Consider the following 60,948-nt stretch of genomic DNA (forward strand, 5'->3'; position numbering starts at 1 on the left):
TCAAAACTTGCTCTGTTGAAGCTTGCCAATCTCCCTCGTAAACCTTCTGTGCCAAATGTCCCCGAAAATTTTTAATGGGTCGTGCTTGAGGCACATTTGGGGGATTGGATTCTTTATCAACGTAATAGGCATATTGGTCCATCCAATTTAGAGAATCTTTAGAATAATGAGAACTTGCTAAATCTGGCCAAAATAAATAGTTAAAGTCTCCGTGATACTTGTGAATAAATGGAAGAAGTCGTTTTTCTAAACATTCATTAATATAGATTGATGAATTGATCGCTACAGCCTTGGAAGTGCGAAACAATGGCTCGGATATACCACGGTCAGATAGGCTATCCACATTAACAATTTTTTTGGAAATTTCTCTTTTCCTATAAAACGAACACTTTCTGGGCATGTCTTTTTGTTGTTTGTGTAGTATCCAGAATTTCCAGGCATGTTGTCCCCTGCAAAACAAAAGTATTTTTCGTCATCGATGACTAGAAGCGATATTGTGTTATAGAGTTGGTTAACTAGTTTCCTGCTTCTTTTCTTTGCCTTTATTTGTTGTTCTATAGTGTATTTTGGAGCCTTTTCACGTTTTCTATATTTAATATTCATTTTTTTTTAACTGACGACCAATTGTCGATTAATTTACACTGAATTTAATACCTATTTTTTTTCTGACTGACCCCTTTTCGATTGTTGACAAGTCTCGTTAATTCGGCTTTCTTTTCTCTAGTCCAGGATGTCGTACGACCAGGGTGCATTCTATCAGAAAACGATTGAACAGTTTCAAGTCTTTTTAGGTTATTATATATTGTACTTCGAGCAAATCCTTCCTTTTCAAAATGATTTACGATTTTTTTTTTTTTTATATTAGGTTTATTTACAAAAAACATTTTTAGTCGCTTTCGAAAAGATTCTCGTTCGGCTGCATTTAACCTCATTTTACCACAAAAACAGATTATTATGCTCAAGTAATAATCAGTTTTTGTGATAAAATCAAAGATAAGCCACAAAAACTAATTATTATGCTCAAATAATGAAATTAGGATTTGTCCGATAAATTCCGCATCACCCGTTATTTCTTTCACAGTAAACTTTTGTGATCTGGAGCTGCTAATGATAAGCTCGGTGAGTTGATGCATGTGATAAAGACGGTCATGTGTTTTTAAAACACTTGAAATTATAACAAAGTCCCTATTGCAAGGGAGGAAACTATGCTCTCTCTTATTGCCAACTGTTCGACATTATCAAACTTACCACTGTCAGTTAAGTATAAACAAAAACGTGGTAGGGTTTGATTTTTATTTTGTCCACAACAGTTGTCATAAAACAAACCTTAATGTATTATACTTTGGTGGTACTGAGATTAAACAATCATTTAAAAAAGTTGCACCTTCATTAGGTCCTTTTCTTCCTGTATATATATATATATATATATAACAATATGTATATATATATATATATAACAATAATAATAATTAGAGTTTTAAGTGCCATTATTTACAACAATCACAATAGCGATGAATTCAGAAGCACTAAAACAAGTTGGTTATGAGTTTGAAAAAGCGTTTATAAAAAGGTCATATTTTAGTCTTTTTTTAAATATTTCTAACGAGGTTGAGTCAAAGACGTGGTGGCACCTGAAAAGCAGGTACGAATTACCAGAAGAAGGGCCCGGGGAAGTACTTTAAACGAGAGACAAATAAGCGGTCAAGGAAAATTATATTTATACTAAAAAATGTTTTTCATGGATACTAAATATTACGTAACTCATTTGTATCAGCATAGTTTTTTATTATGTCTGAATGGGTCAAATTCTACATTTTCTCATGTTTCTTTGACAAGAGAACACGATCCCCAACATGCTCTATTTTCAAGACGAGTTTTGACAAGTTTCAGTTTGCTGAAAACTCTCACACTCTGCTGAATTTGTTGGAATTGTACTATGTTTGCTGTTCAAGCTTCAGTTGCAATTTTAACAACATATAAAATAGCTTTTTGGCTAGCACTGCCCCTTTATACTTCCAGTGATACCTCGGCAGACATTATAGCAAACAAAAAATTAAGTGTTTCTCCTTGAAGAATTTTATTTAGGGGACTCAAGATAGTAAAAATTTCTTTTAAAAGACATAAAGTCGCAATTGTTACATATTATTGAAATCGGGATAAAAGACCTTGTGCTTCACTTCAAATATTCATTTTAAGTTCCGTGTCATTTGAAATTTGTTCAAGGCAATCGATTACTACACGGTATAGTGTCAACAGTCGGTCTGTAGCATTTTGTAAGGCACTGAAACGAACACTGTGGGTAACAGCCAGTTTAATAGACTGATTCCCATCCTCAAGTCGAGATTTGCACTTCTCAAAAATAATATTTCGTTTCCTTGAGTTTCCGTATAGAAAAGTCTTTAATTTCTACACATCATCAGACCTGTTTTCTGTTCCAAAAAAGTGAACAAAAACAACAGAAGATTTTGCACAAGCTTTCATAACCAGATTTTTACTACGTTAAAAATCATAAGATCCACAATAAATATTTGTTGCCATGGGAGAACACTGCTTCAAGTGTGTTGCAACTCCTTTCTTTATTTTCTTGCAAATCGCTCGCACCATCAAAAGACATACCTACACACTTTTAAATATCTACGTTAATTGATTTAATTTCATCTTTGATTTTTTCACTTATTCCTTCATCAGTAGTTGTTCCAATTTCAACCATTGAAATCAGATGTTTCTTTACAACGGCCTCTTCTGCAGCAAGCGTAACATAACGTAATACAATAGAAGTTTACTCACAGAGTGTAATACCATTGGTGTCATCAGCTGATGGTGAAAAGAATACTGAGTTATTTACCTCTTCTGAAATATCCTTCTTGACTATCTGTGTCATAGTATGAATTGGCTTGTTTTGCGTATAACTAGAAAGAAGCGTAATTCTTGAGCCCCTTCCAGCAGATTGTTTATCAGTACTGCGAACATTTGAAAGTTTTTCATTCAGCACCTCATCATACTGACTAAGTAAATTTAACAAATTTAGAAATTTACCCACGCCACATTAAAAGACTTCACTTTTTTTAGAGTCATTGTAAAATTTAGCTTCCTCATTTCCACGTAAAGAAATGCTCTCTGCGATCAAATACCGAATAGCATCAACTTGTATTAGGTATTAAAGTATTTTCTTCGCTTCTAGACGTTTTTTGTTCGGATGTCTCATGGTTTCAATATTTAATATTTTATCAATTGTGGAGTCTGATAATGCATGTACCATAGCTTCAGCAGCATTTTGATGGCTTTTTTGGGTGCAATGCTTTGTTAAGATGTGACTTAAGTTTGACCAATAATCAAACCCATCACGTAAAGAACTTTTGTCTTTTCTTTATCCAAAGCATAAACAAGCAATAGTAGAGAGTAAGTTAGCCATGACCTTTTCTGCGCAGCTTCAATGTCATTAAGTTTAACTGATTCAGTGTAATACTTAGATAACCATAATGTTTTGTTGGCTGTTTTGGTCCTAATACATTAAATTGCTTTTTATCAATCGTCTTTATATTTTTCAGCTATAGAAATTTAGCTGGATCATTTCATTGACACTTGTAACGTTGTCTGGCTGCTTCTGAATAATCTTTTCTGCTAGAGTTAGGTCCGCCGCTACAATAACAGGCACTTCTTAGTTACCCATTTCTACAGGCACTCTCTCAGTTTCAGTAATGTTTCGGTTTCTGAATGTGTCTGAATATTGTAGTTTTGCTCCTTCATCTGCTGCAATTATGACATATTGATTATTGTCAGTTTCTTGTATAGATGATTGGTCACTAATCTCTGGCTCTGTTTCAATATTAGGCTTACTTGTAATATTCACAATGGAAGTTGATGTTAATTCTACACCCTCTGTTGCTGTAAGTGATGTCCCAGCTTTTTTCTGTATTTGTGGCACTTACACTGACGCAAGACCTACCGTTAACTTTAATGGTTTTGGATCGTTATCAGCTGCTTTCAATTCATGTTGTCGTTTTTGAGCATTTTTTTCAGCACCAGATTTGTATTTCCATGTTGATTCTTTCTTTTTCTGTTCCTTTATTTCACCGGAAACATAAATAAATATAAAATTAAAACTATTCCTATGATAGAAACCAGGGCGTTGGTTTCTTTCGTTTGAGTTATAACAACTATTGGGTTATGGTGTACATAGTTGTACTATTCATAAATTCCATGGACCGATAGGAAGTGGACTGGAGCATATTGAGTAGTAGTGAATGAATGTAATAACAAAAATTCATTAAACACACAATATTATTTATCAAACATATATTAACCATATTTATCAATGCAAAGCAAACGAATTCATGCATTTTATATATTTATTGTTTTGAACTTTTCAATAACAATTTTCACTTTTTTTTGGTGATGGGATGGTTAATTTCAGATAAAGAGTAGACATTGTTTAAGCGTTTGTCACTACAGTGCTTGTTTTCGGTATTCTTTTCGTTTTGCAATACGTCTGTCTTTACCTTCTTCTGTTTCAGCCGCCATTGCTTTAACATATCGTTCTCTTCGTTTTTTTAGCCTAGATGCTCGTTGCTCAGCTGATTCATTTGCTCTAGCTTGAAATTTCGGTTCTCTTTCTCGAGCAAGACAAGCTAATCGATCATTTTCAGTTTCCAGCTTTCCTTTTTATATTTAGCTTTCTTCTTTATATTTCTATGTTAATAAGATTTTTTTTTTTACTTATTTACTTTAAAAACTTTAATTATTATTTTTAATTGCTATTTATAAGTAAAGTATTAAAACAATTACTTTTTTACAGTATAAAATCTATCAATTTTAGGTCAACAACGTTTTTTGTTATTATTACTTAACAGCGATTTTATTTATTTACGCTTAACAAAGTTTGTGTCGTGAAAGCAAGTTAAATAAAATGTTATAAAATATGCTCTGATAGAAACTAATAGAACTCAAATAATTTTTTTCTGTTTGAGGATTGGGGGCCCAGTTTCCTGAGACAGAATAAGGGCCCAGTACAAGTCCTCGTACCCTCGTACTGGGCCACCACGTCCCTGGGTTGAGTTTCGCGTGTTCATAGATAAACCATTCCAAATTCGAGGTGCAGTCATACAAAAGAATTTAAGCCCAGAGAAGTTTTTTGTTGACGACGTGTAAGTTGACAGCTGTCTAATAATCTAGTATTTTGTTTTGAAGTTCGGACTTCGAAGAGTTCAAATAAATATGCAGGAGATTTAGATAATAAAATTTTATATGTGATATTTGATATCTTATAGATTATTCTTTGATTTATTGGTAACCAATGAAGAGATTTCAGCAGTATTTCTGAATTTAAATGAATAGGAGAATGGAAAACGATTCGAAATAATCTATTTTGAATTCGTTGGAGTTTTTTAATATTTTTTTGATAAGTATTAGATAAAAGACTATTACAATAGTCAAGCTGAGAGTGAACAATGCCACATGCAATTGTATTTGCAGCTTCTTTAGTCAGACATGCATGAATGTGGCGAAGTGCACAAATATGGTAATTGCAGGATTTAATAGTGTTGTTTATGTGCTTGTCCATAGAGTGCGATGAATCTATGAATATATATATATATATATATATATATATATATATATATATATATATATATATATATATATATATATATATATATATATATATATATATATATATATTATATAGCCCTTTTAAAAAACACTGATATATATATATATATATATATATATATATATATATATATATATATATATATATATATATCATAACTGGATTAAAAACCTTGTTAGTTTATGGAACAGATAAAACCGTAGAAAACTAAGGGCAAATTGGATTATATTATAGTGAGTGTAGGTTTTTATTTATTACTCCATAATATTTTTCAATTATATAGCTATGATGATAACAAGTCACACGTGTGACTTAATCAGTTACAGAAAACAGTCAAAAATCTAGGAAATAATACCAAAAAAATACTCAAAAAAACGTTCTTTCAAGGGGTGATAAGTGTAAAAATATAAGTTTCCACTCCAAGTAATTTAAATATCTTAAAACAGCGTTCGTGAGCTTTATTTAGGCATTTAACATATTTTAAAAGTTTACCTTTTTTAACATATTTTAATATTTAAAATATTTTAATAACTTGCCTACGAAAACTAACCTTTGGTAAGTTTTTTTTTTTTTTTCATAATACGATAAACAAAACTTATTCCTGCATAAAAAATAAAAAAACAAATAGAATTAAACGTAACGTGCAACTTTTAAATTTTATACTAACTTACGTTTAAGACAGTAGTTTGTGTATTACTTACGTACTAAGATTATGTACTAAGATTACGAACTAAGATTACGTACTAAGATTACGTACAAAGATTACGTACTAAGATTGCGTACTGAGATTATGTACTAAGATTACGTACTAAAATTACGCACGAAGAGTTCTTAGGTAATAAGTTTAAACAAAGTTTTTAAAATCTTGTAAAAAGGTCTTGATAAATTGTAATCTTTAAAGTTATCAAGCGTCAATATGCAAGTTTAGTAAAAATACATGAAGGACAGCAAAAACACATGTAGGAATGTAGGAGAATAGTTTGTATCATCTGCGTGAAAAAAACAAACAGAGAACTGACAAAGACTCAAATGACAAGAATTTAAGTAGCAATCAAAAAGGATATTAACTACAAAAATAATAATAATTTTATAGCCGTTTGTGATAACTGTAAAATTCAAGTAGTAAAATTCAAGTAGTAAAAAGAACAAGCAAAGACTGCACCTCAACCTTTCAACTTTTCATTTTGTTAATGCTATCAACAAGATTGGCCACAACCTGAGGTCTCCGTATTCATCAAAGTTACAAACTAAAGGCAATTGGAAAGCACCATTTGATCAACTTTAAAAGTATGTAAATTTTTTTCTTACCAAAAGAGAAAGTAAACTGATTGAATTTTAAAAGTGTATTAGATATTAGAACTTTCTAAAACAAACATTTTTTAACATTTTTAATTGTGCAGCAACTCTTGAAAAAATTAGTGAAAATCCACAAAATGTTGTAGGTTCAGCAAAACGCTAATTTTCTAACAATCAGATGGAAATGTTAGGATCTGAATTGAATCGTTCAATGTTTCTGTTGAGCTCTATCAGAATTTTAGAGCTTAGTATTCAACTAAAGCTTGTTTAAGCAGACCAAAAGTTTTGTGACCATAGTTACAAGTACTAGGCTCAGTAAAAAATTAAGCGCAAAGTTGTATACTGTCACAATTTTAGCAAGCTCAGTGAAGTTTTCATGGTATGAAACTTGGACTTGACGGAGGACGATCTTTTCTGAAAGTAAACTTTACTTTTATCATGGTTCACTATGAAGCAGAGTTTTAAAGCCATGTTCAGAATAATGTCAGATTGATACCGCCCTCAACATTTAAAAAATCATTGCTATACTATATATTCAACTGTTGTCACCAACTAATATAATTTGTAGCATACAACCTACTTAGCAGTGGAAATCTAAAAAAATTTAATGAAATAAAAAACAAGCAGTTAATCAACTCAGGTGGAGATTTCATTGGTTTCAGAAAACCAGAAGTCTTCTAAAATGCTATTTATCTATAATAGCTTGATCAAAAATTTGTATTAAATGGCACCAACAGAACTGCATTTATTACTTAGTATTGTGACTTATTTAGTAAAAAAAGTAGTCAATTTTTAATCTGGGCCAAAGTTTGGCCGTTTGCTTAGCACTTTATTAAAAGCATTTGATTTGTCAATAGCAATAGCCTTTGCTTCACCGCTACTATTTATCACACAATAGTCTGCCTTATATTAATAACAGCTAATACAAAATGTAACGGTAATATATGAATTTTTTGTTAATTTATTTCTATTCGTTTGCAACATTGCAAAAACGTTGCAACGCGTACTGTGCACGGAAGTAAGCAGACGTGTTTTTTTACAGCTGAAAAAAGTTTAATTTTCAAACAAATTTTTATAATAACAATTATAATTATATTTATTTACAAAAAAAAGAAGAAAAATTAAAATAACAACAGGAAAGTTTGATAAATATGGCAATCACAGTTGTTGAAATTTAAAAAATGCTAAAAGAAATGTTTTTAGAATATAAAAAAGAAACTGCAGCAATGTTTTCAGAATGAAAAATGAAATGGCGATTATATTGAAACTGCAAGAACAAATTGTTATCGACATTTTAAGCGTAAACACCAAGATATTCAATGAAAGACTAGAAAACGTTGAACAAAAAGTTAATGATAATTCTAACGAAATAAAGTTATTAGTTAATGATGTAGAAGATGTTAAGTTGAGCTTGAATTTCCACGAGGAGCTGTTCGATAAAAAAATTGCTTATCGAACAGGATTTAAAAGAAATGGACGCTACAGAACACTTGTTATTAATTTGCTGAGGTATAAAGGCAAGATAAAAATTCTGAAAGAATCAAATAAGCTTAAAGAAACTAATGTGTATGTGAACGAAGATTTTTCCCGTGAAACTTTGGATACAAGAAAAAAGTTATTGGCGGAAGTGAAGAAAAGGCGATCCAATGGTAAAAATGTTTATCTTAGGTATGATAAAATTAATACTTCAAAAAACTCTTTACTTAAATTTAGTGATAATAAATCAAATCAAAACTAAAAAGTTATATATATTTTAAATAAATATTTAAAGGTATACATTTATATACATTTTTTTTTTTAAATGGCGGAAAATAATATTTTGAATGTTTATGATATATCTACTAGAGAAAACACGATACTATTACCAAATGACTTTAACCCTGACTTAAATATTCTAATAACTTTTCAATAGATACTGTTTATTTTAATATAAGTGATACCTCAAGTTATAGAAACTCTTCATTATCCAATTTTTCATTATTAAATTTGAACATCAGGAGTATGAGCAAAAATCCCTAAAAATAACTTTAAAAAACAATTTTAGTGTAATCTATCTAATCAGCGATATCAGCGATCATTTTCCAAATTTTCTTATAAATTACTCTTTAATTCCTGAAACTAAAAATTTATTTGCAACATATGTAAGACAAATAAACAATCAATCTATTATAAAATTTTGAGAATTATTAACAGAAATTGATTGGAATCTTTTAACTGAGTACAATGATGCTAAAGATGCATACAACTTATTTTTACGGTTGTTTTTTAAACAATACGAAAGATCCTTTCCAAAAATTAAAAAAACAACTAATTCCAAAAACTTTAATAATCCTTGGATGAAAAATGGTCTTAGAAAATTATCCAGAAAAAAACAAAGGTTGTATGAAAACTATTTAAAAAATAAAACTTAAAACAATGAAATTAAATACAAAAAGTATAAAAATTGTTTTAAAAGAATAAAAAAACAAATAAAAAAAGTTGTTATTCTAACCTCTTAGAACATTCAATAGGAAATAATAAAAAGATATGGGAAGTAATTCAAGAAGTTACAGGGAAAAAATAATTACAAAAAAACACCACTATTCCAAATAGATTAAAGCTAAACATGAACAAACAAATATTTGATAAGAAAGATATAGCTGAAAGCTTCAACAAATTTTTTATAAACATAGGAAAAAAATTAGCAGCAGATATTACTCGTGGAAATAAAACATTCCAGTCCTATTTTAAAAAAAACTAACTATGTAATGGATGAGTCGGAACTGTCTTTAAATTAACTTCAGACATTCTTTAATGTGCTTAAAATAAATAAAAGTGCCGGGTTTGATGATATTAATGTTAATGTTCTAAAAGCTGTTTTTGATGTTATTAAATTACCTTTTTTGTTTATCTTCAATCTTTCAATTACAACTGGTATTTTTCCTAGTCAATTAAAAATAGCAAGAGTAGTCCCTGTATACAAAAATGGCGACGATTCTATACTATCTAACTACAGACCTATATCTATCCTTTCTTGTTTTTCAAAGTAGCTTGAGCGTATTATGTATAAGAGCATTCAACACATCATGCAGTAGCTGATTTGGCCAGTTAAATTCTTGATGGGTTTGCTAAAAAAAGTTATACTCTCAGCTTGTTCATTGAATTGTCAAAAGCTTTTGACACTGTTGATCAAAAGCTGTTTGTCAAGGTTAAGAATGTTTTGTTTCAGCTAATGAAGGTGATAATTGTTTTGAAATTACAAAAAAAAAAAAAGGTTTAGATAAAAAGGTCTTAAAAAGCAGACGAATCCTGTGACGAATAGGTTATGTTTGAGGAATTTGCAGCCTTTTAGTCATTTTACATATATATATATATATATATATATATATATATATATATATATATATATATATATATATATATATATATATATATATATATATATATATATATATATATATATATATATATATATATATATATATATATATATATATATATATATATATATATATATATATATATATATATATATATATATATATATATATATATATATATATATATATATATACAGTGGGTTGCATAAGTATAGAGTCACTACTTTGTTTGTGTGAAACTTTTGTTTTTTTCACAATAATCTTTGAAACCAACTAATTAATATGATTAAAAGCGTATTAAATGTAGCGTATTTCTAATGTAGCAAAAATATAGAGTCAAATAAAATTTAACAACTTAAGTTGAAATATCTCAACGAGATGTTATCTGAGCAATCTAAAATTTGGTGGTTGATTTCTTTCCAACTATATGAACGTTCTTGCGAAAATAAAATATAACTATCATTTTTATATCTTGAGTTATTCGCATTAGTAAATATTTGGTAAAGTAAAAAGACAAACATGGGCAGAAAAGCTGTTTCAGACAAGGTATGATGGCAAATTGTAGGTCTGCTAAAAGATAAAACAAAAAGGCAACGAGAAATAGCTTGAATGTGCAGTGTTTCTCTTAAATGTGTACAAACAACGTTGAAAAACCACGAGCTACATAATGATGTCAAAGATTTACCAAGGCTTGGTAGGCCTTTAAAGCTAACTTCAAGAGACCAAAGTTATCTCTATCGAAAGAATAGACAAAACCCTAAAATTTCTTACCGCAAACTTGCTGAAGGGTTCACAAATACGTCTGGTAATGCTAGTATTAGTAGATAGACTGTACGAAGATGCCTAAATAAGTAAGGCTTAGATTGCTATGTCGCTGCTCGAAAACTACTTTTGAAAACCACGAATCCAACTTTGAGGTAATAAATTGCAAGTCAAGATTAATCATCAATAGGCTGGCTGGTGAAAAGTTCAAAGAGTGTTTTTGTGTACCGAGGATCCAAGACGTAGGAGGATCAGTTAGAATATGGGGATGCTTCTCCCATAAAGATACAGGGTCATACAACATTTATAACGGCAGAATTAACAAGTACAGCTACAAAGAGATCCTCGAAAGTAAACTTTTGCGAACAGCCAGAGCTTTTTACGGAAGACAACAACAATGGATTTTTCAGCACGATGGCGCTACAGCTCACACTGCAATCTTGGTTAAAGAGTGGCTCGAAAAACATTATGTCATGCATTGGCCAGCTTGTTCTCCATACCTCAATCCCATCGAGAACATTTGGGCTTGGATAGACAAGAGATTGGTCAAAGAGAGCATAGCCAGTGTTGCGCAATTACAGCAGACGTTAGAAAAGCTTTGGAAAGAATTTCCAAGAGAGTTATGCATCCGACTAGTTGAATCTAGGCCTAGATATGTTCGTGCATGTGTGAAAGTTTTTTCAAAAAAATAATCTTTAATTTTTTTATTGAAAAAACTTTTTTTCATATTTAGTTTATAAAACCAGTGTTATTAAAATTTAAAACAATTTAAATTATTAACTTTTTTGTTTGCTTTAGATTTTTAAAAAACATAAAAAAAATAATCTTAAAATCAAATGACTTTATATTTATGCAACCCACTGTGTGTGTGTGTATATATATATATATATATATATATATATATATATATATATATATATATATATATATATATATATATATATATATATATATATATATATATATATATATATATATATATATATATATATATATATATATATATATATATAAATTAGTAAAAACACTTATCTAATTTTTGATTACTTCTAAAAGTAATCAAAAATTAGATGTGTTTTTACTAATTTATTATTGCTCTGTTCTTTTAGAACATTGAGCACTCTGTTTGTAGAATACACAAACATAATGTATATATATATATATATATATATATATAATATATATATATATATATATATATATATATATATATATATACAGGATGTAAACCAGGAATAAATTTGATTCAGCGTTTTGAAGAAATTGGGAATTTGTCAAAATATTTCCTAATCTCACCACTCCCTCCTCCCCCACCCCTTCCCAACCCCGCTGAGATTAAAATGTGTTTGCGGGGTCTTTTTATTTTCTTCTTTCCTTTTCTACTCCAAGTATATATTAATTATTATTAAGAACTATATATTTGATTTTATTTTAATCCTAATACATCATTACCGCTTTCATTTTAAGAGTATTCTTTTAAATATATATTTCTTTTTCTTTGGTGGGTTTTCATGTACATGGATTTCTTTTAATAAAAGAATCTATTTTCTTTGTTAAATAAATTTTTAGTACCTGTTTGTTATAATCATTAAACATTTTTTGTATATAACTTATATTTCAGCAACGTTTTATAAAAAAATAGTAGATAGGTAAAAAAAGATTTTAGTCGATGCTGATAAGTAAAAAAAGAAAAAGTTGATGTGATCAATTCAACTACCAAACGAAAAAAGAAAAACAATAACTAAAAGACTTACCCTAATACTCGCATTGATCAAAATTTTGTAAGTATCTGACGCAAACAGCTTCTCAATATTTTGAAAAAACTTATTTGACAAAGCACATGTACTACTTGAAATTGACTTTGCAGTAAGACTTAATAAGCAGGGCCAACAACACCACCACTTTTTTTTTTAAGGATTTTTTTTAATTTTATGAGCATTGGAAATACCACATTTGATGGGACTCCACAGGGCTAGTTTACACCCTGATATATATATATATATATATATATATATATATATATATATATATATATATATATATATATATATATATATATATATATATATTTTATATATATATATATATATATATATATATATATATATATATATATATATATATATATATATATATATATATCCCAGCCAACATTGACACACGGGTACCGTACGGGGCCCATACGGGTCGTCAACTGGGTCTCGTACGGGAAGAACGACGGTATCCCCCCGGATCTTGGCCGCGGTCTCCATATGGGGCCCATATGGGTATGCTCGCCGGGTATCCTGTATGGGTCCCAGTCAAATCACGTACTTTAAAACTGTAAGGGGCCTATTTGGGTTGGCAACTTTTTTTTTTTTTTTTTTTTTTTTTTGTTCTTTTATCTTTACAATATTGTGATTCTATCTATATAACTGATACAAATTTACAATTTTTATAAAATATATGATGGTAGGAGAAAAAATAAAATCTCACAACTTTATAGAATACAAAGAATATAACTGCCTGGTATCATTATTATTAAAAGAACGCGGGAAACTTGCAGAAGACCAGATGGTCTTGTCATCAAGAAACCGCTTGTACTAGTAATATTTTTTGTATTTTTGTTTTTACATGTTTCTAGTTTCACAAAATATAATGGTAGTTCATTTTATATTGGATTCACATATAATAAAATGTAAGATAAAAAATAATTGATAAATGCTAGATTTTGCACACATAAATATATGATTAGGCATAAATAAAATTATTTTTGATTTATATATTTTTTATATTAATATTTGTTATTGAAGTTTTTTGGGATTTTCGCTTCAACGTTAATTTTGGCTCTAGTTTCAGTATTAGTTTAGTGTAAGTTCATATAATTGTTTATATTTAAAACGAATTTTTTTAGTAAGATTTTCAAACAATTTTGGTTATCTAATTTTGTAATTATGGCATTTCTGGATATCAGTTTATTATAGAGATAGGGACCGCGATATGAAATTGTGAAACGCGATAGTTTTGTTTTTCTAAACGGTATATTAAAGTTTCCTACTTCTCGAGTGTCATATCTATTTCTATTGCTTTTAAAGAAATCATTTGAGAAATGTGATGGGACAAGCCCGAGTTTATATTTCAGCATAAACAATAAGTTTTGATAAATGTTTATTCTATAGACGTTTAGTGCATTAAGGAGTTTTAACAAAGGTTCAGCATGAGTGAATTTGTCTTTTTTATAGACAATTCTAACGGCATGTTTTTGACGTCGATAAAGTGATTTCAAATTGGATTTATTGGTACTTGCCCATGCTATATTACCATATGTATAATAGGTCTGTATAAATGAGAAATAAAGATGTTTTAGATTTTCTTGGGATAACATTGGTCTAGCTTTGTATAGCACGCCAATGTTTTTGGTTATTTTTGTATTTAAATAGTCAATGTGTGCTTTCCATGAAATATTTTCGTCAATTAGTAAACCTAGAAATTTTGTTATTGAGGTTCTTTCAATATTTTTGTTTTCTATTTTTAGCAATGGTAATATATTAGGTATTTTTTTTCTTTTTTGGTTGGGATGGAATAAAATGTAATTGGTTTTTTCTGTGTTTAAAGATAATTTATTAGATTTTAGCCAGATATTAAGTTTTTCAAGTTCGATATTCGTTGTTTCAAAGAGTTCTTCAATAGACTGAGATGAATAAAATAAATTAGTATCATCTGCAAACATTATTACATCAAGTTTGTTTAAGACTTTTGGAAGATCGTTAATGTATATTAAGAACAATAAGGGAGCTAGAATGGAACCTTGGGGAACGCCACATTTAATCTTAAGCAATTTTGAACAGATATTTTCATCAGTATTAACACATTGCTGTCTGTTTAGCAAAAAAATTTTAAACCAGAGTAATGCAACATTTTTTACGCCATATTTTTCCAATTTTTTGAGCAGGATAGCATGATCAACAGTATCGAATGCTTTCGATAAATCTATAAAGATTCCTAAAACAAATTCTTTATTAACAAATGAGTAGTTGATGCTATTTACAAGATCTACGATTGCATGTTCGGTTGCATGTTGCTTTTGAAAGCCGAATTGTTTTGTATTTAAGATATTGTTGTTTGTTATATATTGGTATAATTTATTATAAATTATTCGTTCGAGGAGTTTTGAGAATACAGGAAGAATTGAGATTGGTCTATAATTGTTTAGTAAGTATGGTTCTCCAGTTTTATATATTGGTACAATTTTAGCAATTTTCAATTTCTCTGGAACGGTTCCTGTTGTAATTGAAGATTTAAATATTTCGAAGAGGGGTTTCTTTATTATCGGAAAGATACTCATTACAATATTGCTACAAATTTCATCAATTCCTGGTGCTTTGTTGATTTTTAAAGAGTTTTTTGCATTTTCGAGTTCTTCATAGCTTAATCCGTTGAAAGTTAGTTCGCTATTTAGATCAGTAAAATAATTTTCAAAGGAGTTATTTGCGGTTTGAATTTTAGACGCCATGTTAGGGCCAATATTTGCAAAGAAATTGTTGAATTGTTCGGCAATAGAGTTCTGATCGTTGTGTTCTATTTCATTTATAATAATTCTATCTGGTAAGCTGTTTGTTTTTATATACTTTTTTCCGATTATTTCTTTCATGATGTTCCATGTTTTTTTGGTATCTCCATTAGTTTTTTTAAGTAATTTAGAATAATAAACTTTTTTAGAATGTTTTCTGATTTTTTCGAAAAGATTTTTATATTGTTTATAAGTAGATAGGTTTTCTTCATTTCTGTTTTTCAAATATTTAACATATAGTCTTTGTTTAGTTTTTGAAGATTTTTTGATTCCGCTGGTGATCCATGGACAGCTCAAATGTTTTACTTTTATTTCTTTTTCTTTGATTGGAAAATGATTATTATAGTGTTTTAGAAAAATATCTGTGAAAGTATTATATGCAGAGTTTGTGTTCCCAAGGTTACATTCTTGATACACTTTAACCCAATCTACTGCCGATAGTGCGTCTTTAAAACATTTAATAGAATTTTTATTTATTTTTCTTTTATAAATTTTTTTTTTCGAGTTATTATTTATTTTTGTATCATGTTTTATTGTAAAGTAAACTGGAAAATGATCTGTTATATCAATTTTTATTATTCCTGCTTTTAAGGAGGTATCTAGAAATGAGTTTGTTAGTATGTTATCTATAGCAGAAATAGTATTCGAGGTTACCCGTGTGGGTTTATTAATAATTGGTAAAATACAATGTTGAAACATGTTATCAAAAAATAATTTAGTGATCGGACACTCTTTGTATTTTAAACAATCTATGTTTAAGTCCCCGATACAGAACAACTTTTTTTGCTCTTTATTGATTTTAAGAAAAATTTCTTCTAGATAATTAGAACATTTTTTAATACTACCTTCAGGTGGCCTATAACAGGTAGAGACTATAATATTTTTAAATTTGGAGTTGATGATCTCTATTGTAAAGATCTCACTATCGGGGTTAGAAATGGAGTGATCTTTTCTCACTTTTATCACTTGATCATTCCGAACATAAGTTGCAATCCCTCCTCCTTTTTTGTATGCTTTCCTTTCAGAAGATAATAATTTATAATTTGGAATTTGAAAGTTAGAGTTATTTTGGATTGATTCATCAGAACACCAAGTTTCTGTTAGGCAAATCATACTGAATGAATAATTGCAATCAATTAGGAAATGTTTAAGTTTGTCAAAATTTTTATTTATGCTTCTTATATTTATGTGAATTATCGTAAAATTATTTTTATAAGCTTCAAGTTCAGTTTTGAAAGTTTCTGTTTCAAAATATCGAGAGTTAAAATTATACGTTTGAAAAATTTGCGTATCAGCGTCATTGAGAATATTATTCGCGGTTTCAAAGACATTAAAGCGCATCGTTTCAAAATCTATTGTTTTATTTTTTATTGCCATTATTTTAGAATGTAAAATTTAGAACGCGTTTACTCAGTAAAACAAAAGTGTGTTGCGCTATTTTTTAAAATCTCGTGTAAATATTTTATCGTATTTTAAAATGGCGTATTTACCTTCGCTTCTTAGTTTTTTAACTTCTTCCCAGAGCTTTCTTCGATGATATATTGTTTCTTGAGCGAAGTCTTCAAAAACTGGGACCCATATGGTCTTCAACTCGAAATGTCTTTATTCGAAATGTCTTTATTCGAAATGTCTTTATTCGAAAATGTCTTTATTCGAAATGTCTTTATTCGAAATGTCTTTATTCGAAATGTCTTTATTCGAAATGTCTTTATTCGAAATGTCCATATGGTCTTCAAGTCGAAGTCTTCAACTGGGACCCATATGGGAAACCCATCGGGAACCCGCTGGATCTTGGCCGCGGTTTTCCTCTGGGGCCCATATAGGTATGCCCGCCGGGTATCTCGTATAGGTCCCACGAGGTTTACCCATTGCAAATCTTGCAAAACTACGTTTAAATGTTTAAAATTTACAGAAAAAGCAAATCTATATATAACTTGATTGGTTTATTTCAAACAAAATAATTAAAATTACCATGTCGAAATTAAGCAAACTTTTAAATGATTCTTTAATCGTGTAACAAATGCTTTCACGGTTATCTCGCGAATTGGAAACTCCTCCATTGTTGTTAAAACGGATTCTTTGAAAACCTCTTTACACAATATCTCGTCTCAATATGACCTGTAAAAAAATTAAAGTTAACTGTTAGTATTTAATTTTATAGGTAACACAAAACTCAAACGATTTCTCCTAAAACTCTTCAGAAAAAAAATGTAATTTTCACCATCAAAGGTAGAAAAATATAACCTTTAATTTTATGATCGACATTTATTTCAACGTTTTAAAATGTACTTGAAATAAATAAGCACATGCTTGTAATTCAAATAATAAATTGATAGCATTCCTTTAGTTACTGATAAATTATATAAAACTATTATATAAATATAATTTTATATTTATATATAAATATAATTTTATATATATTGTATATAACTCTCTATATATATTGAATATAAAGTAAAACTATGCATGCTTACTTGATTATTTTTCTGGCCGACGACATGGATTTCGAAGTGGAGGGGCACAATCGTCAATTTCTGAAAAAAGTCCTATATATTTAGGATTTTCTGAAAGAAAAAAGAGCCCTTTAGAAAAAAAGTGGTGGTGGTGGTGGGTGTTTATTCAAAATATTGAGAAGCCGTTTGCGTCAGATACTTATGAAATTTTGATCAATGTGAGTATTACAGAAAGTCTTTTAGTTAATGTTTTTCGTTTTTTGTTTGGTAGTTTATTTCAACTGAATTGAACCTGTCATTTCGAAAAGGGCTAAAGTCCATTTACTAAAACTTTTCAAAATCAACAAAAATATGATTTTATTAAAATAATGTCTAGGTTGCCAAAGAAGTTAAACATAGTAGTAGATAAATAAAGAACGTATATAACTTATGTATTTTTTATTTTTATAAAAAAAACATAAATCATACAGTAATTTTTAATTCAAACTTATAAACTAACTGTTAAAAGTTTTGGACTTATGTCCTTTTCGAAATGACAGGTTCAATTAGGTGATCGCATTGACTATTATAATCTTTTTTTATCTATCTACTATTTTTTCTCGACTAACTTTTTAAAAAATAAAGCCGCTGAAATATAAGTTAAATACAAAAAATGTTTTACGATAATAACAAACAGGTATTAGAAATTTATTTACATTACTGCTCGCTTGTATTGAAAGAATTGCATGCACATTAATGCCCACCAGTGAAAAAGAAATATATTTAAAAGAATACTCTTAAAATGAAAGCGGCAATGATATACTAAGGTTAAAATAAATTCAAATATTTAATTCTTACTAATAATTAATACATACTGATTAAAATAATATAAAAATATATAATTTTTAATAATTATAGTTTAATTTGCCGTGTCATTGTGGGGCCAATTTAATTTTGTGTTGATTTCATTTTTTATTTAGAGTAGAAAAGGAAAAAAAATAAAAAGACCCCACAAACACATTTTAATCTCGGCATGGTCAGGAGAGGGTGAGGGGAGAGGGTGGGGGAAGAGGGAGTGGGGAGATTAGGAAATATTTTGACCAAGTCCCAATTTCGTTAAAACGCTGTATCAAATTTATTCCTGGCTTACGCCCTGTCTCTCTCTCTCTCTCTCTCTCTCTCTCTCTCTCTCTCTCTCTCTCTCTCTCTCTCTCATATATATATATATATATATATATATATATATATATATATATATATATATATATATATATATATATATATATATATATATATATATATATATATATATATATATATATATATATGTATATATATATATATATATATATATATATATACAGGGTGAGGCAAGATTAACTCCCCTATTTGAAAAAGCTGTTATTTTTTATTTTGATATAAACTGTAATTATTTTTTTTTTTACAGTTGTAAGGTAAAATAGCACAAAATAAATAATGAATTGATTCAATCCACAAGAACGTGCAGAAATTGTGACTATTTTTATTCAAAAAAATAAGTCAGTTGTGTTAACTCAACGAGAATATCAAAAAAGACATCGTAATCAATCAACACCCGATAAGAAAACAATTCATGCTTTATCACATCAATTTGAACAGTATGGAACAACTTTAGACTCTCACCATTCAGGAAGACCAAGAACCGCCCGCTCTGAAGAAAATATTGCTCGTGTTCGTGAAAGTGCTGCAGAGTCACCAAAAACATCAATAAGAAGACGTGCTCAACAATTAAATATTTCCCAGCGCTCTCTTCGACGAATTTTGAAAAAAGGTTTACACCTTTTTCCTTACAAAATCCAGTTAGTGCAAAAGCTATTGCCCAGAGACCATAATTAGCGTTTGAAGTACAGTCATGTCATTTTGAATCTTGCGAGATAAATTTATAATTTTAGTGAAAAAATGATGAGTGACGAAGCACATTTTTATCTCAGTGGTTATGTCAATAAACAAAATTCTTGATTTTGGGGAAGTGAAAGCCCACAAATCATTCATGAAACATTATTGCATCCACAAAAAATAACAGTTTGGTGCGCTATTCATGCCAAAAATGTCATTGGATCTTATTTTTTTGAAGACGAAAATGGACAAACAACAACTGTTACTGGTGATAATTAAAAACAAAAATCTTTCATTTATTTCAAAATTGTGAGCAAACCAAATAGGGGAGTTAATTTTGCCTCACCCTGTACATATATATATATATATATATATATATATATATATATATATATATATATATATATATATATATATATATATATATATATATATATATATATATATATATATATATACCCCATTAAGTAAAACCCTGGATAAGTCAGACTTTTACTAAGTCGGACAGATTTTCAATTCTCTTTGAATTCTCTATATATACATAGAGGTCACTTAATTCTGACTCTAGCTAAGTCTAAATATTTATCTATTCCCTTTGATATTTCATATCATATATTTTTTTGATATTTACTTTGATATTTCATATATATATATATATATATATATATATATATATATATATATATATATATATATATATATATATATATATATATATATATATATATATATAAATTTTTTTTGGATGTATAAATGACAAATATTTAGTTGGAACCTGACATTATAATAGTTAACAATTATTTAAATTTTAATATTAAAACATTATCTTACTAACTTTTCTTAAAAGGCTTTTCTCGATTATCTCTAAAGGATTGGCTAATTATCAAAATTTTTTTTTTTTGAAATTTTAATAATTCATAAATGTACAAGTTTTAAGCCAGTAACACTAACATAAGCAAAGTAACACTAACATAAACATCTTTTGTATGTTAAATTAAAATTATGTATCTTTATATACCAATTTTTTTTGTTCTGATAAACTTCATCAACATTTGAGGTATCTTATGCATATCTGCATAATTTTTTTTGTTTTGTTTCAGATTCTGTCTAAATTTTAAAAAGAACTTATGATAGTTATTGATGTATCAAAATTTCATTTTGAAATTATAATGATATCAATAATTATGATTAAATGCTTAAATAAATTTATAAAAAATTATCAAAATTATTACTTTACTATCTTTGAGAATATTATATACACTACCTGCAGTTGACAAAATTCTTCCTGAAAACCTAAGCCCTCCAACCTCAGATTCTTGACATTGATTTAGCTGGGTCTATTTTTTTCATATTTGTCCAGCAAGGCCAATAAAAATCTGTAGACTTTCTAGAGAAATTATTGATAACACATTTTCACTAATAGCATTTACTAACTAAATTAGTGGTAGGTAATCTGAATTGTTTTCTTCATCAAATGCAACAATTGCATATAACATCTTACTCAGTAACACAGTGCAGCAATTACACAGTAAGTTACTCTGCTACAAAATGTAAAAGAAAATAGAAAAAATCCATACTCCGTAATCTCCTTTATATAGGAATAAAATACGACTAAATTGCACTTTTGGTTTTAAAGAAAAACGTTCAATGGTCTTCAAAAACCATTCATGATTCTAAGAGTTTATGCCACAAGGAAGTAAGACAATAATGAAAACCCACACGTCAACTTTATAATTTTATATGCATTTCCTTGTGGCGTTACTTTTCATAAACGTAAATGTTAATGAATTCTTTAAAGTAGTTATTGTTGTAATTGCATGTAAAGCTTTGTAAAATTTTCTCGTAACTTAAAAGTAAAAAGAGAAAAATTTATATATAAAAAATAAAAATAGTTATAACAACTTTTTATATAGAGCTTCATAAAAAACATAAAACGAGAAAACGATTATAACTATAATTTATGCGTTATATTGTAAGAACTTTTTTGTATAAGGTAAATTGCAAATGGCGATAATGGTATGATTGCATAGATTTTTCCGCAAATTATTTTCACCAGATGGGTTTCAAATGGGAAACCCGTGAAAATCCCAGTTTTCTTAACCCTTATAATCACCAGATGCGGCTCATATCACTATTTTTGCTTAATTTTTCAACCGTACGGGACCCGTCTGGAAACCAGAACACAAACCCTTCTAAATCCCGTTCCCGTAAGCCCTGTTAAAAACCATACGGTACCCGTCTGTCGATGTTCGCTGGGATATATATATATATATATATATATATATATATATATATATATATATATATATATATATATATATATCAGCGGGGTTGGGAAGGGGTGGGGGAGGAGGGAGTGGTGAAATTAGGAATATTTTGACAAATTCCCAATTTCTTCAAAACGCTGAATCAAATTTATTCCTGGGTTACACCCTGTGTGAGTATATATATATATATATATATATATATATATATATATATATATATATATATATATATATAAGCAGAGCTGTGCCTTCCCCCCTAGGGGGCTCATTTGCAAATTTAGGGGCCCTTTAACAAATGTAAGGTTTTTTTTTAATTTAGTATTATCTATCGGAAAAATTGTTAAGAATTTTGGGGCCCTTTAGAAGGAGGGGGTGCTTGGATCTAATAACCACGGCACTGTTATATAAGGTGTCTGATAAGTCTTAATTGATAAAACCATAGTGCACTGTGTCATAAATCGACCCTCAGGTTTAATTTTATCCTACTTAAAAAAAAATATGCCATCAAATAGATATTTATTAAAATATTAAAAATTAAACATTTTAAAAATCTAAGGGTGCATTTTTAGACTGGGGGGGGGTCCAAAATCCTATTGAAAATATTAATAATAAGAGGGCAGAGAGGCCTTGACCCTCCAATTGCTAAATTTTTTATATAAAATATAAATCTAGCATAAAATATAGAAATATATTTAAATTTTTTGTTTACATCCCTCTCCCTTCCATCTTCCCCATAAAAAAGCATGCACTGCAATCCTTGCATGCAAGAATTTTGCATGCAATGTACCGTTACTCGTATTTAATGAGGCATTGTATGACTCTTTCGAATAATAATGATAATATATGATGACTTTATTCACCAAAATATACTTTATTTTTTTAATAACTTTATGCTAAATTTATATATCTTTTGTCTTTATTTTTTTAACATTGATTTTAGTGAACCTAAATCTGGCCTCTCGGTCATTTGTAGGCAGAACACAAATTTTATAGAAAATTATATAAAGCTAAATACTTTTACAGATCTTTATTTAATTAAGTTACTGCATAGTATTTATAAATTTAATTAATATTGTCTTTCAGTTACTATCTTCGTCTTGATGAGAAGTCTGAAACTGCCTTATGCAAGCTCTCTTCGTGGTCTTTGTGACTTACATTTCTTTTGTATCTTGCCCAAGTTGGTTTAAACTTAGAGTGAATAGCTTCTCCAGTTTGTTCTACAAATCTGGCTAGATCACATTGATTTTCTTCACAAAAAGGAACAATATGCGCTAACATGATGTGGACCTTCCATGTTATGGGTAAGGTGTAATTATAGCCTTTTGAAAACTCTATTAGGTAATTATATGAGTCTTTCAATCTAGCAATAGAATGCTTGACATTGGGACTAAGGAAATCACAGAAACAGTCATCCACGACACACTTTAAACCTTTGAAACATGTAATAATAGGTATTACTATCGACAATCATTTAGGAATGCCTCTTCTAGATCTTGAAGATTACTTAATATCTTGTTACAGTTCACTCCATCAAACCCTCCTCCATGATAGCCATGTCTGAGAAAGTATTTTCCAGACAAACACTGATTACAGTTTGGCCAGAGAGTAAAAACTAGGTCGCTGAGAACATTAATAAAACCCATAAATATATGTAACGATGATGGAGGAATTTTGTTTATCACTTTAACTTCTGGATCTTCATCAAGATGAATAAGCCTTTTTCGTATAACATTTTTATACAGCTGTGCTGTTTCTTTTTTTTTCTCCTGCTGCATGAAACTCTGAAAGATGAAGATCAAAGCTTCCAAACGTTCTTAGAGTTCCTGCATTTATAGTCTTCTCACTTTCACAATATAAACATGCATGGATGCCACCATGCCCAGATAAACCCATAATCATGTTAGACATTTTTAAATCCCATGCAATAGGAAAACCCAGGCTGTCTAGCTGGATAATATCTAAAATTTGTTTTTTATTCTGATATGTTTCAGGAACATCTTCAGCAATAGCAATAAACTGTATACATTGCACACCAGACCCAATATATTCGTCAGATCCTCGACGTTTACTTCTGTTTATTATATTATTACTGTTTACTTTAATTTCATCTGCATCAAAGATGTTAACACATATTTTCAATGAACCTCCACATCCATCAATTGAAACTCGTACAATAGTGTTATAAGGATTTAATGCTCTCTCACTTATAATGTTCATAACAAAATCTGAAGAATTTTTTACAAAAACCAGGTTCCTATCAACCTTTTTATCCCCAACTTCAAATTGAATGGACTGAACACTAATTAATTGAACACTAAGTAATAATTTTTCACAGTTAATTCAAGATCTGACACTAACTTCGTCACTTCTGACTGGACAACCCTCTTTCCTGTGGCCTTGTTAGGAGTAGAAATCAGTTTTCTAGTTCTTCTGTTTGAAAGATGAAGATTTATTCGAAGTTGCTTGAATGTTTCAAATGAGATTTGCTGGGTTTGATTTCTGTCTCCTTTGTTCTCATATTAATTGCCTAGTAGGCAATTATACAGACCTGAAAATAAATTATAAAAAGTATTTTCGCATAATTTGATCATAAATCAATTATCAGAATAACACTTTTAATTTAACTTTATAATATTTCCAATTAAGTAGTCAAGTTTGCAATTTTTCCTTTTTCTGCAAATTTAATTTTCCATGATATCAAAAGGTTCAAAAATATTTTATTATAAATGCTTCTATTCTCGTTAATCAATTTACATAAACCGTTAACCAATGCTATTTAACATTGTATATCAAAATAATCCTTACACTATAAGCTTTGAATTTAGAAATTGGATAATGCATTTTTATTTTTGATATTTGGAATATAGAAAGACAAATGATTGTGCTGACAATCAAAATGAATTAGTTAAAAAACGGCTAATCAATCAACGTCTTCAACTTCAATGCTAACAACACAGCTTTTACAACCATCTTCTAAACCAGCTACAGCAGCTCTTGTTTATCAATTACACTAGGGCCCAAAACTTGACAAATTTATAAAAAAACTCTTCTTTTTTCTTCAATCTTACAACAAAAACAGATATGTTAGATATAGCTGCTCTAGTGTTATCTAGAGTTATTTAAAATTAGGACCTCAGCTGCCATTTTCCAACAGGTAGATAACCAAAATTTAGATTAGCAATCGTTAAATAGTTCAGGGAGTAATAAAGAATAAAAAGTAAAAAGCAATAAAACTAAAAAAGTTTATAAGAATACTCAGATATAGTTATTTTACACTTTTGTAACTTTATTGCTGTTGAAAGAAATGGTTCAGATCATAAAATGTATAAGAGTTGAAACGATAATAGTTTTAGCAATGAAAGAAATGGTTATGATTAAAAATAGCTGCTCCACATGTAGAAGAATACAACGGGTATGTATATATAAGTATATATTAATGTATATATCTATCTATATCTATATCTATATCTATATCTATATCTATATCTATATCTATATCTATATCTATATCTATATCTATATCTATATCTATATCTATATCCATATATATATATATATATATATATATATATATATATATATATATATATATATATATATATATACATATATACATATATATATATGTATATATATATATATATGTATATATATACATACATATATATATATATATATATATATATATATATATATATATATATATATATATATATATATATGTATATATATATATATACATATATATATATATATATATATATATATATATATATATATAATATGTATATATATATATATATATGTATATATATATATATATATATATATATATACATATATATACATATATAAATACATATATATACATATATAAATACATATATATACATATATATACATATATATACATTATATATATATATATAAATATATATATATATATATATATATATATATATATATATATATATATATATATATATATATACATATACATGTATATATATATATATATGAACCTACTGGTGAGTGAAACAATTTGTTGAAAAAAAATCTAAATAAGTGTTTTTACTAATGTATATATATGTATATATATATATATATATATATATATATATATATATATATATATATATATATATATATATATATATATATATATATACATATATACCAGATAACATGTACACATCGGGCTACGTCATGGTCAGGGTTAAGGTATTTAAAAAAGCATTTTTTTAAAATGTTTGCATTTAGTTACTTTTTACTAAAACTTAAAATGTGCAATACGTGAACTGGGGGAGTATATTAATATAAAACAAATATATTTTAGCCCAATTGTTTTTTATATTAATTTAGTGCAGTTTAGTAAAGTAGCCCGCCAAAATGGTTCGATGTGTCCTTGTGGGTTTTGTGAGGCCATTGTATTTATACCACTTAGATAGTGGTCACATTTGACCCACGTCTGACTAAAATAATTTTACCACTTAAATGTTATAAATACCATAACCATAGATGGTCCACGTCTACGTCAACCCATAAATCGAGTGTGTCTAAATAAAAACAACAAACACAGAGTGTCATTGTTATTGTGCAATAAAAACAAACATTATATAAAAATATCAGCAACAAACATTATATAAAAATAACTTAACTCGATCAATCAGTATTATTACATTCTAGTTTCTGTCGCATTTTTTTAGGAATCATTATACAACTGTGATAAGCCAAAAACAAAAATAAAAAAAATGATATTCAAACTATTGATGTCATAGTTAGACCAACATTTTTTTTTTAATTGAATAAATATTTAGTATATAAATTTTCATCTTAACTATGACGCACATTGCATCAAAAAAAAAATCAATAATAGCTATATATAAAGCATTTTGAATTTCTTTTAAAAATGTATTTTAAAAATAACTACTTACGTAATCTTGATTAAAAAAAAAATCTTTAAAAAGGTTATTATGATATCCTACTTACTATGATATCCTACTTACTACGATATCCTACTTACTATGATATCCTACTTACTATGATATCCTACTTACTATGATATCCTACTTACTATGATATCCTACTTACTATGATATCCTACTTACTTTGATATCCTAATATTTTGTATTGAAATAACAAATTCATATGATCATCAGTATCAGTAATTGACCTTTTTAAAGAAAAAAGAATGTCTTATCTTTAACATTTTTTGCAAATTACATAGCCTAAATAATCCGAACAACGTACCATTATATCTTCTAGCATACTGTTATGAAATATTTTCAAAGTACTATCACTTCATTGTTCTTTTTAAAGCGTAAATTTATGTTAGTAATTGACCGTCTAAAAGTTTTTGCTTTTTTTTCAGTATTTGACCATCCATTGTTTTAGTAGTTTACCAAATATGAATGAGAGAAAAATAAAAGAAGTGATAATTTATAAAAAAAATTTTATTTCAGTGAATATAACAAAGACTTATAAAAATCAAAAAATGTGAAAATGCCCTTTTTTATTTTTAGTTAAAAAGTTTTAATTGCTATTCAGTAAAATCTAAAACGAAAATTTTATTTTTATAAAATAATTTTTGAAATTTTTGTACAATTTTTATATTTTGCTTCATGTGAGACCAAACAAGAAACCAAACAAGACATATTTTTTAAAAACAAACAAGACATATTTTTAAAAAACTTTTTTATTAAATGATACCAGAAACCCATTAAATGTTCAAGAGTCTTTAGGCACCCCTAAAAATATCTTTTACTCAAAAAGTTTTTAAATCCAATGTTATTTTATCATATAGAACACACTAAGGTGCATGCTTTAAATATTTTTCAAAACTGTTGTTTTAAAAAAAGTAAAAAAAGTAAATGTATCCAATGGTTTTCTTTTTGTTTTAATAATTTTTTTTTCATTTTATCTGCAGGAAAAACTATCTGGAAAACCTTATTTTACTATTGCAAAAAATCAATTAAAAAACCAAAATATTCTTCAAAATATATCTTCATATGCTTTAAAGCATGATGAATTTAGTTTATTGAACAATGATCTTGCTTTTGCTTTACCCTTTGCGTTTATAAAAAAGACCGATATATTTGCTCAATTGTATTTTGCAAAGGGTATATATATATATATGTTATTTTTTTTTTTTTTTTTTTTTTTTTTTTTTTTTTTTTTTTTACTAGTGTGTTGTCTATTTTGGCATTCAAGTTTAAGAACTTGAATGCCAAAACTAGTGTGATCTCTAAATCCAATTATTGTAAGTACAATTGCCTAAAATTTATTATTATTATTTTTTTTGATTAAAAAGTATTAATTTAAAAGAAAAAGTCCGAAAAACACTTTTGAAGAAAACTCACTTAGTTTGCGACAATTATAAAACTAAAGAAATCAATTACAATTTTACAAATGAGTAATTTTTTATAAAGATTATGAAAAAGTTTTTCTATACTAAAATTACGTTTTGATAAAAATGTTACGTTATATTCAAATTTTTGATGTGGTTAATAGAATTTAGTAACAGATGCAAGCCCATGCATTTTTAGAAAAACGGCATTTTGATCGCCTTTTTTCACACAAACCATAACCATGTCCGAGCTCTTTACAACGATTATTGCAGTTTTTCCACAAGATACCTGTTCCACGTTGACTCCATTTCGTGCATCGGCTCCAAGTTTCCCAGCAACCTATTCAATTAATAAATATATGAGTAGTTTTAATAAATTATGCATGACGATATGATAAGAATACTTATTCTTATAATACTATCAAGATTTATTATTATCGTTTCCTCGTTCATACGTTATTACTGTTTCCTCGTTCCTAAGTTAATATCGTTTTCTTGTTTGAACGTTATTACCACTTTCTCGTTTACATCGAGCATTTTTATTTATGTTATGATCAAACAAGTTGATTAATAGTATAACACAAAATATGAAAAGTTTTCTGCTACCACTGAGTGTTAATACAAAGTAGTCAACTTGTAGATTAAAATTTAAAAACTTGTGGGTTAAAACTAGAAGTTTTCTAACCCCCAAATTTTTCTAGTTTAGGAGAAAGCTTAGATAAATTTAAGACAAGATAACTATTACTGTTTATTTATTTTTAGCTATTATAGTACTGATCAAACTAGTTTAGTTAAAACTTTCATCCACTTTCATTTTGACAAAATAGGTCAGTTGGATGAAATAAATCATTTATTTACAAACTGTATTTTTTGAAAAACATTTTCTTAACAATATTAGAACAATATGGTTTTTAGTAATTATACAGTGTTGGAAAAATTAACTTTTTATAAACTGATGTTACCAGTTAAAAAAGTAAATTTTTAACCTAATAAAGTTCCAGCTTGTGTATCGGAAGGCATTAAAGCAACCAAAAAAATAGATACAAAAATAAAACATACGATAGACCTCATTCTAGTCTGGTTTCTGCACCTAAAATGGTCTAAAAAATAAAGAAATCATTTTAATATTAGTAGTTTCTTAAAACTGTTTATTTTATTGAAATGATCAAAATGTTTTATTCTTAAAGTTTGAATTTATTATTTTTATACAAAAAAAGTTATCATATGGTAATAAATAATGTTTTTAAACATTTCTTTTAATAATTAAAATTACTTACATGAATAGTTGTTTTTAAAACAATGATGTTAAAAATTAAACTGCTTTATGAGCTACTTTTGATTTGATTTTTTTTAAATGGGACGATGCGCATCATAGTTAAGACAAAAACTGAAGAGTTAAATATTTACTCATTTCCAAGAAACGTTCATCATATTATGACATCAATAGTCTGGATATCAAACTTGTTATTTTTTGTATCACAGCTGTGTATTACACAACTGTGATGAATCATTAAAACACAAAATGTAATTAATCTTGAAAAATTAAGACAAAAACTTGAACGTTATAATACTGATTGAGAATTTATGTTGCTGGTGTCTTTATATAAAAATTGTTTTTTTTGCTCAACAAAAATAACAACCTGTGTTTATTATTCTAATTTTAGGTAAAATAATTAACGCTAATTATGTTAAAGTTTTAGAACCATGGCCTGCCGACACAAAAATTTGATACGACACTGGATTTATGGGTTTGCGTAGATTTGAGATCATATATAATTTAAGTATTATAACCAAATTTGGGGCATATGTGGCTACCACCTAAGTGGTATAAATATCATGAGTTGGATGCATGAGGCCCACATCAAACTTTTTTGGCGGGCTACTACACTTTAGTGAACTACAATACTGTAGGCCATAGTAGCAATAATTACTTATCTAAAAAAAAAGTTGTGCAAATGACATAATTTGGTTTTACTTTCGGAAGATTCTATTCGCACGCACGAATAGAGTCTTCCGAAAGTAAAAAAATTTTTAGGTTAAAAAATGGTTGATTTTTGGTTAAAATGGAAACGCAAATCTACGTCGAAACCAAACTTTAGATCAACGTTAAAGCAAACCAAAAATCAGCGTTAGATTAACGTTAATTTAGCGTTGATTCAATGAACTTTTATGCGAGTTTATGAACCTTAAAAACACAGCTGCTTTGTGTGAATCAAAATTTGTGTGAATGCAAAACATTTATTTTATGTACAATATAGTGTTGTTATGAGTAAAAAAACAACAATAAAAACAATATTTATAAAATTAAAATAATTGTCATAGCACAATATTTTATTTTATTGTACATCATTTGTTTCTCAGTTGTTACAGCTTTCACTTATTATTATTATTATTAATAGTTGATTTATATTATGTATTATCTGCTAATATAGTTTTACAAATGATGTGCCCCATTGTCATATTGTTAACACTGGTAACTAAACTATAATTGAAAGCAATTAAAGCCAAAAAAATAATTTATACATTTTTAAAACAAAAAATTATACAAAATTAAAGTTATTTGATCTGCCCCATTGTCATATTGTTAATGCAGGTAACTTAATTATAAGTGAAAGCAAGTTAAACCAAAAAAAATAATTTAAACATTTTTAAAAGAAAAAAACATTTTTAAAAAGGTCTTGATAAAATCATACCCTCGTTATCTTTATCATCAATTTCAAGTTTATCTGTATCTTTATCGTCTTCTGTTATCAGACTCTTATTTTGATTTGTTGCGCGTTTTTCCCCATTTTATCGATACGGTGCAAACTTAAAACAGTCTGCAATATATCTTCGTGTATTGTATTTTTTTATTTTAAAACATCGGGTAACTGCATCTAAATAAAAACATCTTTAAAGTAAGGTATTCGTACATTTTACAAGTATTAATATACTTCAATTTGTTCACAAGCGAATGTAAACATTAAGTGATCTATAGTGGGAAAAAAAAACTCATTAATGATCCATATCTACTTTGTTTCATTATTGTCTATGATAGCGACCCTTTTGGATAAAGATACATCACACATATACACACATAACACAAACTATAAATATATATATATATATATATATATATATATATATATATATATATATATATATATATATATATATATATATATATATATATATATATATATGTATATATATATATATATATATATATATATATATATATATATATATATATAGATATATATATATATATATATATATATTAACTTATTAAAAAAAGTACAGTAAAAATACACACAAATCACAAATTAATGAAGTATTCATATCACAAATAAATTGATGAAATCACGGCAATATTATGTATTGAATACAACCGAGTGGTTAGAGTTAGCTGACAAACCAATCTTGACTAGACTATAAAAGTGTGTTAATAAATTTGTCACATTTCTCTGCTCTACTTCCACCAAGTTACTATGCGTCACTAGGCGGAAATAGGATTTTTTCAATTTTAACTTTTTAAATATTTTTTTATGGAAATAGGTTAGTAGTTCCTAATTAAAAAAATGATTTTTTACAATTTTTAAAGTTTTAAGTTTTTCTTTTCTAAATTTTACAATTTCAGAGTGAAAAAAAAACTCTTTTGAATTTTTGAATTATACTTATTTAATTTTATGTAATTATATTATCAACTTAATGATATATTTATTCAATTAAAACTAAAAAAAAAATGTGCAATAGTTTTTTTATAATAGTTTATTTGAGTTCGCAAAGAATAATGGGTTGAATCATGTTACCGAACCATCGTCAATACCGTTCGTAAACTGGAATTTTAATTCATAAAACCATTTATTTATAAAATTGGTAACTTTTATATGCAAAAGTAATATAATTTAATTTATAATTTAATTCCAAACCTCTACTAACTATTTATAATAACTATATAACTACAATAAGAGGTTAATCTTTCAATAAAGTTGGATGTGGGTGTGATGTTTAAATGCACCATTTTTTTTTTTTAATGGTTTTTTAAAAATATTAAAAAAGCTATTATTAAAAGTAATACAAATTAACATAAAAAAATATTTTGTCACATTAGAAGATGCGCCAGAGTTTTCATTTCTTCTGAAATTTTTTCTTACTGAAACTAAATATTATTCATTTTTAACGATAGACGCGACAAGAATGTAAACCAGAGCCGTCCAAAATGTTTTTTGAAAAATTTATAATTCTGATTGCAAAACTGTTTGAAAAGTGCCACATTTTACTGTTCCGTTAGTCAGAAAGTCCTTAAAAGCATTGTAATGTTTTATAAAGATAAAACAAGTGCGAAAAATAATGTGTAGGCGATTGCCACAATGTCTTGGAATTAAACGTGGCAGTTTCTCGACAAATCCTTCTGGATCATCTTTCTTATCTTTAAACCTCATTTTCTCCATCGCTAACACAATTTTAACTGTCATGTAATCATATCCAAACAATTGGAAAGTTTCTTTTTCCAGAGGCTGCAATGCTGAACAACATGAAATAGTGATTGTGTTAAATAGGAATAAATGACAGGCCAGCTCATTCAAACTCTTAATCCAGGCTGTACAAACTTTGGTTATAGTAAGATGGTCCACTGCAACTCTGTCTCGTTGTGTTTGAAATAATGTGCTTACGACATTCATCAAAGGGAAAAGAGTGATAATCTGAATGAATTAGATATGTTTCGCTGCATTACATATGTGTTTTTAATAACCAGATGTACATCTAAGTAATTGAGATTACTCAGATGTATCTCTAAGTAATTGGTCCAAAGCAATTAGTTTACATTTATTCTTTGACGTCAAGTGAATGCTGTTATAAAGGACACCTTATTGTGTTGTTGCATCAAAGCCAAGAGTCAGATTTTTATTACTAAAAGCTTATTATGCTGCTTGCAGTTCAGATATACTTCCGAGCTCACAAGCCATTTGCTCATCAGTAATACGCTGGGGAATATGCAAAATGTCAATACCAAAATGTTGTGCAATTTTTTAAAATAAGAATAGAATATTACTTGTTGGGACATTAGACAACAACTTTCAATAAATTATCATTATTTTAATGCATAAGACTACCTATCTTCTAATGTAGCTGAATTGGAAACATAGTCCTTTTTAATCTGTGTCATTTTATTTTCTAAACAAGCTTATGCTATTTTATTTTTCCTAATGAAATTATTATGCTCGACGTTTATTTATCTTAATTTTTCTTGTTCTTTTATTTTTTTTAACCTTTCTTGTAACTATAAAGTTACAAATACGTCTACTTTAATAACGTGTATGCAATTTTTTTAAAGTCTTTAACTTTTGCTGTTAAAGTTTCTATAATACTTTTTTTTCTTTTGACGCTTTGCCTTAAAACTTCTAATTGATATGGCATGGTCTTTATTTTAGCTTTTACTAAAGCTTGCTTATTTTGATATTCTTTGGAAGAACTAGTTAACTTTGAAGACATATGAGAAAACCTATTTTTTAACTTTATTTTCTTTAGGGTTAGTAAAGACACTCTCTTGACTTTTGTCTACCTTGTAACTTTACTATTTGGCCTGGTGAACACAAAGGTTCACTATTTATTGTAGATAACGGATTTTTTTACATGATGATCCAGTAGAAGAACGAAGAAGAACCTGATGCTTTACTTGTGTTACTAGAGGTAGAGTGCAATGAATCAGCCAACAACGACTTTTAAAATGCACAGAGCTCATTGCAAAATGCAACAAAATGTTTAGAATCTCTTAAAAAATTGCGTGACTATTTCTTTGTCTTAAGCAAAACGGTCATTTGTGTCGATGTTGAAGCCTCTTTAACTAGTTTAACAGTTCTAGTAAACTTTAATTTTAATAAATACTAAAAAATATGCCCCATCCTACACTAATTGTTTGTTTCAGAAGGTAATGTAAAGTTAAGTAAAGCTTCTTTGAATTTTGCATGAAATACAAATTTATTTTTGGACCTATATTAGTTTTCAAGTATATTATGCTATTCAATTGAATGAAGACTATAAAAAAATAATAGTGTAAAGAGAAACTAAAATAGATTAGACAAAGTGTTAGAGTATAAATACCATAGGTACCTTCTATAATAAATGAATGGTAAATCACTAACAAAGTTTTAAAAATCAATAAATGTTTTATTGATATTCAAAATTTTTATTCGGAAGCCATGTGTACCATGTGCGTTCAGTGAAAAAATAATCAGCGAACTACCCAAAAACCCTCCGCGCATAAATGCGCGCAGCGAAGCAACAATTCGCGAACTACCTGAAAAGTCTCCTCATTTAAATGTGTTTAGTGAACTACCTGAAAAGCCTTCTTTTTTAAATAAAGATCAACAAGAAGAAACTATGCACACCGAAAATCAATTTTTTCATACAGCCAAACTATATGTTTTAATGTCAAAAATTGAAGGTTGAGATCGTTCATGCCAGCAAAATTGGTTAAAAGATTTTCCATGGTTGCATCATGATGAAAAGTAAATACATACATTTTTGGTTTGTCTGTCAAAAAAAAGAATCCAAGCTAATCAAAAACTGCTATTTTCAAGGTTTTTACTCTAATTCTTTGTTAAAATGATTGCATTTTATTTAGAACTGACATTGTCTTCCTTTATTATTGTGTTATTCAAAAAAAGGGAAGCCTAAAAGATCAGAGAAATAAAGAATGCTTATATTACCAAAGGTTTCTTTTCATGGAAAAAAACTTCAAAATGTTTTCAGATTCACCAAGATTTGACATGCCACAAAACAGCCTCGTTTTATTAGCTTAACGTTGTCCAATGTCAAGATATTATGGACTTCATGGATAAGCAAATTTCCAATAGGAGACCTATAGAACAAAATTTTTAGAACTCATTCAATTCCAATGTTACCTCGGACGACAAGAAAATAGCTTTGTAAGGTTATGGTGGAAATGACAATTTTATTGAACTATTGCACCTGCTTGGAAGAAACAACAAAAAATATTGTAGACCATCTTGATGGAAAGATTGATTACAAGTATACACATGACGAGGTGCAAAATAAGATTTTAGATATATTATCTACTCTAACATTTCAAGAAAAGTTAAAAACTATCCGAGAGCGCTGAGAAATTTTTTTCCATTATTGCCCATAAAGGTTCTAACGTGAGCAATAAAGAACAGCTATCGTTTTGTATTCGAACAGTAGATAAAAATTTAAAGCCTTTTAAAGAGTTAATAGGACTTAACCAGTTAAAAAGTGTTAAAAGCGATAATATTGTACTTGTTATTCAAAGATATTCTTATTGGAATTAGCTTAAGTTTAAATAATTGCAGGGGTCAAACCTATGATGGTGCATCTAGTATTATGGGGAAGAAATCTTGAGTATTAGCTCAAAATCTTGCTAAGCAGCTAAAAGCTGCTGCTATGCACTGTCAAGGACATTCTTTTAGTTTAACAGTGAAGTCGCTGACTACAAAATATGACATTTTGAAAGATATCTTGTAAAGTTTTTCACTGAAACAAGAACACTTGCTTGAAAACATTAATGACAACATTAAGATAGAATAAGGCTCTGAACCATTCAAAAAGCTGAAGAAACTTTTCACAATAAGATGGACCGTTCTGGCAGAATGTATTAAGAGAGTCATCGATAATAACAAATCACTCTTGCAACTTTGGGACGAATGTATGAAGGAAAAAACTTGACCAAGAGACAAAAGCAAGAACCGTTGGTTGCAAGAGTCAGATCGAGTTCTTTTACTTCTTTTTAGGCATCGATCTCTCTTATAAGTTGTACGCCATAATTAATAGCTTGTCAAACTCCCTTCAATTGACATAGATGTCGGCAACCAGTGGAATAGAATCTGCATGTTTAGTGATTGATACAATAAATAATATGTGAAATGATGACGACTTTTTGTTTTTTGCGGTGGTTAAGAAAGCAACAAATTCAATCAAATCAATTGGAAAACCTACCTTGCCGTGGAAATTAAAAAAGTTTAATTATTCCATTTTTTGATACGTCATTGGTTACGAAAAACAAAAAAGAAATGCTTATTACCCAGAAACAGCCAATTATTATTTTAAGCCAGTATACTTCGAAGCACTTATCACAATTTTTAATGCAATAGAAGATCGATTTGAACAACCTACATTTAAAAAGTTTATGAACGTTAAAGAGCTGTCTTTGAAAGCCAATTATAAGACGGATCTATCAAAGGAACTTAAGGTTTTAGAATCCAACTTCCATGGATATTTCAATCGGAACCAAATAAAAAATCAGCTTCATCTCATACCGACTATTTTTCAAAATTCTATGCCAATTGAATTTCAAGATATATGCAAGACATTGCAGAATACGGATAATGAAAACTGCCCAATTATCCAGAATATTTGGATCATTCTCCAAATTGTTAACAAGAAGCTACATCGGCTACATTATAATACTCTTTTTCAATGCAGAGAATTCAAAACGTGACTCAGATCAACAATAGCTCAAAAAAGATATAATTTCTTGTCAGTGCTAAACACATACGTTGATATTGTCGATAGTCTACCTTTAATAGAAGTAGCTGAGCAATTTACTGCTGCACATGATAAGCGCCAAAGTGAGTTCGGAACGTTTACGATAAAAGACCTTAATTAGATATTTTATCACATTTATGCAACTTTTTCAGTATTTGTATATATATATATATATATATATATATATATATATATATATATATATATATATATATATATATATATATATATATATATATATATATATATATATTTATATATATTTATATATATATATATATATTTATATATATATATATATATAGATATATATATATTTATATATGTACAATGCCGCCCGAGGCAAGATCCCAGTTTGCCGACCTAACTAAAAAGCACCAATATATAAAAAAAAATACCTTAAAGTAAAACTATGAGTGACGTATAAAATCGTATATTTGCAAATCATTAAATCGAAACAGTACAAACACAAAAAGTAAGCAAAATACATACAAAATGGGCATATTTTAACATGACTTAGTGAAAGAAATTTACTTTCCTACTCTTTTCAGATGCAAAAGCCTTCAATAATTCAGTAAAATATAATTTTTTAGCCATATCACTTTCTATGGAAATTAAAGAAAGACCTGTCAAACGATTTTGCGACATAGATGATTTTAAGTAATCTTTAACTAATTTCAGTCTTGAAAAACTACGCTCTCCAGATGCAACTGATACTGGCTGTGTTAACAGAATTCGTAAAGTAATGGAAACATTTGGAGCGAAATTATTGTTTCTTAAAATAAACTCTAGTACTTTTAATGGTGACGTTTTTGGTTCAATTAATTCAGACAATGTAAGCAATTCATCTAATAATTCCATGCCATCAATATCTGCAGAAGTATCTGTGCCTAATATTTTTTGAAGATTTAAACATTTTTCTCTAAGACTTTTCTTTGAAAAATCTTTTTTAATATTTGCAATATCGTACAGGAATTGAAAAGCATCACAGTGTTCATTTAACTGGTTAAATCTTTCTTCAATCGAATTTATAGCAATATCCAAAATGCAATTAAAACATTCTATTTTAAATCTATCTTTTGGATTTATAATGGGATCATCTCGAGTTTCATAAGAAAGCATTTGTCTTTTAAACCTTGGTCTAATAGAAACTTCAAATGAAAATGATGGCTCCAAATCTAATTCAGCTGCAATTAATTCTGCATCAAAAAATAACTTTTTCAAAAGCTTCATCTGAGCGATATAACTTTAAGAAGTTAACAGTTTTGTTCAAAGTTTGTTTGGCTTCAGAAATGTCAGTTTCAATATTCTGAATAAATTTGCTTGCTAAGTTTACTTGGTTCAAAGTACTGAACCTTATCACAGTACAGCAACAAAATTTAAAGTTTTTCATCTTTTGAGCTAATATCTCTGCTTCATGACGTAAAGATGAATCATAAGAAATGTCCTGGCTGATTTGAAAAAGTGCATCAAAGATTTCTCCAACACAGTATCGAAAAGGTTGCACAGCTTCAATCCTGCTTTCCCATCTTGTTGCACTCAAAGGTTTTGGAAAGATTTTTTTTCCAAGATGATTTTTCAAAGCTGTCCATCTACGAGATAATCCACTAAGAAAGTTATAAATGGCTTGCACAATTCCAAAATAAGCCACAGCCTCTCTAGATGATTTTGCAGCATCATTAACGACTAAATTTAATTAATGAGCATGACGTGGTACAAAAAAGGCTCTGCTGTTCTTTTCCAATATTCTTTTCTGCACTCCTGACTGATGTCCTCTCATATTCGCACCGTTGTCGTAGCCCTGTCCACGCATATCTTCAATTGGAATCCCAGTTTGAGTCAACATTTGTAGAATAACATCTGTGAGTGCTGCACCAGTTGTCTGCTCTACAGGTATGAAATCGATGAAATGTTCACAGACCTTAACTTCAGCACTTTCCATCTTAACAAAACGTAGCACAATTGACATTTGTTCCTTGTTTACTCACATCTTGGGTACAATCCACTATAATGGAAAAATATTTTGCCATTTTCAATTTTGACAAAATTTCTTCACGAATTCGTTTTGAAATTATTTGAATGAGTTCATTTTTTATATTTTTCCCCAAGTAATGGGTGTTAATCTCCTCATTCTTTATTCAGTGAACATGATCTGCCATAACTGCATCAAACTGTGCTAGCAGTTCAACTAGTTTTAGGAATTTTCCATTACTTTTCTCATGTAAAACATCAGAATTTCAACGAAAGGCAAGACATTGTTCTCCTAAAAATGTCACTATTTCAAATAATCTTTCCAGAACTAACTGCCAACGCTCTATCTCTGCACAGAGAAATCGTTGTTGTGATGCATCAATTGTTTTGTAAATCTCCAATTTAGATTTTTCACCTTTCAGCTCATTTTTCACTTCCAAGTTTGAACTTGTTATTCCATCTTGAATTTCATGGATTTCATCACCAACACTATTATTACAAGGATCTCTCATAGTTGTTGTTGGCTTGCTTTTGGTGTTATTAAAAAAATTGCTTAAAGATTCAGACATTTGTTCATTCTCTTCTCTTCGTTTTTCTTTTTGCTTTCTGTAGAAATTACCAGACTTCTTTCTTTCCTAACATTTTTATCTATGGATGTCAGAAAATATATAATCAAAACTCAAAATACCGACCAAGGAAAGTGCCGCTCGAGGCAGCTGCCTCTCTTGCCTGTGCCTAGAGCCGGTACTGTATATATATATATATATATATATATATATATATATATATATATATATATATATATATATATATATATATATATATATATATATATATATATAGCACAAAAATCCAAAATTTTCACTTTAAAATTAAAAAAAGCTATTGGGTTAAAATTTCCAACTTTAATATATTTTCAAAGTATCCCCCTCTGTATAAATTTCAAAATATTTTATGAAATATTATGTTATATTTTAAATAAAATACCGACCAAGGAAAGTGCCGCTCGAGGCAGCTGCCTCTCTTGCCTGTGCCTAGAGCCGGTACTGTATATATATATATATATATATATATATATATATATATATATATATATATATATATATATATATATATATATATATATATATATATATATATATATATATATATATATATATATATATATATATATATATATAGCACAAAAATCCAAAATTTTCACTTTAAAATTAAAAAAAGCTATTGGGTTAAAATTTCCAACTTTAATATATTTTCAAAGTATCCCCCTCTGTATAAATTTCAAAATATTTTATGAAATATTATGTTATATTTTAAATCTAATGTCAAATTTAATTTGTCAGATTGTTATATATTTTTATTAAACGGTCTTTAAAATATTTTTCCTTTATTTATTGCTCAGGTGTAAAGTTTGTCAAGTAAGTTTTTCAAATTAAAAAAATATTGTTTATAAATATCTGCTGACAGTTCGAAGGAGAAAATCACACTTTGTATTAGAAAAACATAAAAAAATATAACTGCTTCCTTTGACATTTTAGGAAATTAGGCTGGTTCTATATAGCTGGTCCAAACAATTTTTTGCACCCCAAATAAAAGAGTAAGATTATCATTATTCATTAGTATTGCTTAAGTCTTTATAGAAGCTCAGAAAACCTTTAAAGAAACCTTTAAAGAAAGTATGTTGCATTGATGAAACTGATATTGTAAAAAATTGTTACCAAAACTCGCACAGTATTGATATTTGGGTGAAAAATAATTCATATAGTTTTGCGTTTCCAAATAGCCCCGGGGACATTTGGAAAGGCAAAAAATGAGCTACCTCCTTAATTATAAAGTTTAAATTTTCAAATCTTTAACAAAAGTGCAGCTCGAACTTAGTTCTATTCGAAATAAATGATTTTTGCGATTGTATTTTACTGTGAAACACGTTATCTTCAATAATATATATATATATATATATATATATATATATATATATATATATATATATATATATATATATATATATATATATATATATATATTTAGGTGCCCCAAGAAGTCCTTACGGTCTTATCACAGAGCTCCGCGGATGAGCATTTAATTGGAAGTTCACGCCTCCTTTCTGAACGATGTCGCAAAACTTGCCCAGAGGTGGGGTTTGAACCACGGATCCTGGAGCTAGTGCACTACCGCTGCGCCACGGCTGCTCAAATATTTTAAATATTTATTTTAAATAGCCCCGATTTACGATGTTCTTCCTTTACCTGATGTTAACATGTGTTTGAAATGAGTTACATCTGAATTGGTAAATTTTTAATTGCTATTACAAAGCATTAATGTTAAAAAGTAACTTAAAATAAACATTAAAATAACGTTCAAGTTTTCAACGTTTGTTTTTAACGTTGAACTTACGTTGATTTTTAGATCGTTAGTTTTCAACCATACATCTCAACCGAATCTCATCGTTGAAATAATGTTGCTAGTGTTGTTAACGATTACGACTAAATTGACTAAAAACTTTTTATTATTTGCCGGTTGTAGTGCACATGGCTATTTTAGGAAGAATGACATCTCTAATTATAACTATTACTTATTTTTTGTTTACTCTAATAAAGTTTTATCTAATTAGCGTTTTTTTGGCTCTTCCCGGTGCTCTATAATAAGACCGTAAGGACTTCTGGGAGCACCTTACTAACTACATAAAAAAAAAAAAAAGAAAACATATATGCTTAATATATATTTAATAAATTCAAAATAGAAGAGAAAACTATTTCAGTACTTGATCTTCTTTTGCAGGAGTAAAACCTTAAAAGTATTTCTGATAAATAAGTTTTTTTATTTTTTATAAAACAATAAATATTTACAATTTTATAAAATTATATCTCAAGTTAATAAATAAATAAAGGTTTTACAATATAGAAGTTTTACAACTGTTTATATATATATATATATATATATATATATATATATATATATATATATATATTTGATGTTTTTTGTGTGTTTTTTTTAGTATTATATTTGTGAATATATATATTTTTTTTCTGAGACGTTGTGCGGAAAGAAATTGAGAATTTAGATAAAGTTTAAGAAGAAGATGTTGAAAATTAGTTAAGATTTTTTTTTAACGAAAAAAACTTTTTTTAAAGGAAATAAAATATTACAGGACTTTTTCACAGGCACTACGTTACGAACGCTACAGGTAACACTTATAAGTTGAAATTACATATCATAAAATAAGGGCTGGTAGTGATTCTCTTATAAATAACAATAATTTTGTCGTAAAAAAGAAAAGAAAAATATTGGCAGAGAGGAGGAAGTCTTTACTAAAAATGCAGTTCTTACTTCAAGCCGTTGTTTTATTTTAGCTCATATATTTAGTTTTAGCTTCCCTTCTCTACTTGACAAAAAACGTTCTTGATACAAAAAAGTTGACAGATAAAGTCCGCGGTGTTTCTACGAGCATGATAATTATATTTTAAAGTAATAATATTTCTAATGTTCCTGATTATTACTCTGATCACTGTCATTAGGTAAATTTTTATTTTGCTAAACATATTATGGCATCTGCTGTTCCATATTGCACTCAAGATGGTTTGAGTGAGTAGCTGCTGTTGAGAAAAAGCTTTTTCTCAACAGCAGCTGCGAAATAAGCTTTTTCTCCGATAGATTCGCTGTTTCAATGTTTCCTATAAATGGTATTGTGGTACTGCTCAACGGACCAAGAGCAAAGTGAGTTTGGGAAGAACGAAGGAATATTAGTGTGAAAGATAGAATAATTCATGTTAGAGAGATAGCATAGAGAAAGCGGACATGAACTGCACACGATGCTAGAAGGTGCAATAGTACTGCTACTCGAACCGACAAAGACTTGAAGAGTTCACTTGATACGAACTCTTCCTCAACTTTCTTTGTCGTCCTATATCATATAAATTTTTAAGGTATTATTTTTATTAAAATACTATAAATAGTCATTTAAGCTATTGGCTTTTGTTTTACTATTATTAATAGTGGCGCTATATTAATATAATATAGTTATTATAATAATATTATAACATAAAGTTATAATAAATAAATTCGGTAAAAACCAATATATAATTATGTTATAAGAAATTTATATTAATGTCGAAATATTATGTATAGTGTAACTTAAAAAAAATAAATTTAACAATAAATTGACAATATAATATATGGTAATTATTATATTATATTGTAATTATTATATTATAATGAGTCAATATGTAACAACATATATATGACAATATGAAAAGATGTAAAAATTGATTTATAAAATAAAGTGGATTAAAAAAATATACAATGAAGATATTTATATGTTTTATATAATTTCTTAATCCACTTTATTTTAATTATCAATTTTAGGTATCTAAAAGTTATATATAAAGCAAAAAAAAACATAAAAGATCTTGATCTTTTCAATGTTTTTTTTTTTACTTTATATATAGTTTTTTTTTTACTTTATAACATGGTTTACGCTTATATTACTTTTTTTTTTTAACAGGCTTAACTTCTGGTAAAAATACTCCCAGTGGGCACGGTACGTTTTTAAAACGTTTTTTAGACGTTTTTAGAAGGTTTAAACCTAATAAAAACGTCCAAAGAACGTTTTAAAAACGTACTGTGCCCACTGGGTTGCTTTTTGTTGTTGATATTGTTAAAAACTAAACAAAAATAATATGTTGCAGACCGGAAAAATTGCATGTTTGTAACCACAAAGAGCAAATGAGACAAAAAAGTATAATAACTCGCATTAAGGTGGCTCATACAGAGAAAAAAAAATTTTTAATAAAATAAATTGCAACGGTTCATATATATTTTATTGTATTTTTGATGATATATGAAACTCAAATTTCATAAAAAAAACTGTAAATAAATTATATTTAAGGCAACTTTCAACAAAATTAGAGTTAAAAAGGGCAAATTTGAAAAAATTCAAAACAATGTTTCTTGATTAATTTTGGTTTAAATTCAAAAACTTTTTGGTTTTAGCATCATTACATTATTTTCATTCATTTTTACTAAAAGAATGAAAATATAATCAAAATATCAAAAAAGAGACAGAATACTTAAAAAAATCACAAATTTATACAAAAAAATTTATAGAAAAAACAGGTGTTGTGTGATAAAAATTGATAAAACCATTCTTAGTTGATCATTTTAGTACATCTGAAATCTTAATAATTAAGGAACATACACTAAAAATTTCAGCCAAAATACTTTTCTTAATCTCGAGATATCTTTTCATAATCTCGAGATATCTTTTCTTAATCTCGAGATATCTTTTCTTAATCTCGAGATATCATATTTTGAATTTGCAAAAAAAAGAATAAAATTAAAAAGTTTTCCGATAAATAGAAATTATTAGCAAAAAAATGAAATTGACCAATAAAAAAGTTTAGGTAAGGTAATATTAGTAAGTATTTTATGCAAAATGCACATATTCTCTGAAAGAATTATATATTTTCCATTAAATGGTATATTAAAAAAAATTAGAATTTTTTTTTAAATTAAGTATTTTTTCTATATAAGCCACCTTAAGTGCGTTGAGACAAATTATTAAGGTTATTAAACTTCTTTTACCGGATATTAGCACGGGTGTCAGTGTTAAATATATTCATTTTTTCTGTGCAAAAATAAATATTTTTAACTTTTTGAAAATTCTTTTATAAACACGCCAATTATTTCGAGACATCATTGAAAAGTATGAAATAAACAATATAGTGTTTAAAAAAAGTTTTAGTTATGAATAAATTACGTAAATATTGTTTTTTAATTACTTTAATCCAGCTCCACTGCTTTAAGGGAGGAGTAAACCTCCACTCACTCGTACTTAGTACAAATTTTGCGTAAAGGTTTATTCTGCCACGTTGCTAGAACACCGTTTTTCTTTTCCAGATGAAAAGTTTGTTGTAAATAGTTTCGCTTTATCCCTGGGAGAATTAATAAGATTGGACCCATGTATGAGAGATGTAATACTAGACTTGCCTTTGTTAATAACATTGTAATGAATTTTCATTTAAGCCCAAAGACCGTTGCTAAGAAAAAAAAGCATTTCAAGTATAAATAAAGAGTAAGATTTTTTAGTAAGGAGGTATTAAAAATTAGCACCTCCTTATTAGTAAGTCTTATCGCTGAAATGAAATGCACTGATAACCAACCTGTTAGTATAGTAGAAAAAGCTGGTTTCAAAAGTTTAGTTTCTTTAGTTTTTGGAGCTAAGGCAGGGGCGGATCCAAGGTGTCGCGAATGATGCGCATGCATCAGTCTTTATTCAACGCTAAATTTAAGTGTATCTCTTTTTCACTTTTTTTTCTTAATAAAAAGTAAAAGTAGAAATTGGAATCTGGTATTCACAAAAAATAAAATACTTGTTTTAAACTCGAAAAAAATTCATTTAAACTCGATTTTATTTTATCTCTATAGTTACTTATTCGTTACTTATACAAAATTCCTGCGTTTTGGAGCAACTGATGCAATTGTTCTTCATTAAATACAAATGTGATTGGTTTAAAAAAAAAAAAGTACGTTTTAACCAATCATATTTGTACTTTTTTACAAATTTTTCCGATCACTTTGTAGCAACTGATGCAATTGTACTCTAAATCATTAATGATTGGTTAAAAAACAGTTTAAACCAATCACTATTTAATAAAATAACAATTGCATCAGTTGCTTCAAAACTTCCGCAAAAAACTTTACAAAAAAGATAAGAAATGTTATTTATAACCAATCAAATTTGTAGAAAGTTTAGAACAATTGCATCAGTTGCTACAAATCGTTCAAATTTTACAAAATTCTAATATGCCACCTTATAAACGTTCTTCGCTCGTATTTTTCGTCGTTGAACTTTGCTTGTAAACTAAAGTTTAAAAAAAAAATGAATATTTTAGTCTCAAATGCAATTAAGGCTAGACATTTGCCAAATATTCGCAAATATAAAAACCAGTTGGCTGAAGAATTGAAAGTTTTAAATAATAAGAGTCCAGTTCAGCCACATAGTCAGTCTTCTGAAAATACTGAAATGGATCGTTTTATACCAAAGCAAGAAGATACTAAAGCTTAAAATTACATGTCTAATTTATGAACAAAATAGCCAAGGCAACATTTGTAAAAATTTCTGCTAAAAATGGATACTGCAAAAGCAATACAAAATTTAGTTACTATTCAATGATATAAACAGCGACGCCACTCGTAAAAAAAGCTGCCTGGGGCGTGTCCGCCCCACCCTCGCTACGCCTTTTAATGTTTCTCCACTTTTTATATTGACTATACTTAAACCCTAGAGAAGTTGCGGGGGGGGGGGGGACGTCAATAAAAAAATTTCGCATCACCCATTTAAAATGCTAGATCCGCCCCTGTAAGGTATATGAAACCAGACAGAAAATACTTCTTGACTATTGAAATTCGCATTTTTTATCAGATAAAATTTGTCTCTTGGCAAAGATGGCTCTGTCATGTTAGTATAACTACCGAAACTTTCTCCCAGAAGATACGAAACACATTTATCTCTACGTGGCACCTCACATACGAGACTCAAAATGGTGCCAGTCTTACTAACCTTATGAATGAATTTTTTGAGTGTTGGGGACTACCAATGTCTGCAGTATTGTTACTGCTATGGAAGTAGATAATTTTCAAAATTCTTTGTCGTGCCTTTACACTTCAGCTGGTTATCAAAGACGTTTTGTTTCTCTCGACAATGAACGCATTTTTCACTAACCACCATCTATAAAAAAAATTGTGGTGTACTTTAAGCATTTGATAAGTTTATAAATCTCAGAAGTTTTAGAAGATTGCCTAAATACAGTATAATTCAAGTTAAGTCAACTGGATGGAGTAGTACCTTTCAAATGCTTTACCATTCAATTAAAAAAGATTTAATTATATTGGTAACACCATATTTTCCATTTACTGCCTAATGGAACACAGAGTTGTCGAAAGAAAGATGGGACAAGTTAGTTCCTCTTGTTTCTGCGCTAAAAGCTTTTGAAGACGTCACGCTTACAGTAAGTTCATCAAAATTGTCCACTTCAGAAGTCACAACAATAAATACAGTTAACATATCAATTTACCAAATCAAGAACTATGGAAATTTTAAATTAAAATTATGCTAAAAATTTAATTAATTTAATAACACTAAAACGTAATTTTATTTAGTTTTTATTTATTTGTTTTTCAATTTCTACCACACGATATGGGATGTTTAAACATCTAAAAAACACGTTTTTTAAATACTACAAAATAATCTTAAATGCTTAGTAAAAAATACATGTAAACTTACATGTATTTTTATGATGTTGTTTCTGATTACTAAGTTGTTACTAATTACTATGCGTTTAAGATTATTTTGTAGCATCTTTTTTTATAAAAAAACGCAACTACAACAACAACAACAACAGCAAGATATTTATTTTCCTCAAAATTTACAATATAATTACAAAAATATATTATTATTATTAATAATAATAATAATAATAATAATAATAACAATAATAATAACAAAAATAATAAGAATAAGAATATGTATAATATTATAAATAATAAAATAAGAATATAATCATTAAGAATAAATAAAAATAATTGATTGAGGAAGGAGTAACTTATGCAGAATCCTCCTCAAAGGAGAGACACCAAATAATTTTATTGCCAACATTAATTTAAAAAATAATAATAACAATAATAACTTTATTTATTAGCAAAAGTAGCAGCAAAAATAATAGTATTTACAAAAAGACTGTAAACTATGAAATAAGTAATAACTATGAAATAAGTAAATTAGATGAATATAATTAAACTTAAAAATTTTTATTCACTAAAATAAAGTTAAATAAATGTGTGTGTGTTTTTTTTTGTTTGTTTAGTGACCCCCGAAAGCTATTTATTCAACTTTATCAATAAAAGAATCAACGTAAAAGAGCTGTCATTGTCGAACCTCTATTGAAAACTATAAAAAAAAAACTCCGTTGAAGAGAATTTGAGATTAAACTAGATAATGTAGATTAAAAAGCGAAACTACTTTTTACTGACTGAAAAAATCAAAGCAAAGTATAATAGGTTGAAACTTGAAAGAATTTATTTCTTATTTTTATATGTTTAATATATATATATTATATATATATATATATATATATATATATATATATATATATATATATATATATATATATATATATATATATATATATATATATATATATATAGATTAATATATGCAAAATTTGAAGCCTTTTCTCTTCGTAAATAACTTAATATTGATTTAATATGTAATATTAACATTGGTGAAAATGTAAATATTTGTTTAGGTAAAACTTCTCAAAAGAGAAAAACTTAATCTGGTAAAAACAAGATAGTGCATTAAAAATCTAATAATTATTTAAAAACTTCTGTTTGAGTTGGGAGAAACAAAAATAATAGGTCTTGAAAAGTTTTTTTCTATTTTATTTTAAGGTTAGCTAATTTTTTTAATTTTTTTTTTTCGCTTTATATATATTTGATTGACCGATTTTAACATAATAATGCTCATATTCTTAAATACATTTTTTATTGCATAATCAAGGTATTTAATATTACGGATAACCAAAGTATATAATATTACGGATAATCAAAGTATTTAATATTAGGGAAGAGTTGGGAGAAGTGGGACGCGTAAGTTTTTTTTTGGGTAATTGCAATATCTTTTTTATTTGATGTACAAACTTTACCAAACAAGTTTTTACTAATAAAACTTATTTTTAGGCACATCTCCTTAGGTTTCCAGCCAATTATAACTAAGTATATAAGTTTTTGCTTTTACAGAAACCGTGCCATTGGGGTAAAGTGGGAGACGTGTGAGTAGAAGTGGGACAAATAAATTTAAAATAACATTTTAACACAGATTATTTTATAGAAACTGATGAAATTATAAAATCACCTAGTCGACATAAAAATGTTCAAGAGCTTTCACTAATCGAAATAATTAAATGGCGACGTGAAGAAGCCAGGCATAAATATTTATTTTTTCTGTCCCATTTCACCTCGATGTAAACACTTTTTTAAGATACATTTAAAAATTAGGGCTTCTAGCACACGCAGGGAAACAAAGCAATTTCTGCTTATTAGAGTGGAAGAAATTTAATTGTTTACATTAAATAACAGTATTTAGACACCACTCCTAATCAGAAATTTCAGGCTGTTCCACTTCTCTCGCGTCCCACTTTTTCCCACTCTCCCCTACTTGAAAACTCATTGGTTTTAAGATTTTATTTTGGCACATTTGTATATAAAAAACAGATGCTTTTTCTCAAAAATCAAATCAAATAATCTTAATGAAAAAATCATAAAGTAAAAGTTTTTTTGTATGTGTTTCTTTGTAAGTAAATAAAAAAAGGGTTTTAATTTTAATTTTATTTTTAATTTCACTTTTTTATGGGGCTGGATATAAAAATTAAAAAAAAAACATTTATACTTACCCACTCTATAGACAACCTGTAACTAGCAATAAAAAGATACTTTTGAAAGAAGCTTGGAGAAGCACAGTAAATTCTTCTGTATTATTAAATCTAAGTAATGCTAAATCTATATAACTATTCACATTGTAATTACTTGATTAAGACTAATTCCAAAAAAAAAAGTAGATACATCTATTTTCTGTTATTATTTTTTAGACTTGAAAATAACTGCTTTATACAAAGAGATCTGGATCGGCATATTTGCTTAAATCAAATCTGAAAAAATAACAACATAATATTTGGCTGTCTGGAAACTTAAAATGAATAAGGTTGTTCTTGTTTTATAAATAATTTAGCGTATGTTACAATTCGCATCATAAACTTTTTAAGTCATAAGTTCATAGAAAAACTTAAAAATTAAAAAATTTTTTTTTTTTTATAAATACAGAACTTTTTGTTTAGTGAACTTTATGTGAACTAAAGAGTATTATCAAAACATTTTAAATTTCAGACATTTTTAAGAAATATTTTTCAGACATTTTTAAGAAATATTTTTCAGACATTTTTAAGAAATATTTTTCAGATTTCTGGTTCAATTGTCAGCGTCAGCGACATAGTAACATCCTACAACTACAACAATTATTTCGAAATAATTGTTTCATCAAAAGAAAATGAAAGTAATACTGTTCGAGTTATGGAGGAAGATTACAACAACGCGGTTTTTAAAAAAAAGGGTAGAAGCAATTTGGTTTATGATAGAAATGATTTTCAAAACTTACCATTTCATAAGTTTCAGGAAAGCTTAAATTATTCAAATTTTATTGAGTTTACTGATCTTTCGGATGTGAGAGGTGATATCACTCCAGCTCGTTATTTCCAAAGTAATACTTCTTGCTACTTTGTCATTAATGTTAATGGTGATTGTAAAAATACTCCAGATTATTTAGAAGTAAAAGATGTCCTTGAGATGAAATCACCACCAACAATGTTCACAATTCACGGTCGTATTGAATGGATAGACGAATTTTCTCAATATGGTTCTGGCTTCACATCAAATGTAAGAGTTCGCAAATGCTACCTTTATGACTTATTTGATGAAGAGTTCAAAATTGTAGCTCAAATATGGTCAGAAGATAATGAAAACGAACGCCCAATATCAGACCTAAAGGATGGCTATAGCTATCGGTTAGAGTTTATGAAAGTTAGCCAAACAAGTTATTCTGAAGAAAGAGTTTTAACAAGTACATCTAGAACCAGAGTCTACGATATCAACTGTTTTTAGAAACTATTATTTCTTGTAAAAGCACAGTAAATTTTATAGAATTTTATGGAAATTTTATGTTTTTGTTTTTACTTTGGAATAAAAAAGTTATTAAACAAAACAATATATATTTTTTTTGTTTGAAAAACCCACTTTTTATAAATTCTAAATATTTTCTGCATTAAACTCTATGGTGTTCATAGTGTCAACGTCGGCACCATAAACACAATAGATGGTATAAATAAGGGTCAAAGCTACGAATATGATGAATTTTTAAAAATATGCTTTTTAAATATAGTTTACATTAATTTACTTAGTTCATTTCCTGAAAACTGATTTCGGAAGCGATATCTTTTTGAACATTTCTTAATTGCCAAAACCTTTGCTGACTGCCATTTCAAGATTTATGTATGAAGTCTAATTTGTTTTAAAAAGATTTTATACACACAGTGGCGAATTAAGACTTTTCGGGTCCGGGGCGTGCCATAGTATAAAAAATAAAAAAATAATAAAAATAGGTCCTTAAAACTATTTCAGGGCCTCTTAAAATTGCGGGGGCCTGATATAACCCCCTTAGTCCCCCCTCCTTTTTTTTTTTTTGTTTTTGTTTAATTTAGGTGCCCCAAGAAGACCTAACGGTCTTGTCACAGAGTACCACGGAAGTGCATTTAACCAAGAAGTTCACGCCTCCTTCCTTACCGTAACGCGAAAATATGTCCAGAGCTTGTTTTGAACCTCGATCTCCTGCTTCTAAGGCAAGCGCTCTTACCACTGCGCCACGGCCGTGTGGCCCCCTGCCCCCCACACACACTTTAACCCCGCACTGTATCCACATGATCCGTATATGGCTTTTGGTTCTTCACAAACTTACTTTTTATAAATGAACCTGAATTTCCATTGAAATAATAACTAATAATAATTGGAGCAGTTACATAATTATAATTATCTAGTTGTAACAATAACAAAAATATTACATATTTTATAAAAAAAATTGAATTGGCCACAACTGTTAATTTAGCTAGACCTAACTGTTCTGATCGGTGGGGCATTATGGATATATTCAAATAGTTTGCATAAAACATTAAGGTGGTCCATTTTAAAAGTTTGAAATTTTGGTTGGGGTTTTTACCAGTGATGATATTTAATCCAAAAATGCTAAATACCAAAAATTTTGAATTTAGAAAGATTTTTAGATCCCTCACAAAACATTGGAAGTTCTAGTAATGATTTGCGCAAGTGTTGCGCAATGTTTTTACCCACTAAATGCTATTGCTTATTAGTGGGGTTCACACAATTTATTTGCTTATCACTTGGGAACAATTCTACAAAAATTTATTAATTACGACTAACTTTACTTATCCCACAAGAGGTTTGTTTCAAAACACGACAGATGTAAGATAATTCAGTTTAGTAAATCTTATTCCAATATTTTTTAAACATTATAGTCCGTTTGGTAAAAGAATATGATACGCTTAAAAAATTCTTGAAAGTAGAAGACGAGAAAAAAAAATAAAGCAAAAAATTGCATCTTTTACATTAAAACTGGACAATTTGTTTGATAAATCACATATAAACACTCTGGTAACGACGAATGGCTTATTGACTGAGGATTCCAAAAAAGCCTACGAAAGTTTCCTCAAGTGAGCCCACTTGAGGCCGGAGTAGACAGAATAATTGCTGAAAACGAGCGGCAACGTTACATCAAACTAAAGTATCAGGAAAGAAAGTAAAGAATGGAATTGTTTCATATTAAGAAACAACAACTCAAAAATCTTGATCAACCATTACTGATGATAATAAAGTCAACGAAGGCACCAAATTTTCTTCAGATGTTACGGAAGAAGATAAAAGAGATGAAAATTTTTCAGTGAAAGAGAAAAAAATTCATCATTGCAAATCTGCAATAATAGTTCTTAATTCCGCACTGTATAGTAATTTTTGGAAATTCATTGAGATAATAATCTTTCAAGCTACTGGAAAAAAGAAAGAACAACTTGCTGTATATGCAGTTTTTCTCCTAAATTGCTAGACACTTCTAAAGTTGCCGACGGATCTAGTCAAACGCAATGTTGTTCAGTGATTAAAGTTAGTTGATAGATGGAAATTAAAAACATCTATTGTTACACTTGTCTATGATACAACATCTTCAAACGGTGGAGCGTATGATGGAGCAGCAGTTCTAGTTGAGTAGCCATTTGGTCGTTCTCTACTCCGACCTGAATGTAGACATCATATTCCAGAGCCCTTTATAAAAGCAACATCCAATGCTATTTGTGGTCCAAGCAAATCACCAAGAGATCAGCTGTTTGAAAGGTTCTTGGAAAAATTTCATAACCTTAACAAAAATATAATAGAATTTAGAGTGTGGGACTGGCCTCATGATCAAAATAGTTTTTTATTTTAACAAGCACTTGAAGTAAAGAAATGGGCAAATGGGCAAGGAATGCTTGGAGAGAAATACCTTTCCTCGTGAGGACTATTGAGAACTAGTGAAGCTAGTCTATCTTTTAATATCCCCACCAAAATAAATAATCTATTTTTTTTTTTTGATGGACATATTAAAAGAGATTTCCACATTCGGCATGCTGGTTCTGATCATTATGCAAGGTTGATGTCAAAAACCATTTATTATACAAAGATATTCCTAATATCTCGTACTTTTAAATTTAATAATGAAGAAGCAAAAAAGGTTGAGAGGATGGCCGAGTACATTTGTCTTTTTTACGGTAACTACTTTTTTCAATCTACTATTACTATTGCTACTCCAGCAAACGACCAGCATTTTTATTATTTAATGAGGAAATTTAAATTAACTGACCTTGAAAGTGCAAAAGAAACCATAAAGTCTTTTGAAAAACACCTCGGATACTTACATGAGGAGCTGGTAGTCTTTTTCTTTTTTGAAGATTCAGTGAGTGATGCAGAAAAGATTATGATGTGTCAGAATCATATCTTACCAAGACCTCAAGTATTCTTTCCTTATAAACCGAAGCCTTCAATTATTATTGGGCATGACGAAGAAAAAACTTTTTTTATTGTCTTTCATTGGTGAAAAGTCAATGGTTGCTTTTCCATTTGTTAAAATTAAACAGACCCCAATAATGGCTTCAGAGCATTGGAATAAATTCGAGAAACTTATTGCTGCAAAAAAATTTATATCTATTCTTTGCAGAATTTTTGCAAAATGAGGCATCAAGCTTATAGGAGACATCATAGACAAACGTTTTGATCCAATAGATGGAGAACAATTTGCTCAAGTTGTGCAAAAGCATCGAAAAAGTTTTAAAGGAGCATATAACTCAAAGAAATCAGTTGAAATAAATTTTCAACATTTCATTATTTGTGATTTATAACTTTTAATAGTATATTTATAATTATTTTAACAGATCTTTTCTGTGATATGTATGAAAAGTCAAAAATAAATAAAATTTTGTATAATTATTTTTTTTTATATTGTTAAAATGCCACGTGATTATCAACGCACTACAATTAATAAATACTACCACAGTAAATTAATGACTGCAATACAACTTGTTAAAGCAGACGACTTAGTATACAATATATCTAAGTCTTCTGAAATTCCATATGGATAGTTATGCAGAAGAACCCACAATCAAATCTTTAGGTTTGACAAAGAAATGGGAAGCGGTTAGGGATTTGTTGCAATTAAAACAGAGAAAAAGCTTTTAGAAGAAGCCAGGAAAAGACTGGTGCATACGTTTTGAAAGAAGATGGAAAGTAGTTCTTCAGAAATCTTGAAATTTTGATATAAGCTAGAGCTACTGATCTATCTCTAAAAAGATTTTTTTGAGTAATATGAGAAAGCATTTATCAAATAGTTTTGTTTTCATATGATGAAAACAAAACTATTTGATAAATCTTATTGTATCTTTAATTTAGATGAAACAGGACAAATTTCACTTTTGGAAAAATCTTTTAAAAAGTGGTTTCAATAATAGTGGTCTTTACCCTGTTGATAAATTAAAACCTATGGTGAAAATAGTGAGTATTTAACCGACGCGCTTTGAACTAGACAAGTCTAACAAGAAAGAAAATTATATTATATAAAACCTACAGAGAGCAATTGAGTCTGTACTTATAACTGCTCCGAGTGAACATACATTGACAGCACTTGCAAATGTAAAAACGTAGAGCACATTTCCTGACAAAAAAGGGGAAACTTTAACAGAAAATTATGTTATCGCAAGGATAAGAAGATAAGAAGAAAAAGATGAAAAAAGACAGTGCCAGATGGAAAAAGAAACTACTAGTTACAAGCAATACAGCTGTGACATTTTAAGACATTTCTCAAATATGAGATAAATAATTGAGATAAATTTAAGAGACAAATAAATGATTTACATAAAATGCGTATCCATATTACTATATATATCATACCTATGCCAAATGAGGAGGCCTTGAAAAAATTTGGCATGGCGGAGGCCTGGGAACAAAAAAGCTCTAAAGCACTTGCCACCCTGCCCAAACGTGAGGGCACTGATGTAGGAAAATTTTCAAATTTACTATCTTATATTAAATTTAAATTTATTGACAGATTTTAAACTTCGTAAAAAAGTATCGTAAATTTTTAGTTATGACCGTGCAAAATTTACACACCCTTCATTTGAGGAGGGGGGGGGGGGGAGAAGGGGTTGGAAAATTTGCATGTCATAACTTTTGTAATTTACAATATTTTTCTACGAAATTTAAAAGTGCCTTATCTAAAAAATCCTGTGGGCGCCTATGCAGTCAGTGGGGTTAAAATTAGATATATTAGAGGTGTTATTTCAAAAGTAATGTCGTTAATAAACTGGTTACATATCAACTTTAATAATAATATAAACATAATTTACAGCGCTTTTTTTAAAACCTTATATAAATCTTATCTAAAGCTTTGATACCGTCAATGATCAAATACTAATAGAAAAATTATTATCATATGGAATAAAAGGTATCTCCCTCATTTGGTTAAAAAGCTTACAAATCGTAAGCAATATATTTTAACAAAGAATCATCGTCTCAAGTATTAATACATATATAACCTGTGGTGTTCCACAAGGCTCCATACTTGGGCGTCTTCTCTTTATAATATATTTAAAGATCTCCATAAAACTTCAAGCCCAACCAAAATAATCTTTGCAGACAACATAAGTTTATTTCAATCTCACAAAAATATTAATATTCTTTTCAATAGTATGACAAATGAATTAAAAAAAGTTTCGGATTGGTTCAAAACAAATAGATCTCTTAACACTGCTAAGACTAAATGGACACTTTTTTATACACTCTATTAAAAAACATAGAATACCACAACTGTTACCTGAACTCTACATTGACAATGTAATCATAAAAAGAAAAAAAGTAGCAAAATTTGTAAGAATCTATATTGATGAAAACTTAACTTGGAAACATCACATTAATATTATCTTTTCTAGAGTTTCCAAATGCATCGGTATTCTATATAAAGTTAGAAACATATCAAATAAATAGCAGTTGACACAGTTATACTTTTCATTTGTTCACAGTCATAAAAACTATGCAAATATTATATGGAAAAGCACTTTTTTAATTATCAGAAACATGCAACTCGCGTAAAAAACTATAGAAATCTTACACACTCTGCGCCACTTCTTAAAGATATGAAAGCTTTGAAAAAGAAGCTTTGAGTTCTTCAAAACTGAAAAACAAATATACTTTACGAATTGACAACAACCTCAATGTTCCTTTTTGCAAAACTAAATACGAAAATTTTCTTTGTCTATTTTTGTGTTTTTTTTTTCTTTTTTATTGCTGGTATATAAGACTTTATTGTAAAATGTTTTATTATTAACAATTATTTCCATAACTTTATTGCAAAATTACCTATCTGATGGATTTCATTTTTGTATTTTTTTGTTTTTTCTGTGTTTTGTTAAATTTTTTGTTATTGTTTTATAACTTCATTATAATATTACGTATTTATAATATATTAAACTCAATACTAGAATTCTTGTGTCGAAAGCTTTCGAAGGCATTATAAAAGGCCTCATCATAAGATCTTTGTGATCTTCTAGAAGTCTTGTCGCTAATTTTGTAAATTGTTAAAAATTGTATTATCGGTTGGCAATACAAAAAAATAAAAAAATTTAATTGGCTTCATTGATTCATGGTTTTGTAAAAATGATTTTTTACAAGACCATGAATAGGATTCGTATTTAAATTATTTTATCGGAGCCGGTGCTTTACTAAGCAATTGCTCCTATTATTATTTCAATGAAATAAAGGAATTTCTTAATTCCAAAAAATTTAAACATTTTGCATATTATATAAGAATCATAAAAAATTTTAAAAATATTTGTATAAATATGAAAAAATCTCTTTGTTTTTATTAGCTTAATTTGCATATCGGAAACTTGGTGTAGCTCTGTTGACGTAATCTCTAAGGGAAATATCTCGTCCCCTCATTATTATCTTGTTCTATCAACAAATGTAGTAAATAAAATGATCTATCTAATATGTAAAATAAATACAAAAAAAAATTATATATAAATATTATTTATAATACAATTTTCTATCTAATATAATATATTATAGCTGGTAGAACATTGTACTTAGTAATATATATACATTTATTATTTTATTTATTTTATATATTGGATAGAACATTTTATTCCCGGTGGGAAATCGGCTAGCGAATGGCTAGCGATATTCGTAACGATTACGACAGCGATTTGGCCACGAGGATCGATAGCTTTTTAAGCTAGCGGATCGCTAGCTACAAGTCGTTACAATAAAGATAGCGATTTGGCCACGAGGATCGCTTGCTACAAAAAATTGCGACTAGCTAGCGACAAGTCGTTACGATAAAGACAGCGATTTAGCCACGAGGATCGCTACCTTTTTAAGCTAGCGGATCGCTAGCTACAAGTCGTTACGATAAAGATAGCGATTTGGCCACGAGGATCGCTTGCTACAAAAAATTGCGACTAGCTAGCGACAAGTCGTTACGATAAAGACAGCGATTTAGCCACGAGGATCGCTACCTTTTTAAGCTAGCGGATCGCTAGCTACAAGTCGTTACGATAAAGATAGCAATTTGGCCACGAGGATCGCTTGCTACAAAAAATTGCGACTAGGTAGCGACAAGTCGTTACGATAAAGACAGCGATTTGGCCACGAGGATCGCTAGCTTGATAAGCTAGCGAATTGCTAGCTAAATAAGCTAGCGACCCGCTAGCTAATTAAGGTAGAGAATAGCTAGTGAAAACTCGTAACAATAACTACACTTCTAGGCTAGAAAATATCGGTTAGGCTAGAAGATATTCCTGAAAAAATCGCATGCTATACTTTTCAGGGGAATGAATTATAACCATTGAAATAAAATTGCATTTATAACAAATTAAATACAAAATGTTAAAACTGGTTTCAATAAAAAATTATAAATGTTAAAGTCATTATAAAATGTTAAAAGAAAATGTATGAATTATTTTTAAAAAATAAAAAAAGCCATTAACAACTAAATGATTTTGCTTAAATTAAATTAATAATATTAAAAGTTATTTAAAAATATATATGAAGAATAAAATAACTAAAAAAAAAAAAGATGAATAAATAATAAAACAAATTTAAAAAATAATTTAACTGGAATCACTACACGAGTCAGTGTTTAATTTTCGAATTTTTCTAACAGGACTGTTTAAATCATTTGTTAAAGAAGAATTTCTCTTTCTTGTTGCAAAATATCGATCTTTAGATTTTTTCAAGTGTTTCGCAATTAAGGTAGTCATACTGGATTCAGTGGCAGTTGGAAATAAACAGTAAGCTGCATCAAAAATCAAACTTTCGACTGGTCCTATAAACCTACGCTTTTTATCTGCACCAGTTCGATTGATGCTGCAACATAGCTTGTCTGTTATGCAAGTTTTTAAAGCATTTTTTAAAAAGTCACTTACATTTTTCCCACCAATTTGCTTCATCTTTCTGCAAATGATATCTTTATCATTAGAGTGAATTATTTTTTTTTCTAGTGAATCAAACTCTTCAACTGAATTTGCTGGTAAATAATCTATATTTATATTTTCGTTATTACCATGGTTAGTGTCTAAAAGTGAACGTATGGTACGCATTTCGGTTTCCAACCCACAAACTTTTCTGTACATGGCATTCACTATAAATTGAATGCCTTCAACAGTATTGGGTTCAACGTTTGCTTTCAGAATAAAGTTATTTATTTGGTCTATCCCATTTTTTTGAGATGGCAAAGAAAAGGAAGAAGATGAATGCAATAGTGGTTGAATTTGTGAAACAGACTGCAACTCTGATGGAGACACTGTCTGTGTAACTGGCGAGTCATCTACTTGATCCATTGAGGCAGAGACAGACAGAAGGTTCTAAAACAAGATTAACAATGATTATAAATACTCCTAAATGATATAAAAACTCTATCACTATATTCTAATTATTTTATACTGATTCTTTCATTTAAAAATGGTAACTAAAAAAACAACAAACAAACCATTCAAATGAAACCAAATAAAAATTCTTATTTTCACAAATGGGATAAAAAATTGTTAAAAATGTATACTGAATTGGAATTGGGGAGCTTTGGTGGCTCCCACAACGGCCATGATGGTAAAGACGGTTCTTCAGAAAGGCTTTTTCTTTTCTCTTTCCGTTTTGTAGATTTATAGGAGTTCTCTTGTTTTTTTGATGTATTAAATTCAATTTCTACTTCTGATTCTGCAGTGAGAATATGCTACAAAACAAATAACTTTTTTAGTATTTGTACAATCATAGTTTTATATGTACAATAAACGTATACAAAAATCTATATTATCAAGAAAGCCCACCAGAAATCAAAATAAATTTAGATCATAAAAATTAAAGTACCTAAATTAAATATTCAACACATTTTCTGCAATACTTAGTATATTGATTACAATATAAATAATTTATTAAATTGGTTAAAAACACTCACATTCAATGGTGGAATGCTCTGCCTTTTGGTTTGACCCACACGATCAATAAGTCTAAGGAGTCCGTTTTTAGGAGTAAAATTTTTGTTTACTACAAGTTTTTGAATTTTTTGAATAAGCAATTTCGTATCAATTCCAACTGAAACGTATAAAATAAATAAAAAATACAATTTTGTAAGATTAATTTACTTTTAAAAAATGTTACTACTGAAACACTTTTTATTTTTTAATTCCAACAGGGTATAAAATACTTATCTGTAATATGCATGCCGCATTTATACCATCCTTATGCATTGCCTTTATTTGAAGGTCATCTTCCGTTAATGTTTGACCACGAGATCTCCAATCATCCATAGACCAATTTTTTAGTTTCTCTGACATTATTATGTCACAGTTTTTTAATTCCAGAACTTCACTGTCACAATACAAATATACAATATAATTCATCTGAAATAAAACATTTGCAAAATGTAACATAAAAATTATACATTTATTATTTAGAAAATACACAGTTAAAATAGTATAAAGACTTCAAATGAATTGATATATTTTTAAATCAACACAAAATTTTTTAAAAAATTAAAAAAAAACTAATCAAGTTCTGTAAATAAATTAAAATTATAACCCATAACAACTTTAAAACTTTAGTTTAATTTGCAGACCAATGGGATAATTAGAAAGTAGTTTTCCCTACAAATAATCATGATACATTTTCGAATGGGTCTAACATTATAAGCATGTGTGCGACTTTTCTGATAATATCCAATTCTAAGGACTTTTGATGAGTACGGAAATGTATAAAGTGGCTTCACATAAGATAAAAGAATTCCAGATATATGTAAACAGTCAAGACTTGTACTAGTGCATAAAACAATGGAACCATCATCAATAACAAAAGCACAATCCGGCATATCAGTCCCGGTGGAAAGTGAGCTAACGACTAGCGAGCGACTAGCTAGCTTTATAGCGATTTTCTAGCGATTTTTCTTTTCTTATTTTATTCTTTCGTAATGTCTTTAACATCTTCATAAATTCGATTTTTAGTGTTGGATCTATTATAATTATGAAAATAATTGAACTTTAAACATGTCGATTTTGTAACGATATGTCGCTAGCTACATATCGCAGTTTTTAAGAAAGCGATTTTATTACGAAAAGACGCTAGCTACATATCGTATTGGTGTAGCTGGTTACTAGATAGCGATAAATCAATAGCTATTCGATTGTTACGTATCGCAGCTTTTAAGCTATCGATTTAATAACGATTTATCGCTAGTTACATATTGTAGCTTTGTAGCTAGCTACACGATAGCCACAACTCGATAGCTAGTTGATA

The 60,948-nt window shown here is 28.3% G+C and overlaps 4 protein-coding genes across 4 annotated transcripts; 2 read left to right on the forward strand and 2 right to left on the reverse strand.

Moving 5' to 3' along the window:
• The first annotated feature begins 17,291 nt into the window (after nt 1-17,291).
• On the forward strand, nt 17,292-19,881 carry LOC136074309 (protein GVQW3-like). Its single transcript, XM_065786615.1, has 2 exons — nt 17,292-17,397; nt 19,505-19,881. Exons 1-2 carry the CDS (start codon nt 17,292-17,294, stop codon nt 19,879-19,881), a joined length of 483 nt encoding a protein of 160 aa, XP_065642687.1.
• Nucleotides 19,882-25,581: 5,700 nt separating this feature from the next.
• Nucleotides 25,582-38,941, reverse strand: LOC136074310 (uncharacterized). Its single transcript, XM_065786616.1, has 6 exons — nt 38,788-38,941; nt 38,336-38,685; nt 37,534-38,232; nt 28,784-28,834; nt 28,331-28,421; nt 25,582-25,628 (listed from the first exon to the last, which is right to left on the reverse strand). Exons 1-6 carry the CDS (start codon nt 38,939-38,941, stop codon nt 25,582-25,584), a joined length of 1,392 nt encoding a protein of 463 aa, XP_065642688.1.
• Nucleotides 38,942-49,613: 10,672 nt separating this feature from the next.
• LOC101238438 (uncharacterized) lies at nt 49,614-50,782 on the forward strand. The gene is made up of 2 exons (XM_065787843.1): nt 49,614-49,726; nt 49,981-50,782. The coding sequence occupies exons 1-2, from the start codon at nt 49,718-49,720 to the stop codon at nt 50,677-50,679; spliced, it is 708 nt and encodes a 235-aa protein (XP_065643915.1). The 5' UTR covers nt 49,614-49,717; the 3' UTR covers nt 50,680-50,782.
• A 7,364-nt stretch (nt 50,783-58,146) lies between these two features.
• LOC136075263 (uncharacterized) lies at nt 58,147-60,523 on the reverse strand. Its single transcript, XM_065787844.1, has 4 exons — nt 59,868-60,523; nt 59,615-59,758; nt 59,222-59,392; nt 58,147-59,027 (listed from the first exon to the last, which is right to left on the reverse strand). The coding sequence occupies exons 1-4, from the start codon at nt 60,087-60,089 to the stop codon at nt 58,275-58,277; spliced, it is 1,290 nt and encodes a 429-aa protein (XP_065643916.1). The 5' UTR covers nt 60,090-60,523; the 3' UTR covers nt 58,147-58,274.
• Between the last annotated feature and the right edge of the window lie 425 nt (nt 60,524-60,948).

This window comes from Hydra vulgaris, chromosome 01 (genome assembly GCF_038396675.1).
Source record: "Hydra vulgaris chromosome 01, alternate assembly HydraT2T_AEP".
NCBI classification, from domain to species: domain Eukaryota; kingdom Metazoa; phylum Cnidaria; class Hydrozoa; order Anthoathecata; family Hydridae; genus Hydra; species Hydra vulgaris.

Coding starts and splice junctions, on each gene's coding strand:
- LOC136074309 (XM_065786615.1), top strand. CDS start 17,292: ATGTCCATATGGTCTTCAAGTCGAAGTCTTCAACTGGGACCCATATGG. Junction 17,398..19,504: donor TTCCTCTGGGGCCCATATAG/GTATGCCCGCCG, acceptor TCAATCCACAAG/AACGTGCAGAAATTGTGACT.
- LOC136074310 (XM_065786616.1), bottom strand. CDS start 38,941: ATGGAAAGTGCTGAAGTTAAGGTCTGTGAACATTTCATCGATTTCATA. Junction 28,422..28,783: donor ATGGAGTCAACGTGGAACAG/GTATCTTGTGGA, acceptor AATAAATTTTAG/GCAATTGTACTTACAATAAT. Junction 25,629..28,330: donor CCAAAATAGACAACACACTA/GTAAAAAAAAAA, acceptor ATATAGATATAG/ATATAGATATAGATATAGAT.
- LOC136075263 (XM_065787844.1), bottom strand. CDS start 60,089: ATGTTACATTTTGCAAATGTTTTATTTCAGATGAATTATATTGTATAT. Junction 59,759..59,867: donor ATGCGGCATGCATATTACAG/ATAAGTATTTTA, acceptor TTTATTTTATAC/GTTTCAGTTGGAATTGATAC. Junction 59,393..59,614: donor AGAGCATTCCACCATTGAAT/GTGAGTGTTTTT, acceptor TTTGTTTTGTAG/CATATTCTCACTGCAGAATC.